Source organism: Oncorhynchus kisutch, linkage group LG30 (assembly GCF_002021735.2).
Source record: "Oncorhynchus kisutch isolate 150728-3 linkage group LG30, Okis_V2, whole genome shotgun sequence".
Classification (NCBI taxonomy): Eukaryota; Metazoa; Chordata; class Actinopteri; order Salmoniformes; family Salmonidae; genus Oncorhynchus; species Oncorhynchus kisutch.
Genome location: NC_034203.2, coordinates 170,191 through 242,279, shown reverse-complemented (window position 1 = coordinate 242,279; position 72,089 = coordinate 170,191). Strand labels below are relative to the sequence as shown.

Genomic DNA, 72,089 nt, shown 5'->3' with positions numbered 1-72,089 from the left:
TTGACACCGGAGGCTCCTTGACTTTGACGTGAAGCGGAAAAATTTGTGCTCTATTTTCATTTTGGACCTTTAATCCCAGAAAAATGGCCATAACTCAAAAACTGTTGAGGCCTAGACGCCATCTTGTTCGGGGCCAACTGCCCATTATGCCAAACCTACGCTCACCAAGTTTCGGCTTCTAAATATTTTCCGTTTTGGAGATAAGGCCACATCGTGATTCGTGATGTTTTGTACATTTGTAATATGATTGCTTATGCCCTCTTGTGGGATTTACCGGGACAGCGGAAAAATGACCAAAATTAGATTATTTTATAAAACGGAAACCGAATGTCCGAGAGTTCGTTTGATGACTTCCCGGTAGATCCGGCCCTGCCGCACGGCCCGACGCCGTCCGCGAATTTTACAAACGTTTTCGGACGTTGGAACAGCTTGACGAGGGGCCTATTGTGCGCCACCCTATGGGACTCCCAAAAACAGGTAGTTGTGATACAGCTCGGGATCAAACCAGGGTCTGTAGTGATGCCTCTAGCACTAAGATGCAGTGAGGAGGCTATAGGGAGGAGGTCAAAGACCTGGCTGTGTAGTGCCAGGACAACAACGTCTCCCTCAACGTGATCAAGACAAAGGAGATGATTGTGGACTACAGGAAAAGGAGGATGCCCCCATTCTCATCGACAGGGCTATAGTGGAACAGGTTGAGAGTTTCAAGTTCCTTGGTGTTCACATCACCTGCCACACCCTGACCATAGAGAGCCCTTGTTTCTCTATGGTGTAGTAGGTCAGGCCGTGACTAGGGGGTATTCTAGTTTATACTTTCTATGTTGTGTTCTAGTTCATATTTTCTATGTTGGTGTTTTGTATGATTTCCCAATTAGAGGCAGCTGGTATCGTTGTCTCTAATTGGAGATAACATTTAAGTAGCTATTTTCCCACCTGTGTTTGTGGGATATTGTTTTGTGTTTGTGTATGTGCACCACATAGTCACGTTTAGTTGTTCGTCTATTGGTATATTTTTGTTTGCTGATATTTCACTTGGAAATAAATATGTGGAACTCAACATCCGCTGCGCCTTGGTCCCGTTCTTACAACAACCGTGACAGAATATCCCACCAAACAAGGACCAAGCAGCGTGCAACGATGGAAAAAATAAGTTTGACCTGGGAAGAAATCATGGAAGGACAGGAGACCCTTTCTTGGCAGGAGTCGCAGAGGATGCAAGAAGGACGGCGGCGACAGCTGGGACCGCGGCCACAGAAACCAAGATTTTTTTGGAGGGGGGCACATGGAGCTGGCGGCTGAGCAGAGGGAAGAGCCAGACACCATCTGGGAGGTGATAGAGAGGTGGTCGGTTGACCCAAGGAGCGTACCAGAGCCCGCCTGGGAGTCGATGGAACAGCTTGACGAGGGATACGAGGGAGAATGGAGTTGGCTAGGAGTATTTGGCAACGCAGGCGTTTGGAGGAAGCTGTCATCAGTCCGGTGAAACCTGGGCCGGCTCCATGAATCTGGCCTCCAGTGCGCCTCACCAGTCCGGTACGTCCTGCATCTCCTCCTCGCACTCTCCTTGAAGTGCGTGTCCCCAGCCCGGTACGTCCTGTGCCTGCTTCTTGCACTCGCCCTGATGTGCGAGAGACTGTCAGGGAGGCATTGGAGAAGTTAGGAGAGCGAGAGATGAGATGATGTGCAAGTGTGTTCTGCTCAACATTCGACCAGAGGATCCGGTTAGCAGTCTGGTGCAACCTGGGCTGGCTCCACGCTTCTGGCCTCCAGTGTGCCTCCCCAGTCTGGTACGTCCTGTGACTCCTCCTCGCACTCGCCCTGAAGTGCGTGTCCCCAGTCAGGTACGTCCTTTGCCTACTCCACGCACTCACCCTGAAGTGCGTGTCAGCAGTCCGGTGCCACCTGTACCGGATCCACGCACTAGGCCTCCAGTGTGCATTCACAGTCCAGAGCTTCCGGCGACGTTTCACAATCCAGAGCTTCCAGCGACGGTTCACAGTCCAGAGCTTCCTGAGAAGCTTCACAGTCCAGAGCTTCCGGCGACGGTACCCAGCCCGGAACCTCCTGCGACGGTCCACAGTCTGGAACCTCCTGCGACGGTCCACAGTGTGGAACCTCCAGCGACGGTCCACGGTCCAGAACCTCCAGCGAGGCTTAACGGTCCAGAGAGTCCAGGCACGGCGTCCAGTCCCACTCCAGGGCAGGAGCCTTCCTCTGAGCCGGTTTCAAGTCCAGGCACGGCGTCCAGTCCCGCTCCATGGCAGGATCCTCCCTCTGCGCCGGTGCCCAGTCCAGGTACGGCATTCAACCCAGCTCCATGGCCGGAGCCCTCCTTTGTGCCGATGTCCAGGCACGGCATCCAACCAGCTCCATGGCCGGAGCCCATCTTTGTGACAATGCCCAGTCCAGGCACGGCGTTCAGCCCGGTGCGATCAAATCAAATCAAATTTATTTATATAGCCCTTCGTACATTAGCTGATATCTCAAAGTGCTGTACAGAAACCCTGCCTAAAACCCCAAACAGCAAGCAATGCAGGTGTAGAAGCACGGTGGCTAGGAAAAACTCCCTAGAAAGGCCAAAACCTAGGAAGAAACCTAGAGAGGAACCAGGCTGTGGGGTGGCCAGTCCTCATCTGGCTGTGCCGGGTGGAGATTATAACAGAACATGGCCAAGATGTTCAAATGTTCATAAATGACCAGCATGGTCCAACAATGATAAGGCAGAACAGTTGAAACTGGAGCAGCAGCACGGCCAGGTGGACTGGGGACAGCAACGAGTCATCATGTCAGGTAGTCCTGAGGCATGGTCCTAGGGCTCAGGTCCTCCGAGAGAGAGAAAGAAAGAGAGAATTAGAGAGAGCACACTTAAATTCACACAGGACACCGAATAGGACAGTAGAAGTACTCCAGATATAACAAACTGACCCTAGCCCCCCGACACATAAACTACTGCAGCATAAATACTGGAGGCTGAGACAGGAGGGGTCAGGAGACACTGTGGCCCCATCCGAGGACACCCCCGGACAGGGCCAAACAGGAAGGATATAACCACATGTCATTTCGTTGCTCCAGAGCCTTTCCGTTCACCTTCCCACTCCTGGGCCAGACTACACTCAATCATATGACCCACTGAAGAGATGAGTCTTCAGTAAAGACTTAAAGGTTGAGACCGAGTTTGCGTCTCTGACATGGGTAGGCAGACCGTTCCATAAAAACGGAGCTCCATAGGAGAAAGCCCTGCCTCCAGCTGTTTGTTTAGAAATTCTAGGGACAATTAGGAGGCCTGCGTCTTGTGACCGTAGCGTACGTGTAGGACCAAATCAGAGAGATAGGTAGGAGCAAGCCCATGTAATGCTTTGTAGGTTAGCAGTAAAACCTTGAAATCAGCCCTTGCTTTGACAGGAAGCCAGTGTAGGGAGGCTAGCACTGGAGTAATATGTTCAATTTTTTTGGTTCTAGTCAGGATTCTAGCAGCCGTATTTAGCACTAACTGAAGTTTATTTCGTGCTTTATCCGGGTAGCCGGAAAGTAGAGCCGGAAAGTAGAGCCGATGGCCGGATCCAGGGTCTGGGCGGGGGCTACGGCCTACACCGGAGCCGCCACAGACGCTAATCACCCTCCTTACCCTTCTCATTTGGTTTCAGGTTTTGCGGCCGGAGTCCGCACCTTTGAGGGGGGGGGGGTACTGTCACGCCCTGACCATAGAGAGCCCTCGTTTCTCTATGGTATAGGTTAGGGCGTGACTAGGCGGTATTCTAGTTTATAATTTCTATGTTGTGTTCTAGTTTATATTTTCTATGTAGGTGTTTTGTATGATTCCCAATTAGAGGCAGCTGGTATCGTTGTCTCTAATTGGGGATAATTTTTAAGTAGTTATTTTTCCCACCTGTGTTTGTGGGATATTGTTTTGTGTTTGTGCATGTAGTCACTTGTAGTTGTTTGTTTATTGGTATATTTTTGTTTTGCTGATGTTTCACTTATGTGTTTCTTATGTGTTTCAAATATGTGGAACTCAACATCCGCTGCGCCTTGGTCCCATTCTTACGACAACCGTGACATCACCAACAAACTATCATGGTTCAAACACACCAAGAGTAATGAAGAAGACACGACAAAGCCTATTCCCCCTCAGGAGACTGAAAAGATTTGGCATGGGTCCTCAGATCCTCAAAAGGTTCTACAGCTGCACCATCGAGAGCATCCTGAATGGTTGCATCAATGCCTGGTATGGCAACTGGTCGGTCTCCGACCGCAAGGCACTACAGAGTGTAGTGCATACGGCCCAGTACATCACTGGGGCCAAGCTTCCTGCCATCCAGGACCAGAGGAAAGCCAGAGGAAAGCCCTAAAAAGTGTCATTGATTCCAGCCACCCTAGTCATAGACTGTTCTCTCTGCTACCGCAGCACCAAGTCTAGGTCCAAAAGACTTCTTAACAGCCTCTAACCCCAAGCCATAAGTCTCCTGAACAGCTAATCAAATGGCTACGCAGACTATCTGCATTGCCCCCCACACCCTCTTTTACAGTGCTGCTACTCTCTGTTTATTATCTATGCATAGTCACTTTAACTTTACCTACATGTACATACTACCTCAATTACATCGACTAACCGGTGCCCGCACACATTGACTCTGTATCGGTACCCCTGTATATAGCCTCACTATTGTTATTTTACTGCTGCTCTTTAAATATTTGTTATTTTTATTTTAGATTTTTTTGCCTATCAATTTTTTGCTAAACACTTATTTTTCTTCTAACAGCATTGTTGGGGCTTGTAAGTAAGCATTTGATTTGGACCACTGTGCCACTTGGGCATTTCATTTGCGATTTTCATGAATAGTTAACGTTGCGTTTTGGTAATGAGCTTGAGGCTATGATTACGCTCCCGGATACGGGATTGCTCGACGCAAGAAGTTAAGAGGCTCCTCTGTCCTCCACTCGTTACATGTGTTAATGGCACCTGTTTGAACTTGTTATCCGTATAAAAGACACCTGTCCACAACCTCAAACAGTCACACTGCAAACTCCACTATGGCCAAGACCAAAGAGCACCAGAAACAAGATTGTAGACCTGCACCAGGCTGGGAAGACTGAATCTGCAATAGGTAAGCAGCTTGGTTTGAAGAAATCAACTGTGGTAGCAATTATTAGGAAATGGAAGACATACAAGACCACTGATAATCTCCCTCGATCTGGGGCTCCACGCAAGATCTCACCCCGTGGGGTCAAAATGATCAGAAGAACCACACGGGGGGACCTAGTGAATGACCTGCAGAGAGCTGGGACCAAAGTAACAAAGCCTACCATCAGTAACACACTACGCCGCCAGGGACTCAAATCCTGCAGTGCCAGACGTGTCCCCCTGCTTAAGCCAGTACATGTCCAGGCCCGTCTGAAGTTTGCTAGAGAGCATTTGGATGATCCAGAAGAAGATTGGGAGAATGTCATATGGTCAGATGAAACTGAAATATAACTTTTTGGTAAAAACTCAACTCGTCGTGTTGCGGTGTGTTTGGGATCATTGTCATGCTGAAAGACCCAGCCACGTTTCATCTTCAATGCCCTTGCTGATGGAAGGAGGTTTTCACTCAAAATCTCACGATACATGGCCCCATTCATTCTTTCCTTTACACGGATCAGTTGTCCTGGTCCCTTTACATAAAAACAGCCCCAAAGCATGATGTTTCCACCCCCATGCTTCACAGTAGGTATGGTGTTCTTTGGATGCAACTCAGCATGCTTTGTCCTCCAAACACGACGAGTTGAGTTTTTACCAAAAAGTAACATTTTCACAAAAACAAGAAAAGCATTCAAATAAAATAATTTTCCTTAGAAGAACTTCGGATGTTTTCAATGAGGAGACTCTCAGTTAGATAGCAACTGTTCAGTTTTTCCAAAAAGATGATTTGTGTAGGAGAAATCGCTCCGTTTTGTTCATCACGTTTGGCTAAGAAAAGGAAGCAAATGGAAAAATACACGCAGCTGGAGATTAAGCATAAATTTTGACGGAGGACACCAAGTGAGTACCTGGTAAATGTAGTCTCTTATGGTCAATCTTCCAATGATATGCATACAAATACATCACAATGCTGCAGACACCTTGGGGAAACGACAGAAAGTGTAAGCTCATTCCTGGCGCATTCACAGCCATATAAGGAGACATTGGAACACAGTGCTTTCCAAATCTGGTGCATTTCCTGTTTGAAATTTCATCTTGGTTTCGCCTGTAGCATCAGTTCTGTGGCACTCAAAGATAATATCTTTGCAGTTTTGGAAACGTCAGAGTGTTTTCTTTCCAAAGCTGTCAATTATATGCATAGTCGAGCATCTTTTCGTGACAAAATATCTTGTTTAAAACGGGAACGTTTTTTTATCCAAAAATTATAAGAGCGCCCCCTATATCGAAGAAGTTAAAATCCATTTTTATAGCTTAGATAGAAACATTTTGTAACCCGTTTGTATAAATTTTTTACGGAGCATTCCACGCAATTACACACGGTAAACAATCGTTTATCTAGTCATGGTTGGTTTCAGTGCATTCCTCTGGATGTTTGCAACACAGCCAAACGTCATTGTTTTTGTTGCGGGGAGTATTGACCGAAGTTAACTGATTTGAAGACAACGAGCAATGACTACCTTGCGCACCAATAATTTTAGCGAAGCTTCGTTGATTGACTGAAATCTAGCTGGGTAGATACCCAATGAGCTAAGGTAAACGCCAGTATGTAATGGTTTTGGTTTGGACCACCATTCCTTGTTTGTAAATCCATGCGTAACGAACTCCATTCTCGCCTTGACTATCAGAGGAGTTGCTGTGACGCTTGTCACGCGCAGCAGTATTTTGGAAAGTTGTATTTTCAACAATTTCATTGAAGACATCATGGTGAATAAATCAGGAAAAGCGATGTCAAAGTCTAAAGTGAAAAAGTGAAAGTGAGACAGATTTTTTGTTTGAGGAATCTGCGTGTTATGATTCAAACAGGAGCTGAGGAGCTGTTTCTGCAAGTACAGGACATACTTCTGGACGGGTAGGTGCTAATGCCGTTTTATGAAACAAAAATATTTATATGGAAGCAAGTATATATACAGTATATATATTTTGCAATTTGCAATGAAATGTGTGGTTTGTTTGTGTGTGTGTGTGTGTGTGTGTGTATATATGTATGTGTTGGTTTGTTTGGGTGTGTGTGTGTGTGTGTGTGTGTGTGTGTGTGTGTGTGTGTGTGTGTGTGTGTGTGTGTGTGTGTGTGTGTGTGTGTGTGTGTGTGTGTGTGTGTATATATATGTATGTGTGTGTATATATATATTCCATGTCAGATATATATATTTTCCATGTCAGATTATATTTTCCATGTTTTTATTCAAATGGTATGGAGTAGAACAGCAAACACACACATGGCCACTGCGCCTGCTACTCCTCTCCATTTCCATATGAAATAGCCATTGAGTGCTGTTCAGGAGAGGGCAGGTCCACAACAATGGCCGGAGTTGAATGGAACAGCACTTCACCTTAGTGACTGTTCCCTCTGCTCTGAACAATACATATCTGTTTATTTTATGTGATTATAAAAGGCTCATACAATAAAGATATTTTTTTTCATGTTTTCTTTCACAGTGATAGCGACTCCGACTGGGAGCCCCTGGTGCCAAGCTGCCCACTCTACCTCTGCCCCCTCTACTCCTGCCTCCAGTGGTGTTCACATGCCACAGTTCATTACTGCAGGCATGACTGTGCCTCAGGGCCAAAAGGGCTCAGCATGGAGGCGTCGTTGTGTTCTGTGTCGCATGTCCTGCACCACTTGTTCAGTTTGCCTCTGCTTTACATCAGAAAGAGACTGCTATGGGACATGGCACAGGCAGCAAAATACTGTGTAGAGGACTTCCAAAGGGTGTACTGTTTTAAAAAAAAAAGTTATTTTCTAATTTATTTTAAAACATTTTTTTGTGTGTGTGTGTGTGTGTGTGTGTGTTAGAATTGCTTTTTTATATGTTGTATATACTTATTTGCACTGTTGTATATTGTTATAGTTCATTTCACCAATTCGGCCACTTGGGTACATTTGGGCAACTTGTGTGGGACACCTGGGTGACTTCATGCTAAATGTCATGTAGCTCACCCATTCCTGAAGTTATCAGTCTGAAACCTTGCACACCTACCGTTGCCCTCTTGTGTTACCCATCAAAATGATCTCCAGCATCCTATTCTAGTACATGTGAAAGATGATGCTACAACAATAAAAAACTGAAAACGTATGCTTTCTTTCTCTTTTCTTCCACCAGATTTACTGCGTTATATTCTCCTACATTCAATTGAACATTTCCACAAACTTCAGAATGTTTCCATTCAAATGATACCAAGAATATGCATATCCTTGCCTCTGGGGCTGAGCTACAGGCAGTTAGATTAGGGTATGTCTTCAGGCAGAAATTGAGAACAAGGGATGCAGCCATAAGAGGTAATTACCCTCTTGAAGCTAGGGGGCACAATTTTTATTTTTGGAAAAATAACGTTCCCAAAGTAAACGGCCTATTTCACAGGACCAGATGCTAGAATATGCATATAATTGACAGCTTAGGATAGAAAACACTCGAAAGTTTCCAAAACTGTAAAAATATTGTCTGTGAGTATAACAGAACTGATATTGCAGGCGAAAGCCTAAGAAAAATCCAATCAGGAAGTGACTCATATTTTGAAACCGTTGTGTTCCTATGCATCCCTATTGGCCATTGAAAGGGATATCAACCAGATTCCTTTTTCTACGTATTCTCTATGGTGTCTACAGCCTTTAGACGTAGTTTCACGCCTTTATGTTGAAGAATGAGCGTAAAGGACCACATTGCGTAAGTGGCCAGCTGAGGGCTCTCAGAGTGATTCTTGCGTAAAAGACAGGTAGCCATTTTTCCTCCTACTGAAAAGCCAGTTGTCCCGGTTGATATATTATCGAATAGATATTTAAAAAATACCTTGAGGATTGATTATAAAAAAAAACTTTGCCATGTTTCTGTCAATATTATGGATATAATTCGACTGTTGGATTTTTCAACATAACGTGACAAACAAACGGAGGTATTTTGGGTATAAAAATAATCTTTATGGAACAAAAGGAACAATTGCTGTCTAACTGAGAGTCTCGTCAGTGAAAATGTCCGAAGATCATCAAAGGTAAACGGTTAATTTGATTGCTTTTCTGATTTTCAAGACCAAGCTTCCTGCTGCTAGCTGGACATAATGATATGCTAGGCTATAGTTGAGTAATGATTAAGCTATCAAGAATGGTCTGAGAATGGAATTATAAATGCAAATAGATTTAATATAATTGTAAAATGGACAAAACATTATACATTAAATTACAAAGCGTTAACAGGCATTATTCTAGGCATGATCAAAGAGTGAGAGAAAGTTAGAAGCCATAGCCTGAAAGGCCATGCCTCCAAGAGTCACTGGGGTGGAGAAAGAGAGAGAGTGTATCTCTCCAGTGCATCTCTCCTGTGCAAGTCAGGAACAAAGAGAATGGGACAATGAATCTGAGATCTCTTTATAACAGCTGAGTTGTTTGGATTCAAAATCTTAGTTGTTGACCAATAGTATTACATTAAAGTTAACCTCCAATCAGATATCAGACCTACAGGATGTTATCACAATAGAACCTCTGCTTCACAGAATTCTCACATAATGGGGAATTTGGAGAGGCACACAGAGAAGGCTGAATTCCCGAGAAGACAATAAAAACTTTTGCATAGAGTGTAAAAGTCACATAGAGGGCTGCCCTACAGCTCAACTCAGAGGTTTGAGCCCAGTATGGGGCAGTTGGAAAGTGGAGAAAGCTAAGCTGTTAGCAACACCCTTACCCCTGTTACAGTGGATTACTACTATTTTGCAGGCAACAAAATGATGGTCAAACTATTTAAACTATAATGTAAACTGCTACCCAAAATACTAAGCGCAGTTTATTTTCCCCCAGCATAATTGATATAGATTCATGCAGAGAATGACTGTCTACAAAAAGGTTGGTTAACTAAATATCAATATACTGTACATTATGTATTGTAAAATGTTGTATGCATTTCGTATGTACTGTATGCATTTCTAAGGCCCCTAGGCTTTTTGGTGTGTGCATCGATCAGTTTACTGAAGAATGGAATGGGAGAGTTCTGATAGAGGCTGGTTTGTGTAATCGGAGTGTTCAGTTTGTAGCAGATTGCCTGTCCAGTAATCTTCTATCTGGTTGGGTGGAGCCAGTCTGCAAACTGGGAGTTCTGCAGGGATGTAGCAAATGTCAGGCAGATCTGCTCCCGTCTGCTCTCCAATGACATGATGGTTTCGAGGGCTTCCCTGTAGCTGGTGTATGACCCGTCCAGAATTATTCTGCAGGCTCTCTTCTGGACATACTCCAGAAGAGCAGTCAGGTTTTGAGTGAGGCCAGGTTGCCAGGTAAGGACAGCATTCTCCAGAACTGGTCTTACGTAGCCAATGTAGTATAGATGTACTATAGGTCTGCTGTGGTTACTGAGAAGTGCTTATTATCCTGTGTTGAGTTATTCACAATTTTCGGTGAACAAATACTGTTTTATATGTAAGATGGCTAAATTAGGAGTAAAATGATAGATTTTTATCTATAAAAGCTCTTTGTCACTTCCCACGAGCCAGGTTGTGACAAAAACACTCATTCTTATGTTTAATGAATCTATCGTATGGTGTGTCCAATCAGGTAGGCTTACAATGATGGCAAAAAACAAGATTTGAGAGTGCGCTGACCCTGGTGCTAGAGGGGGTACGCAGCTGGAGGTTGAATGTTTGAAAGGGTACGGGACTACACAAAGTTTGGGAACCACTGCACTTGAGTAAGGAGAGGAGCATATGATGGAAATGTGTGGACAATGTGTGGACAACTGAGTATATATACACACAGTGACACAGACAAAGTACATGAAGTAACACCAAGCCCACAAACATCGGACCGAACCTACAATAAACAAACATGCACAAAAACCATTGGGAAATCAGAGGGTTAAATAATGAACATGTAATTGGGGAATTGAAACCAGGTGTGTAAAACAAAGACAAAACCAATGGAAAATGAAAAGTGGATCGGCGATGGCTAGAAGGCCGGTGACGTTGACCACCGAACGCCACCCGAACAATATACCTCATCCACGTCCTATCTGATGTGATTTGTCAAAGTGTAACAGTCAACGGTAAAATATTTTCCATTGACATCTCCACAAAATACTGTGAGGCGAGGCCCTTATTTCTTGTATGTAAATAATAAAACTGTATATAGGAGCAGTGTATATAGCAGTTTTCAATTGTGGATTGAAAATGTAGATAATTATTTTAAGATCAAATCTTTCTCTGTCACAATTTTCTTTCAGAAGATCCTTAGGCATAGTATGAGAATCTGTCCTCTGCTTCACCCCATGACCATTTGATATTTGAGAGACAATAACCCTCTTCCATTAAAAACACCCAAAACCCTTAATTTTCAAATCCTATTTTCTTTTAATAAAGTCTTGGTGATTATAAGACACCTACTCTACTATAAATACATATTGACGCCTCGCAAAGAGGTTGTCGCTGACACAAAATCCCAAGTGAGCTGACAGGGTGAGAGTACGCTGCTCTCTTCTTGTCAAGCAGACATGCCAGTACTCAGGTAGACAACCCGGCTGTCATTGCTTCTATTCTCAGCAGGTTGGATTTATGTAGTGACAAAAGTCTGAGTCTTGACAGGAATCGTACTGCTTTAAAATCCTACTAGAGGGTCAATGTGGTACGCTGGATAGCAGAGTTTTCTTCACATGAAGTCTTGTGACCTAGATGTGTGACCTGGGATGTGTCGCAACTAGGGAATGGATGAGGGATAATTCTAATGTTTTTATATATTTACTGTTGTATATTGAATGAACAGGATTGGTTACATTGTAAAGTATAAAACTTCAACCCCTTCAGACACTGCTATCACACAACAAACAGCAGCCTGGCTGCATACATGCCTCAACAAAAATATAAACACAACATGTAAAGTGTTTTATGTTTTATGAGCTGAAATAAAAGGTCCCAGAGGTTTATCATTCACACAAAAATTGTATTTCTCTCAAACTTGCACAGATTTGTTTCCATCCCTGTTAGTGAGCCTTCTCCATTGCCAAGATAATCCATTCACCTGAAAGGTGTGGCTGAGTAGTATTTATGTCTGTAATAAAGCCCTTTTGTGGGGAAAAACTCATTAAAACACTCCCCAGTGGGCGAGCCTGGCCCCCAAGTGGCTGGGTTTCAATATTTTAATTTACAACCATGCTCTGGTCAATGAATCTTACATTCAGTGATCTTGGAAAAAGGTAGATTCTGGCCTATTCGGTCCAACATTTTCACATAGATACCCCGAAAAATAAGTTGAAGTGTATAATGGCGACTGGCACAGGTTGAGAGCAGTTCATGACCCGTCCACAGAAATCCGCTTTTCAAAAGTATAACTATGATTGGGTTATGTTCCAATGTATTGCACATGTAAACAATTTAAACGACATACAGATACTTTATAGAATGAATAGCGGACAAAATGAAGAGGGGTGGATTCCGAAAGGAAGTTCCGGTGGGACAGTAAGGACTATATTTTCTCCTCTGTTCTACGTACAAACAAATACATGTGACAAGTGACCCATAACCCCAAGTGAGTGTCAATAGTGAAAAAAACACTTAAAACATCCCTAGACAGACAACATAAACATCATATGAAATGACGCAAAGCAGGTAAAAATGGTTCCTACACATTTTTTAAACTTTCCCCTTCGCAGGTGCCACCTCATGTGGTTGTGGAGGCCGATGCTGGATGTGGGAGACGTATTTTAGGAGTCGGGTGACGTGATTCCAGCTGTGCGTTGATGTCTATAGGTGTGTTTCACGCATCTCTGTAGGATTGCATCTTACAAGGTGTTGAATCTCTTTGGCACAGGTAGACGGCCAGGTGGACCTGTCGAGTGCAAAGGTTTCCAGGATTGAGGGATTCATGTTGCAGTGCATCAGCAGGTCTTTAAAGCACTTTGTCTGACCCCCAGCACACCTTACTGGGCTGTTGGGCTTGTTGAGGCTGTCTTTTTCTGTGTGTTCAGGATGGTTTGGCACACAATGACTGAACTCAGTTGGTTGTAATTTTGGATAGAGCAGACATTTCCATTTATTTTTGTTGGCTGCATGTGTGACATATTTCCACCAATCCTATTTATGATATAATTAACAACGATTAAACTGTTTTAAAACATTTTTGGGGTTTGTTGTAACTTTCTATTAAAAGGTATTGTAGTGGGATAATTTATTTCTTCCGGGATATGAATACTGAGTATGTCCACTTCACCATCAGACCATTTTATTGGTTAACTACATGGTAATTTAATCCAACACGTAATATGGTACACCATAGTTCAGTAATCCAGTGAGGTCAGAGAAATGAAGATCCAGTCTTCAAAAGTTATTATTATGGTTAAAACCTCTTAAAGCTAGGGGGCAGAATTTTCACTTTTGGATAAATAGCGTGCCCAATTTCAACTTCCTGCTATTCATGCCAAGAATATAAGGTATGCATAGTATTCATAGATTTGGATATAAAACACTCTGAAGTTTCTAAAACTGTTTGAATCATGTCTGTGAGTATAACAGAACTTATGTAGCAGGCAAAACCCCGAGGACTAACTGTTCAGAACAATTTTTTATTCCCCTCTCTGTTCCCTGTATTGTTTTTGCCATGGGATATTTCATAGGAACCTATTTTCAGTTTCTACCGCTTCCACTGGATGTCGCCAGTCTTTGGAATTTGGTTGAGGTTATTCCTTTGTGCAATGAAGAAGTAGGCCAACTCGGAACTGGGGACACTTTTGTGAGTTGTTTTTTTTCCTGTATTGAATACAGATTGCCCCGTCTACAATTTGATCGATTATTAACGTTTAAAAATACCTAACGTTGTACTACAAAAGTAGTTTGAAATATTTTGACAACGTTTATAGGCAACTTTGAAATATTTTGGATATACAGTGCCTTGCGAAAGTATTCGGCCCCCTTGAACTTTGTGAACTTTTGCCACATTTTAGGCTTCAAACATAATGATATAAAACTGTATTTTTTTGTGAAGAATCAACAACAAGTGGGACACAATCATGAAGTGGAACGACATTTATTGGATATTTCAAACTTTTTTAACAAATCAAAAACTGAAAAATTGGGTGTGCAAAATTATTCAGCCCCTTTACTTTCAGTGCAGCAAACTCTCTCCAGAAGTTCAGTGAGGATCTCTGAATGATCCAATGTTGACCTAAATGACTAATGATGATAAATACAATCCACCTGTGTGTAATCAAGTCTCCGTATAAATGCACCTGCACTGTGATAGTCTCAGAGGTCTGTTAAAAGCGCAGAGAGCATCATGAAGAACAAGGAACACACCAGGCAGATCCGAGATACTGTTGTGAAGAAGTTTAAAGCCGGATTTGGATACAAAAAGATTTCCCAAGCTTTAAACATCCCAAGGAGCACTGTGCAAGCGATAATATTGAAATGGAAGGAGTATCAGACCACTGCAAATCTACCAAGACCTGGCCGTCCCTCTAAACTTTCAGCTCATACAAGGAGAAGACTGATCAGAGATGCAGCCAAGAGGCCCATGATCACTCTGGATGAACTGCAGAGATCTACAGCTGAGGTGGGAGACTCTGTCCATAGGACAACAATCAGTCGTATATTGCACAAATCTGGCCTTAATGGAAGAGTGGCAAGAAGAATGCCATTTCTTAAAGATATCCATAAAAAGTGTCGTTTAAAGTTGGCCACAAGCCACCTGGGAGACACACCAAACATGTGGAAGAAGGTGCTCTGGTCAGATGAAACCAAAATTGAACTTTTTGGCAACAATGCAAAACGTTATGTTTGGTGTAAAAGCAACACAGCTCATCACCCTGAACACACCATCCCACTGTCAAACATGGTGGTGGCATCATCATGGTTTGGGCCTGCTTTTCTTCAGCAGGGACAGGGAAGATGGTTAAAATTGATGGGAAGATGGATGGAGCCAAATACAGGACCATTCTGGAAGAAAACATGATGGAGTCTGCAAAAGACCTGAGACTGGGACGGAGATTTGTCTTCCAACAAGACAATGATCCAAAACATAAAGCAAAATCTTCAATGGAATGGTTCAAAAATGTGTTAGAATGGGCAAGTCAAAGTCCAGACCTGAATCCAATCGAGAATCTGTGGAAAGAACAGAAAACTGCTGTTCACAAATGCTCTCCATACAACCTCACTGAGCTCGAGCTGTTTTGCAAGGAGGAATGGGAAAAAATTTCAGTCTCTCGATGTGCAAAACTGATAGAGACATACCCCAAGCGACTTACAGCTGTAATCGCAGCAAAAGGTGGCGCTACAAAGTATTAACTTAAGGGGGCTGAATAATTTTGCACGCCCAATTTTTCAGTTTCTGATTTGTTAAAAAAGTTTGAAATATCCAATAAATGTCGTTCCACTTCATGATTGTGTCCCACTTCTTGATTCTTCACAAAAAAATACAGTTTTATATCTTTATGTTTGAAGCCTGAAATGTGGCAAAAGGTCGCAAAGTTCCAGGGGGCCGAATACTTTCGCAAGGCACTGTATATGGACGGAATTAATCGAACAAAAGGACCAATTGTGATGTTTATGGGACATATTGGAGTGCCAACAAAAGAAGCTCGTCAAAGGTAATGCATGTTTTATATTTTCTTTCAGCGTTTTGTGTAGCGCCTGCATGGTTGTAATATGCTAGCTCCTTTGTTCACTGCTGGTGCAGATGGTGCAGGCTATCAGATAATAGCTTCTTATGCTTTTGCCGAAAAAGCATTTTTAAAATCTGACATGTTGGCTGGATTCACAACGAGTGTAGCTTTAATTGAGTATCTTACATATGTGATTTAATGAACGTTTGAATTTTATAGCATTTTATTTGAATCTGGCGCTCTGCATTTCCCCTGGCAATTGGCCAGTTGAGACATTTGTGTCCCGCCTATCCTTAAAGTCAATTTGATTGAAGCACTTCAAATGGGAAAATTCACCAGGGTTTCCCTTAACTGGTAACTGCCAGCATTTGGCAGATTTATTTTTTTGCCCATAAATACAATTATAGTGGACCAAATTGTCCTATAAAGGTTGTCTATCATAGCCTACACCCCGAATTCGCCCTTCGGCACCCTTCTCTCACACCGTGCGCGCCCGTGTGCCTGCTGCTGAGGAGAGAGAAAGCAACAGAAGAGCATTGGCCTTGGCTACTATTGATTGTGAAGATGGAGGCCTTTTTCATTGAAGTAAAACAAAAGATAGAGAAAGAAAGAGTATGCCTATAGTGGCGGCAGGTAGCCTAGTGGTTAAAACCATTGGGACAGTAACGGAAAGATTGCTGGTTTGAATCCTTGAGCTGGCTAGGTTAAAATCCGTTGTTGTGCCCTTGAGAAATGCAATTAACCCTAATTGCTTTTGCAAAATGTTTTTTTTTTTAAATATAGTGAAAAGTCAACAAGGGGAATTTAATATAAGTTTTAATATTGTAGTGGACTGAGATGAGAAGAATGCAGGCTAATGTGCAACACCCAATTCAGGTAGGATGCAGTTTTGGAACTTACATGTGTTTATAATTTTATCATTATTGTATATAGTTGTTATTATTCTAAGCATATTTATTAATCAAAACCAATTAATTAAATATGCAATAATATATGAGACATTTTCATTGGCTAAAATAATAATTGTGTGCTCAGTATTTAGTTAGGTTATAAGTCAGTCTGTAAAAGGAATAACATTTGCCTATTTCTGTAATTTGTTGGGTATTGTAAGCCCTTGCCTTTGTTTGTAATTGCTGCAATATTGCTTGTTCAAAACTTTTGTGAAGGTTTTATCCAGTGTTTTACTTCATTCTTTTGAGCCATTTTCTTTGGCTAAATTAAATTCCAACTGTAATGCTGTGTTTGCCTCAATATAATATCCTGCTCGTATTTTCCCTATAAACAATGACTTGATTTACTTTTGATATTAAAACCTAATACAGTTTCTAAACTTTTCTGAAGGTTTAGTGTGGTGTGGCTATTATTAAGCTTTAGCTACTGCAAGCCTATGATATGAAAGCAGTGGGCACCGGCGGTCCAACTGACTCCGACAGTTTAACTTGAGGTGAGGAAGAATGTTTCAGGGTTACTCCTTTAAAACCTCTTCGGGATAGTGAGACGCTGGCGTCTCAAGTGGCCAATAGCGCCAAATTCAAATAAAACGCGATAAAAATCGAACTTTCATTAAATCACACATGTAAGATACTCGATTAAAGCTACACTCGTTGTGAATCCAGCCAACATGTCAGATTTTAAAAATGCTTTTCGGCGAAAGCATGAGAAGCTATTATCTGATAGCATGCATCCCCCCTGAACGAGTTGTAAACAAAAGAATTAGCATAGCCGGCGCTACACACAAAACGCTGAAATAAAATAAAATAAAACATGCATTACCTTTGACGAGCTTCTTTGTTGGCACTCCAATATGTCCCATAAACATCACAATTGGTCCTTTTTTCGATTAATTCCGTCCATGTATACCCAAAATGTCCATTTATAAAGCAGGTTTGATCCGGAAAAAAAACTGCTTTCCAAAACACAACATCACTACAAAACATTTCAAAAGTTGCCTATAAACTTTGCCAAAATATTTCAAACTACTTTGTAATACAACTTTAGGTATTTTTAAACGTTAATAATCGATCAAATTGTAGACGGGGAATCTGTATTCGATAGAGAAAGTAAACAAAACATGCACCATTTTCCCTCTTGCGTAACTATCAACAGTGTAACGTTGTTCCAGGATGTGCCTCTTCTTCGTTTCACCAATGATTAACTTCAACCTAATTCCAAAGACTGGTGACATCCTGTGGAAGTCGTAGGAACTGTAAAATGGGCGCTATCTAATTTCCCTTGGCAAAGACATCTGAGGGAACTGTCAGAGGATTTTTTTAAATATTCTGAACAGTTTTTCCTTGGGGTTTTGCCTGCTACATAAGTTCTGTTATAGTCACATACATGATTGAACCAGTTTTAGAAACTTCAGAGTGTTTTCTATCCACACCTACTAATCATATGCATATAATATATTCCTGGCATGAGTAGCAGGAAGTTGAAATTGTGCACGCTATTTATCCAAAAGTGGAAATGCTGCCCCCAATCTCGAAGAAGTTAAATATAACAATATAATTCTTATCTTTATACAAAATATTCTGATATAAATGTAACTAATTAGCCTACTTCTGTACATCTATATCTGTATAGCAGCCATGTGACATAAAGAAATGGCATGTTGGTGTCGTAGCATGCCGCTGGCATATTTATCTCGCTCTGGTTATCCTTCTGAAAAGTTCTCCTGTCTCTACAGAGGAATAGAGTTCTGTCAGAGTGACCATTGGCATATAAAGTACATTTTCCTCAATAAATACACTACATGACCAAAAATATGTGGATATCTGCTCGTCGAACATCTCATTACAAAATCATAGCTATTTATATGGAGTTGGTCACCCTTTCACTGCTACAATAGCCTCCACTCTTCTGGGAAGGCTTTCCACTAGATGATGGAACATTGCTGCAGGGGACTTGCTTCCATTCAGCCACAAGAGCACTGGTAAGATCAGGCACTGATGTTGGTTAGACCTGGCTCACAGTCTGCATTCAAATTAATCCCAAAGGTGTTCGATGGGGTTGAGGTCAGGGCTCTGCGCAGGCTAATGAAGTTCTTCCACACCAATTTCGGCAAACCATTTCTGTATGGACCTCGCTTGCTGAAACAGGAAAGGCCCTTCCCCAAACTGTTGCCACGAAGTTGTAAGCACAGAATCGTCTAGAATGTCATTGTATGCTGTAGTGTTAAGTTTTCCCTTCACTGGAACTAAGGGGCCTAGCCCCATGAAAAACAGCCCAAGACCATTATTCCTCCTCCACCAAACTTTACAGGTGGCACTATGCAATCAAGCAGGTAGCATTCTCCTGGCATCCGTCAAACCCAGATTTGTCCGTCGGACTGCCAGATGGCGAAGTGTGATTTATCACTCCAGAGAGCGCGTTTCCACTGCTCCAGAGTCCAATGGCGGCGAGCTTTACTCAGCATGGTGATCTTAGGTTTGTGTGCGGCTGCTCGGCCATGGAAACTCATTTCATGAAGCTCCAGATGAACGGTTCTTGTGCTGAAGTTGCTTCCAGAGGCAGTTTGGAACTCGGTCCCGTTTGGTGAGCTTGTGTGTCTTACCAAGTGTGTCTTACTGTCGGACATTTCCACTTCACAATAACAGTGCTTACTGTACAGTTGACCGTTGCAGTTCTAGCAGGGTAGAAATTTGAAGAACTGACTTATTGGAAAGGTGGCATCCTATGACGGTGCCACATTGAATGTCATTCTATTGAAGGCCATTCTACTGCAAATGTTTGTCTATGGAGATTGTAAGGCTGTGTGCTCGATTTTATAAACCTTTCAGAAAACGGTGTGGCTGAAATAGCCAAATCCACTAATTTGAAGGGCTGTCCACATACTTTTGTATAAAGTACCAGTCAAAAGTTTGGACACACCTACACACAGGTTTTTCTGTATTTTTACTATTTTCTACATTGTAGAATAATAGTGAAGACGTCAAAACTGTGAATTAACACAAATGGAATCATGTAGTAACCAAAAAAGTGTTAAACATATCAAAATATATTTTATATATAGTCGCCACCCTTTGCCTTGAGAGCTTTGCATTCTCTCAACCAGCTCACCTGGAATGCTTTTCCAACAGTCTTGACGGAGTTCCGACATATGCTGAGCACTTGTTGGCTGCTTTTCCTTCACTCTGTGGTCCAACTCATCCAAAACCATCTCAATTGGGTTGAGGTCGGGTGATTGTGGAGGCCAGGTCATCTGATGCAGCACTCCATCACTCTCTTTCTTGGTCAAATAGCCCTTAACAGCCTGGAGGTGTGTTGGGTCATTGTCCTGTTGAAAACAAATGATTGTCCCACTAAGCCAAACCAGATGGGATGGCGTATCGCTGCAGAATGCTGTGGTAGCCATGCTAGTTATTAAATTACAGGTTGTAATGCAACAAAATAGGAAAAATGCCAAGGAGGATGAATACTTTTGCAAGGCACTGTATACGGAGGGTGCGGGACTAACAGCAGAGGGGCATAGAATCTTAGAGATTGGGAAAGGGACGATAAAATGGAGGGAAAATTTACAAGACTCCACCCAGTGGGGCAGATCCTGAGTGGACAGCCATACCCTCTGCCCGAGACGATAGCGGAGAGCAGGTGTCCGGTGGTAGTATCCCATGGAATTCTCGAAGGGCGAAAGACCAGTGTCCAAGCAGGGAAGGGTGTTGCGGGCGTATTCCACCCACACACGTTGCTGGCTCCAGGTGGTGGGGTTGGCGGAGACAAAGCAACAAAGAGCCGTCTCCAGGTCCTGATTGGCTCACTCCAACTGACCGAAGGACTGGGGGTGAAAATCGGAGGACAGGCTGGCCAACGACCCAATGAGGGTGCAGAGTGACTTCGAACTGGGACGAGAACTAAGGACCATGACCATGTCCACCGGAAGTCCATGGATCCAGAAGACGTGCTGCACCATGAGCTGGGTCGTCTTCTTGTATGAGGGCAACTTGGGAAGGGGAATGAAACGGACAGCTTTCAAAAACCTATCCACCACCGTATGGATAGTGGTGTTGCCATCTGATGGAGGGAGACCAGTGATGAAGTCCAGGGATATATGGGACAAGGGCCAGTGAGGAACAGGGAGTGGTTGAAAGAGGCTAGCTGGAGCTTGCTGCAGAGTTTTATTCTGAGCACACACCGTGTAGGCAGCAACGAACGCGGAGATGTCAGCCCGCTAGCGTGTTCCGTGCGCAGAGAGGTTAAGGTATGAAAGGGTGGCCCATCTACGGCCCCCCTACTGCTACTCTCTGTTCATCATATATGCATAGTCACTAACCATACCCACATGTACATACTACCTCAATAAGCCTGACTAACTGGTGTTTGTATATAGCCTTGCTACTCTTATTTTCAAATGTCTTTTTACTGTTGTTTTATTTATTTACTTACCTACACACACACTTTTTTTCTCCGCACTATTGGTAAGAGCCTGTAAGTAAGCATTTCACTGTAGGGTCTACTACACCTGTTGTATTCGGCACACATGACAAATAAACTTTGATTTGATTTATTCACAGATGCCAAGGGAAGCCAGGCTTTCCAAAGAATTTGACTGATAAAAAAATAAAAATATTAAAACAATTTATTTGGTCTCTGTTTTCCTTTTTTTGTTGTTGCTTCAATTCACAAGTGGCTGAATCTACTGAATCGCACTGGAGAAATCCAAGCCCCTCGGTCTCAGTATATTCCCTATTGGGTCCGAGACAAAGGTGATGTACATTGTACATTGAGGACTCCCTGGCTGCAGGGTGTATCCGTCCATCTGCCTCTCCCACTGGTGCAGGGTTCTTCTTTGTGGAGAAGAAGAACAAAACCTTCTGCCGTTGTATCGACTACCAGGGTCTAAATGACATCACGGTTAAAAAACAATACCTGCTAACACTCATTGCCTTGGCTTTCGAGCCTCTCCAGGGGGCTATGATCTTCTCTAAATTGAATCTTTGGAACGCCTACCATCTGGTGCGGATATGGGAAGGAGACGTGTGGAAGACAGTCTTTAACCTCTCTGTGCACCGAACCCGTTAGCAGGATTAAATTCGACAACATACGGTGATCGCTACATAAATAGTCATATTAAACATTCATGAAAATATAAGTGTCTCACAGGATTCAAAAGCCTAGAATCTTGCTAATCCAACTGCGTTGTCAGATTTAAAAAAGGATTTACTGCAAAATAATACGGTGCGATTATCTGAGGACAGAGCCCAATAAAAAAAAAACTATTTCAACCAACACAGGTGTAACAAAATCACAAATTGCAATAAAATAAATTGTTTACCTTTGACGATCTTCCTCTGTTTGCAATCCCAATGCTCATTGTTACACAATGAATGGTATTTTGTTTGATCAAATCCATTTTTCTAGCCTAACCGCTTGTGTCGTGAATTCCGTCTCATTCAATTTTCGACAACACATTCGATGTAAATACACACACTAAACGTGACTTTTCCAGTCATGTTTGGTTTCATTGCAATCAACTGGTTTGTTTGTAACACAACCAAACCTGATGGGTCATTTCGCGGGACATATTGACTGAAAGAAACCGATTTGAAGACAACAAGTAATGACATCATTGTGCACCAATGATATGATCGCTGTTTCGTTGATTGACTGTATTTTAACCCAATGACCACTGATCGTCTTGAAATCTAGCTGGGTAGATAGCCAATGAGCTGAGGTAAACGGCAATATGTAATGTTTATTTGTTGGAAGACCAACCCATGTAGTAAACTCCTGCGTAAAGACAGTCATTCGCCATTGAAGATTCATACTGGAAGGAGCCAAGCTTGTTACGCACAGCATTGTTTCGGTAACGCACATCTTCAGCTGTTTATATATCGAACATCATGGCAAGCTAAATCTAAGACTAGATACACGAATGTAGACAGAATTATAGAGGAAATTGATCGTGATAGTGAAACAGATCTTCTTTTAGAAGACGATTAAATTAGCGACCATAGCTATGACTCCAAAATGGAAGCATATTTTTTGAACGGAGAGGACATTGTTTTGAAGTTCTTCTCATGCTAATGCAGTTGTTTGAAATGAATAATATAAAATATTATTTGTGATTTTTAAAAACATTTTATTTGCAATGTGTAAAGTACACTTTGGCTATGCGTTGTGGGTAGGGTATGTTTGTATGTATGTGAATGACTCATAGCCTATGTTTGTGTGTGTATATATACATTGGGGCAAAAAAGTATTTAGTCAGACACCAATTGTGCAAGTTCTCCCACTTAAAAAGATGAGAGAGGCCTGTAATTTTCATCATAGGTACACTTCAACTATGACAGACAAAATTAGAAAAAAAATCCAGAAAATCACATTGTAGGATTTTTAATGAATTTATTTGCAAATTATGGTGGAAAATAAGTGCTTCACCGAGTTCAGAGTTCAAATAACAGACATATCTCAACATCAGCTGTTCAGCGGAGACTGCGTGAATCAGGCCTTAATGGTAGAATTGCTGCAAACAAACCACTACTAAAGGACACCAAAAAGAAGAAAAGACTCGATTGGGCCAGGAAACACGACAATGGACATTAGATCGGTGTAACTCTGTCCTTTTGTCTGATGAGTCCAAATGTAAGATTTTTGGTTCCAACCGCAGTGTCTTTGTGAGACGCAGTGTCATGATTCCACCTGTCACCAGTGGGCGGCAGAGACTGTCCTAGAGACATTAACGACACTCATATGTGTCCTATTTACTCAATATGTTTCCCTGTTTAAAGAGGTGTGTTTTCTGTTGTCCTTTGCTGAAGCTTGAATTATGTGCTGTGTGCGTTTGTCTCCTGAGATAGTTTTCGAGACTTGTTTTCCCAGGGTGACTGTGATCCTTCCGTTACCGTTTTTCAGTAAAATATTATGTTTATCCTTAACCACTGATTCCTCCACTGGACTCTTCTCTGCACCTGGGTCCAACCTCACCATGTCACACGCAGAGTAGATGAACGGATGATCTCTGCATGTGTGGTTCCCACCATGAAGCATGGAGGAGGAGGTGTGGGGATGCTTTGCTGGTTACACTGTCAGTGATTTATTTAGAATTCAAGGCACACTTAACCAACATGACTACCACAGCATTCTGCAGTGACACGCCATCCCATCTGGTTTGTGCTTAGTGGGACTATCATTTGTTTTTCAACAGGACAATGAAGCAACACACCTCCAGGCTGTGTGGGGGATATTTGATCAAAAAGGAGAGTGATGGATTGCTGCAACATATGACCTGGCCTCCCCAATCACCCAACCTCAACCCAATTAAGATGGTTTGGGATGAGTTGGACCGCAGAGTGAGGAAAAGCACCCAACAAGTGCTCAGCGTATTTGCGAACTCCTTCAAAACTGCTGGAAAAGCATTCCAGGTGAAGCTGGTTGAGAGAATGCCAAGTGTGCAAAGCTGTCATCAAGGCAACGGGTAGCTACTTTGAAGAATCTAAAATAAATGTGGATTTGTTTAACACTTTTTTGGTTACCACATGATTTCATGTGTTATTTCATAGTTTTGATGTCTTCACTATTATTCTACAATGTTAAAAAAATAGTAAGAATTTAACAAAACCCCTTGAATGAGTAGGTGTGTCCAAACCTTTGACTGGTACTGTATATATTTACAAAACAAAAAATATATATGGGGGATTGAAATGATGCAGACAATTACATTAACTTTTTATGGCTGCAGGGGCAGTATTGAGTAGCTTGGATGAAAAGGTGCCCATTGTATACGGCCAGCTCCTCAGTCTCAGTTGCTAATATATGCATATTATTATTAGAATTGGATAGAAAACACTAAAGTTTCCAAAACTGTCAGAATATTGTCTGTGAGTATAACAGAACTGATATTGCAGGCAAAACCCTGAGGAAAATCAAAACAGTAAGTGGCTTCTATTTTGAAAACTTTAAAGGGATATGAACCAGATTCCTTTTCCTATCGCTTCCTCAAGGTGTCAACAGTCTTCAGACATAGTTTCAGGCTTTTATTTTGAAAAATGAGCCAGAACGATAACATCATGTCAAGTGGTCACATGAGTTTCACTCGCGCAACAGAGTTTGGATAGGTATTGCTTTTCCCTCTCCTACTGTGAAAGACATTTGCGGTTGATATATTATCGATTATATATTTTATAAACAACCTGAGGATTGATTATAAAAAACGTTTGACATGTTTCTGTGGACATTACGGAAACTATTTGAAATTTGTCTGCGTTGTTGTGACCGCTCTTTCCTGTGGATTTCTGAACATAACGCGGCAAACAGAGGTATTTTGGATATAAAAATTATCTTTTTGGAACAAAGGGAACATTTGTTGTGTAACTGGGAGTCTCGTGAGTGAAAACATCCGAAGATCATCAAAGGTAAATGATTCATTTGATTGCTTTTCTGATTTTCGTGACCAAGCTACCTGATGCTAAGTGTACTTAATGTGTTGTCGTGCGATCGATAAATTTACACAAGTGCTTGGATTGCTTTCGCTGTGAAGCTTAATTTCAAAATCTGACACGACAGGTGGATTAACAAAAAGCTAAGATGTGTTTTCCTATATTGCACTTGTGATTTCATGAATATAAATATTTATAGTAATATTTATTGAATGTAGCGCTATGCTATTCAGCGGTTGTTGATGACACTTATCCTGTTAGTGGGATTGCAGCCATAACACGTTTTTAATGGATGCCACAATCTATCTGCATTATTAAAGCTGATCTACCTCATAAAAAACAATTACAAGTAGAACCCTGTGGAAGCTAACAAAATGTCTGATGCGCTGCAAAATAAATGGACAAGCAAGCGGCAATAGCATAATTTCAGGACCATGGACAGTGTTTGAGACAAATCCCTGCAATCAGACATTCAAGACCAGAGACATTGGATAGCAGCTGTTCTCTAATGATTCCGGTAAAGCAATGTGTGTAAGCGAGAGAGTATGTCCTTCAATACACTGATTAATGTATTCGCAGTGGTGTTATGTATTTGTTTAGGTGAGCGCATATGTTCGTGTGCATCCTTGTGAAAGGCCAATCCTTGAAGGTTCACTCCCCCTCTCCTGCGCTCTTTTCACTTGGTTGTGCAGCACATCTACAGCCGATGACCTGAGTTAATGTCTCATTCAGGCAAATAAGATTGCAGGAGAGAGACGAGAAAGAGAGGGATGAGGAGGAGGGGATGGGTAGCATGTTAAAAAGGATGTGTTGCCTCTGAGTCATTTAGGAGTGTCGCAGAAATCTTCTGAAAAGAGTGTGCGTGTGTGTGTGTGCTTTGTGCAGATAATTGATTTTTTCTCCCTAATGGAATTAAGCCCCACTCCAACAGGAGAAGGGTCCTTAGGGAGATGTAGTCAAGGTGTAGCATCAGAATGCATTAGAGGGAACCTGACACACACACACAGAGACATATACACTAACACACACAGTCTGAGGAGCAACCACCTCACTGCCTGATGTTGTCCCAAATAGCACACTATTCCCTACATTATGCTCTACACTTGTCAAAAGTAGTACACTGTGTAGGGAATAGGGTGCCATTTAGGAAGTATCCTCTGTCTGCCTGCGAGGGGATTATCAAACAGACAACAATGGCAGGGGTAAGATTAGTGCACAGGCATGTGCACAATTAGCCGTCAAGCTGTTAACATCTTAAGGGCAAAGTTAAAAGGAGGAGAGGAAGAGAGGGACACTTTGGAGTGCGAGCGGAAGTCTTTGCATGCTTAATTAGTTGTTAATGCTCTTTGTCAATGTATAAAAATAGAAAAAGGTTGTTACATCAATCTAGCTAATTTCAACATATTCATCAAAACGTTGATATTACATATCAAACCTCAAATAGAAATGTAAAAAATATTTTTCATCCTATATTCTTTTATTTAACTAGGCAAGTCAGTTAATAACTCATTCTTATTTTACAATAACGACGTAACCAAGCCCAATCCTCCCCTACGCCGGACAACACTGAGCCAATTGTGTACCACCCTATGGGACTCTTGATCACGGTCAGTTGTGATACATCCTTGGAACGAACCAGGGTCTGTAGTCACACCTCTAACACTGAGATGCAGTGCTTTAGAGGGCTGCGCCACTTGGGTTTTTGAAATGTTTGAATTTTAGATTTGATTACATATTTTATTTGACCTTGTTTCAATGATGATAGTAAAATTGTTTGTTTGAATCAACGTCATCGTTTCAACTTCATGCTATCAACCTTAATAAAGGGGCATATTGAAATAAAATGTGAAGCCACAGTCCAACAATTTCTGCCTAAACAGTTACTCCTACTGGTATAAAGGGGGTAATGCACTTCAGTGAAAACAAGTTTACCATCCAGATGCCTACCTCTATGTACCCTTCTTAGCTTTGGGAAAAAGCTGTGTTTATTTCAGCTGAGCTATCATGTCAGCAAAGTTAGACATTTATCAGCTTTCACACTAATTTGCAAACATAAATAACATTGAATAGTGGAAAGTAACTAACTTTTCTTAAACTAGCTTTATGTGAAAGTAAATTCGGATTGAGGTTGTCTTTATGTAGGCTAAATTGAAACAACGTTTATTCAACGTGTGTGCCCAGTGGGGATGTTGTTCATGTAAGATAACAGAAAACGCTAAGTACTTGTTTCAATCACACACACACACATCATATTATCGATGGATTACTCTTTTACCTGAAACAAAGGCATCGTTATTTTAGTTAATGAGACTGAGGTAGATCAAACTTCTACATTCAATGGAATTTTTTACATATTTCGTTAACCTATTGGCATACATTTGTACAAAACATTAATAAAACCTTCCTAATATTGAGTTGCACCTTATTTTATGCAGTAAACAGTCTACATATACAGTACCAGTCAACCGTTTGGATACACCTACTCATTCAAGGGTTTTTCTTTATTTGAAATATTTTCTACATTGTATAATAATGGTGAAGACATCAAAACTATGAAATAACACATATGGAATCATGTAGTAACCAAAAAAGTGTTAAACAAATCGAAATGTATTTTATATTTGAGATTCAATGTAGCCAGACTTTGCCTTGATGACAACGTTGCACCGTCTTGGCATTCTCTCAACCAGCTTCATGAGGTAGTCACTTGGAATGCATTTCAATTAACTGGTGTGCCGTGTTAAAAGTTCATTTGTGGACTTTCTTTTGAGACAATCAGTTGTGTTGTGACAAGGTAGGGGGGTATACACAATATAGCCTTATTTGGTAAAATACCAAGTCCATATTATGGCAGGAAGAGTTCAAATAAGCAAAGAGAAATTACAGTCCATCATTACTTTAAGACATGTCAATGTGTCAAATTTCAATGCAGAAAAATTCTTCAAGTGCAGTCATAAAAACCATCAAGCACTTTGATGAAAGTGGTTCTCATGAGGACCATCGCAGTTACCAGCCTCAGAAATTGCAGCCCAAATAAATGCTTCATGGAGCTCAAGTAACAGACACATCTCAACATCAGCTGTTCAGAGGAGACTGAGTGAATCAGGCCTTCATGGTCAATTTGCTGCAAAGAAATAACTAATAAAGGACACCAATAAGAAGGAGAGACTTGCCTGGGCCAAGAAACATGAACAATGGACATTAGACCGTTGGGAATCTGTCCTTTGGTCTAATGAGTCCAATTTTGAGGTTTTTGGTTCCAACTGTTGTGTCTTTATGAGACGCAGAGTGGGTGAACGGATGATCTCCGCATGTGTGGTTCCCACCGTGAAACATGGAAGAGGAGGTGTGACGTGTGGGGGTGCTTTGCTGATGACACTGTCTGATTTTTTTATTTATTCAAGGCACACTTAACCAGCTCGGCTACCAAAGCATTCTGCAGCAATATGCCATCCCATCTGGTTTGTGCTTAGTGGGACTATAATTTGTTTTTCAACAGGACAATGACCCAACACACCTTCAGGCTATGTAAGGGACCAATAAGGAGAGTGATGGAGTGCTACTTTGAAGAATCTCAAATATAAAATATATGATTAATTATTAAATAATATAACACTTTTTTGGTTACTACATGACGTGTTATTTCATAGTTTTGATGTCTTCACTATTATTGTCATGTACAAAATCTGAAGAACGTACGCACATCCTGATACTTTCTGTAGGTGCTGGAGTTGTACATTTGGCAAACTCATGAAAAAGACTGCATACTGCTGCACATGCTCCCAGGTGACATTTACTTACAACAAAGTTTCAACCCTTAGGTCTTCATCAGGCATTTATATCCCAGGTGATGGTGGAAGGTCATATACAGTTGAAGTCGGAAGTTTACATACACCTTAGCCAAAAACAATAAAACTCAGTTTTTCACAATTCCTGACATGTAAAATTTCCCTGTCAGTTAGGATCACCACTTTATTTTATGTGCATGTGCAGTTGAAAACCAGTGTCTTTTACAGCAGTTTTGGAGCAGTGGTTTCTTCCTTGCTGAGCAGTCTTATCTCGATATAGGACTCATCTTACTGTGGGTATAGAGACTTTTGTACCTGTTTCCTCCAGCATTATCACAAGGTCCTTTGCTGTTGTTCTGGGAATGATTTTCACTTTCTTTTTTTTACGTTCATCTCTAGGAGACAGAACGCATCTCCTTCCTGAGTGATATGACGGCTGCGTGGTCCCATGGTGTTTATACATGCGTAATATTGTTTGTACAGATGATCGTGGTACCTTCAGGCATGGCAAACGTTGTTTATAATCAATCCTCAAGATGTTTTTCTAATATCTATTCGAAAATATATCCGTCGGGACAATTCGTTTTTCAGTAGGACAGATTGGAGTAATGACTACCTCTGTATTTTACGCGAGAATCTCTCTGGGAGCCATCATGTGACCACTTACACAATGTAGCCGCCTACGGCTATTCTTCAACATATATGCGTAAAACTACGTCACAATGCTGTAGACACCTTTTTAATTTATTTTTATTTCACCTTTATTTAACCAGTTGAGAACAAGTTCTAATTTACAATTGCGACCTGGCCAAGATAAAGCAAAGCAGTTTGACACATACAACGACACAGAGTTACACATGGAATAAAACAAACATACAGTATAAACAAGTCTATATACGATGTGAGCAAATGAGGTGAGATAAGGGAGGTAAAGGCAAAAAAATGCCATGGTGGCAAAGTAAATACAATATAGCAAGTAAAACACTGGAGTGGTAGATTTGCAGTGGAAGAAGGTGCAAAGTAGAAATAAAAATAATGGGGTGCACAGGAGCAAAATAAATAAAATAAATACAGTAGGGAAAGAGGTAGTTGTTTGGGCTAAATCATAGGTGGGCTATGTACAGGCACAGTAATCTGTGAGCTTGCTCTGACAGTTGATGCTTAAAGCTAGTGAGGGAGATAAGTGTTTCCAATTTCAGAGATTTTTGTAGTTCGTTCCAGTCATTGGCAGCAGAGAACTGGAAGGAGAGGCGGCCAAAGAAAGAATTGGTTTTGGAGGTGACTAGAGAGATATACGTACAGGTCGCAATGGTGGGTAGTATATGGGGCTTTGGTGACAAAACGGATTGCACTGTGATAGACTGCATCCAATTTGTTGAGTAGGGTATTGGAGGCTATTTTGTAAAGGACATCGCCAAAGTCGAGGATTGGTAGGATGGTCAGTTTTACAAGGGTATGTTTGGCAGCATGAGTGAAGGATGCTTTGTTGCGAAATAGGAAGCCAATTCTAGATTTAACTTTGGATTGGAGATGTTTGATGTGGGTCTGGAAGGAGAGTTTACAGTCTAACCAGACACCTAGGTATTTGTAGTTGTCCACGTATTCTAAGTCAGAGCCGTCCAGAGTAGTGATGTTGGACAGGCGGGCAGGTGCAGGCAGCGATCGGTTGAAGAGCATGCATTTAGTTTTACTTGTATTTAAGAGCAATTGGAGGCCACGGAAGGAGAGTTGTATGGCATTGAAGCTTGCCTGGAGGGTTGTTAACACAGTGTCCAAAGAAGGGCCAGAAGTATACAGAATGGTGTCGTCTGCATAGATGTGGATCAGAGACTCACCAGCAGCAAGAGCGACATCATTTATGTATACAGAGAAGAGAGTCGGTCCAAGAATTGAACCCTGTGACACCCCCATAGAGACTGCCAGAGGTCCGGACAGCAGACCCTCCGATTTGACACGCTGAACTCTATCAGAGAAGTAGTTGGTGAACCAGGCGAGGCAATCATTTGAGAAACCAAGGCTGTCGAGTCTGCCGATGAGGATGTGGTGATTGAGAGAGTCAAAAGCCTTGGCCAGATCAATGAATACGGCTGCACAGTAATGTTTCTTATCGATGGCGGTTAAGATGTCGTTTAGGACCTTGAGCGTGGCTGAGGTGCACCCATGACCAGCTCTGAAACCAGATTGCATATCAGAGAAGGTATGGTGAGATTCGATATGGTTGGTAATCTGTTTTTTTGACTTGGCTTTCGAAGACCTTAGAAAGGCAGGGTAGGATAGATGTAGGTCTTTAGCAGTTTGGGTCAAGAGTGTCCCCCCCTTTGAAGAGGGGGATGACTGCAGCTACTTTCCAATCTTTGGGAATCTCAGACGACACGAAAGAGGTTGAACAGGCTAGTAATAGGTGTGGCAACAATTTTGGCAGATCATTTTTAGAAAGAAAGGGTCCAGATTGTCTAGCCCGGCTGATTTGTAGGGGTCCAGATTTTGCAGCTCTTTCAGAACATCAGCTGACTGGTTTTGGGAGAAGGAGAAATGGCGAAGGCTTGGGCTGTGGGCGGTGCAGTGCTGTTGCCCAGGGTAGGAGTAGCCAGGTGGAAAGCATGGCCAGCCGTAGAAAAATGCTTATTGAAATTCTCAATTATGGAGGATTTATCAGTGGTGACAGTGTTTCCTATCTTCAGTGCAGTGGGCAGCTGGGAGGAGGTGTTCTTATTCTCCATGGAATTTACAGTGTCCCAGAACTTTTTTGAGTTAGTGTTGCAGGAAGAAAATTTCTGCTTGAAAAAGCTAGCCTTGGCTTTTCTAACTGCCTGTGTATAATGGTTTCTAGATTCCCTGAACACTTGCATATCACGGGGGCTGTTCGATGCTAATGCAGAACGCCATAGGATGTTTTTGTGTTGGTTAAGGGCAGTCAGGTCTGGGGAGAACCAAGGGCTATATCTGTTCCTGGTTCTACATTTCTTGAATGGGGCATGCTTATTTAAGAAGGTTAGGAAAGCATTTAAAAAAAATACCCAGGCATCCTCTACTGACGGGATGAGATCAATATCCTTCAAGGATACCCCGGCCAGGTCGATTAGAAAGGCCTGCTCGCTGAAGTGTTTCAGGGGGTGTTTGACAGTGATGAGTGGAGGTCGTTTGACCGCTGACCCATTACGGATGCAGGCAATGAGGCAGTGATCGCTGAGATCTTGGTTGAAGACAGCAGAGGTGTATTTAGAGGGCAAGTTGGTTAGGATGATATCTATGAGGGTGCCCGTGTTTAAGGCTTTGGGGAGGTACCTGGTAGGTTCATTGATAATTTGTGTGAAATTGAGGGCATCAAGCTTAGATTGTAGGATGGCTGGGGTGTTAAGCATGTTCAAGTTTAGGTCGCCTAGCAGCACGAGCTCTGAAGATAGATGGGGGGCAATCAGTTCACATATGGTGTCCAGAGCACAGCTGGGGGCAGAGGGTGGTCTATAGCAGGCGGCAACGGTGAGAGACTTATTTTTAGAGAGGTGGATTTTTAAAAGTAGAAGTTCAAATTGTTTGGGTACAGACCTGGATAGTAGGACAGAACTCTGCAGGCTATCTTTGCAGTAGATTGCAACACCGCCCCCTTTGGCAGTTCTATCTTGTCTGAAAATGTTGTAGTTTGGGATGAAAATGTAAGAATTTTTGGTGGTCTTCCTAAGCCAGGATTCAGACACAGCTAGAACATCCGGGTTGGCAGAGTGTGCTAAAGCAGTGAATAGAACAAACTTAGGGAGGAGGCTTCTAATGTTAACATGCATGAAACCAAGGCTATTACGGTTACAGAACTCATCAAAAGAGAGCGCCTGGGGAATAGGAGTGGAGCTAGGCACTGCAGGGCCTGGATTCACCTCTACATCGCCAGAGGAACAGAGGAGAAGTAGGATAAGGGTACGGCTAAAAGTAATAAGAATTGGTCGTCTAGAACGTCTGGAGCAGAGAGTAAAATGATGTTTCTGGGGGCGATAAAATAGCTTGAAGGTATAATGTACAGACAAAGGTATGGTAAGATGTGAATACAGTGGAGGTAAACCTAGGTATTGAGTGATGAAGAGAGAGATAGTCTCTAGAAACATAATTGAAACCAGGAGATGTCATCGCATGTGTGGGTGGTGGAACTAATAGGTTGGATAAGGTATAGTGAGCAGGACTAGAGGCTCTACAGTGAAATAAGCCAATAAACACTAACCAGAACAGCAATAGACAAGGCATATTGACATTAAGGAGAGGCATGCTTAGTCGAGTGATCAAAAGGGTCCAGTGAGTAGAGCGGTTGGTTGGGGTCACGGCGATTTAGACAGCTAGCCGGGCCATCGGTAGCAAGCTAGCATAGGATGGAGGTCTGTTAATTAGCCACCTCGTGCTTTTCCATCGGTAGGATTAGTGGGGTTCCGTGTGGGGTTCCGCGGGATGAATCCAAATCCCCCCCCCAAAAAACAAAAAAAACAATAGATATAGATATAGAGGCCCAAGAAAATAAATGTCAGATAGGTCTATTCAGATAGCAGCTGATAAGACAGCTAACGGTTAGCGGACCTCAGATGGGTGTTCAGGTAACGTCGCGACGGAGGAGCCAGCCGGATAACTCCTCCGGGTAGATAACATCGGTAGTCCAGTTGTGAAGGCCCGGTGGGGCTCCGCGTTGGCAGTAAAACGGGTCCGGATAGGTGATTGTAGCCCAGGAGTGATTGATGGAACTCTTCAGCTGGCTAGCTCCGGAATAATTGATGTTTGCTCCGGAATCAACGAAAGCCGATAGTCACACGGATAGCAGCTAGCTAGCTTTGTGATCCAGGTATGAATGTCCAGAGTTAGCGGTTGAAATCCAGGGACATGGAGAGAAAAATAGGTCCGGTATGTTCCATTCCGAGCCGCGCAAAACTGGCGATAGATTTTCGAGCTAAAGGATAGCTGATGACCACAAACCGTAGTTAGCTGAATACTAACGATGAGCCAGTAAAGACGCTAACTAGCTTCTGAATTAGCTTCTGGCTAGCTTCTGGATTAGCTTCTGGCTAGCTTCTGGTTAGCTTCTATGGAGGAATACAGTTTTGAGGTAAATAATACTTTCTTTTTTATATAAATATAAATTGGCAGGAGAGTGTTATGAAGATGAGTTTATAGAAAATAAAAATATATCTATAAAAAGGTATGCGAAAAAAGTTGTAAATATATATATATATATACGGGACACGACAAGACGAGGACAAAAGACGTCTGAACTGCCATGCCATCTTGGACCTTGGGGAATACGTAGAAAGCGTAAGCTGGTTGATAGGGCATTCACAGCTCAATAGGGACTCATTGGAACGCAGCACTTTCAAAATATGGGGCACTTCCGGATTGGATTTTTCTCAGGCTTTCGCCTGCAAAATCAGTTCTGTTATACTCACAGACAATATGTTTACAGTTTTGGAAACGTTAGAATGTTTTCTATCCCAAGCTGTCAATTATATGCATATTCTAGCATCTTTTCCTGACAAAATATCCTGTTTAAAACGGGAACGTTTTTTTTCTCCAAAAATGAAAATACTACCCCTACAGGTTAATCCACCTGGCATGTCAGATTTAAATACAGCTTTTCGGCGAAAGCATAACAAGCGTTTATGTAAGAACATCTCTCTCAGTAGACGGAATATTACAAACACTAGCAGCCAAGTAGATTGGTCACGAAAGTCAGAAAAGCAATAGATTAAATTGCTTACCTTTGATGATCTTCGGATGTTTGCACTTTCGCCTGCAATATGTTATACTCACAGACAATATTTTGACAGTTTTGGAAGCTTTAGAGAGTTTTCTATTCTAATCTAATTATATGCATATTCTAGTTTCTGGTCCTGAGAAATAGGCAGTTTCAAATGGGTACGTTTTTTCAGCCAAATCAGGAAGGCAAATCCTGCCCCCTACACTCAAGAAGTTAAAGGCAGAGTCACCTTAGTGTATGTAAACTTCTGACCCACTGGAATTGTTATACGTTGAATTATAAGTGAAATAATCTGTTCTGTAAACAATTGTTGGAAAAATTACTTGTGTAATGCAGAAAGTAGGTGTCCTAACCAACTTGCCAAAACTATAGTTTGTTAACAAGAAATTTGTGGAGTGGTTGAAAATCAAGTTTTAATGGCTCCAGCATAAGTGTATGTAAACTTCCGACTTAAACTCTATATAGTGGCAGTTCTCAGTGACATCACTTCCTGAAACAGGAGGTAAAAAATGTACAACAGTTTCACAATATTAACCTTCAATGTATCAAAATATATGATCATACACCGAGAATGTGATCAATATTTACAGTAATGTACATACACATACAATATTCAATTAGGTTAAAAAATACACAATTTAGACATTGAAACTATAAAAAACGATTTCAAGTCAATCTCCTTGTTAACCAAACTGCGCACGGAACCCGCTAGCGGGCTGAAATTCCACAACATACGGTGATCGCTACATAAATAGTCATATTAAACATTCATGAAAATACAAGTGTCTCACATGAATCAAAAGCCTAGAATCTTGCTAATCCAACTGCGTTGTCAGATTTAAAAAAAGATTTACTGCAAAAGAATACGATGCGATTATCTGAGCATAGAGCCCCATAATTTTTTTTTTAAACCAGCACAGGCGTAACATAATCACAAACTGCATTAAAATAAATCATTTACCTTTGACGATCTTCGTCTGTTTGCAATTCCAATGCTCATTGTTACACAATGAATGATCTTTTGTTTGATCAAATCCGTTTTTATAGCCTAACAAGAAACATTTTGTGACCTGCTTGTGTCGTGAATTCCATCTCATTCCATTTTCGACGACACATTCCAGGTAAATAACCCACACAGAACGTGACTTTTCCAGTCATGTTTGGTTTCACTGCAATCAACTGGGTTGTTTGTAACACAATCAAACGTGATGGGCCATTTCGCGGGACGTATTGACTGAAAGAAACCGATTTGAAGACAACAAGTCATGACATAATTTTGCACCAATGATTTGCCCGCTGTTTCGTTGATTGACTGTCTTTTAACCCAATGACCACTGATCGTCTTGAAATCTAGCTGGGTAGATAGCCAATGAGCTGAGCTAAATGGCAATAGGTCATGTTTATGTGTTGCAAGACCAACCCATGTAGTAAGCTCCAGCGTAACAAGAGTCATTCGCTATTGAAGTTTCATACCGGAAGGAGAAACACATATTACGCACAGCATTGTCTGGTAAACGCGCAGATTCAGCTGTTTATATATCAATCATTATGGCGATATACAGATGTACACACAATTTTAGAATAAATTGATTGGGAAAGTGAGACAGAGATTGGTGTAGGACGATTTATTTAGCGATTGTGGAGGAATATTTTTTGAACGGGAGAGGACATCGTTTTGGACTGGTAAGTTCTTATCATGGTAATGCCCTTGTTTGAAATTAATAATATAAAATATTATTTGTGATTTTTTTTACATTTTAGAAGCAATATATAAACATGTAATGTCATGAAATTTGAGATGCGTGTGTCTGCCGCCCCACCCCAAACCACATGAAATAGCCAATTTGAGGCTGTTGAGGGGAGGGCAGGCCCACAACAATGGCCAAAGTGAAATGGAGACAGTAGATACAGCTGGTCTGTTGTAATATACTAAAGACAGTAGATCTAGCTGGTCTGTCATAATATAATAGAGACAGTAGATCTAGCTGAAATGTCATAATATAAAAGAGACAGATCTAGCAGGTCATAATAATATATTCAACCTTATGTTTCCTGCACTCTCTATATATAGCTGTTTATTATACCGGTTGATACAGGGCTCATATGTGAAACTATTCTAACTGAATATTTTGACTCTAGCCCCCCGACACAAACTACTGCATCATAAATACTGGAGGCTGAGACATGAGGGGTCAGGAGACACTGTGGTCCCATCCGATGATACCCCCGGACAGGGCCAAACAGGAACGATATAACCCCACTCACTTTGCCAAAGCACAGCCCCCACACCACTAGAGGGATATCTTCAACCACCAACTTACCATCCTGAGACAAGGCCGAGTATAGCCCACAAAGATCTCCGCCACGGCACAACCCAAGGGGGGGAGCCAAACCAGTAGAATGAGTAGGTGTGTCCAAATTTTAGACTGGTACTGTATACATCCATTCATTTTTTCAACTGGTCCCTGGGGACCTTCAGGCGAGGCCTGTGGTCATCCTAGAACAAAACAAGGACATGTACATGTTTGTGAGAGTCTCACCTTTCCATAGAGTGGTCAAATAGTTTCTAGGCCATTTTTGATTTTGTGAGAAGACCAATTTTCAGGATGTCTCATGGTCTGACAAACGCAGCTCTAGCTCTGTCTAGGGCAGTCCATAAGCGCAGATGAAGGATATCAAGGATCTGAAAATATTTTGTGTGGCTGAATGGTCTAAGATCTCTCCCAATGTCTTCTCTAATCTCATAAAACATTTTAGAAAAAGGCTCAGTGCCATTATCGAATGAAATGGAAATTTGATACCATTCCACTCATTCTGCTCCAGCCATTACCACGAGCCTGTCCTCCCCAATTAAGGTGCTACCAAACTCCTGTGTTGCAAGGTGAGGTATTGAAAGTTATTGAAAGCAGGTGTGTCAATAATTTTGACCCCTATTTTTTTAAAGAAAAAAAGTATTACTTGTTAAACAAAATCTTTTCTCTGCGCAATTGTATTAGTATAAAATAATATAAATTCCCAATTTATTTGAGCATACATTATACCGTAGCTCAGTTTTTAATTATTTATTTTATACAGTAATTATTATTATATATAATATATATATATATATATATATAATATATATATAATATATATATAATATATATTATATATATATATATATATATATATATATATAATATATATATAATATATAATATATATATAATATATATATTATATATATATATATATATATATATAATAATAATTACTGTATAAAATAAATAATTAAAAACTGAGCTACGGTTTTTATACAGTAATTATTATTATATATATATTATATATATATATTATATATAATATATATATAATATATATATATATATATATATATATATATATATATATATATATATATATTATATATATATAATATATATATATAATATATATATATAATATATATATAATATATATATATAATATATAATATATAATATATAATATAATATATAATATATATATATAATATATATATATAATATATATATATAATATATATATATAATATATATATATAAAATATATAATATATATAATATATAATATATATATATAATATATAATATATATATAATATATAATATATAATAATTCAGGACTCCACTGTTTACTTTGACATCTTTAAAACAGTTATATCAATTCAACCGGCCGAGTTGTACAAAGCGTGGAATCTCAAAGAAGGACCCCAGGATTGGGAGCAGACTAGGGGTCAAATAATATTTGAAAATCATTTAAAATACTTTATCTTTGCTTGATTGATCTTGCCTGTTCCAATGTAGCCAATAGAAAAGTGCAACCCCCACCCACCTGGCACTCCAGGTAGGCTAAAGCAAATGCTCAACATATTTGAAAGATTTCAAATAGTACCCAGGTCAAACTCACAGTAGCCTAGAAATTCTGAATTAGGAAACTGGACATGTTTCAACTTAGCACTCAACATCAATTAGCCACAAACAAATATGAGCGCTGCTGTTACAGTCAGTTTGCCAATGCTGTTATTGTACTGTAATCAACAATAATTAAATAATTAACAGGCAAAAATGAGATCTCAGTGAGTTGATTAGTGATTACTTCTCAATAGAAGGGTTAGCTGACAACATCACGAAAACAATGCGCACGTTTCCATAGAGCAGAGGGCATTGTGTTTTTGTTATTCTGGATGGTCAAATAGCTAGCAAGAATGACGAGAAGCTGCAATGTGGGGAATTGTAGGTGACTTGTTTGAGATAGTTTTATCTTGTTCTTGATACCATTTTTGGTTTTGAGTTTTTTTGACTATCATGTCTATGTTAATATTGCAACAATTTGCTAGGTAGCTAACCAACAAATGTAACAATTTATTTGAGAGAGAACAAGTGCTAATTGTGCAAATATTTATGTATTTCATAAACATTGGATATGAAATATAGTTTACATGCTGTCAACAATCTAAGCCAACCCCATCTTTTTTTGCCCCATAGTTGAGAACACGTGCAAGCAACCCATCTATCGTTGGCTTTATAATGGGCTAGGACTATAGCGCCATCTTGGTGTTGGGAGACTGAAATAGATGGCCTTTATGGAAAAATCCCATGGGATTCCAATGTGAGAAATCCAATGGGATTCCCAATTGGACTATTTCCAGAAGGAGGTGCGTGAAAGATACACCTTTTTATATTAATTCACTTCTTAGCTTCCATCAATGACGTTTGCTGTACTTTCAAATATGATTAAATGTCATGCTTTCCTCAGTCATGAATCACACTCACAAATGTTGTGGTATTAGTGATTTGTCTAAAAGTATTTTAGACAAAAGGCTGTTTTGGGATGTAAACACACTTTCTATAGCCTATCCACTTTGTTTGGATGTTAAAATCTTAAAGTGAAGCTACACCTTACGTTTCAAGTCTTAAAATATGCATATGATGAAAAGATGCATATGATTAACAGAGCATTAAAGACATAAAAATCAATTTAAAAAATACATTGCGGTGCAGACTTGGACTCAAACCAAATTGCCACACTTTCCATGAACTACAAATGCATTACAGACATGTCTGTATTTATACAGGCTGATATGTATCTATAAAGTCTGCAATTAATAAATGCACTATAAATGTAGTACACACGTGGTTCAAAAGAATGTTACCTACCCATCATTTTTAATGTCATGTAATATGTGCTCTAGAGGGCATATATTATATTATAAGGAATAAGTGTTACACACATTCAACGGTGATAGCCATTCCCTGTTCAAACAGCATTTGAAGTTGTGTTGATCCACTCCGGTGTTCATATCCTCCCTTCCCCTCCTTTACAATCATCCCCTTTTCATTCCCCTTTTCTTTCCTTCCCTGTTTGCATGTGATATTTCATCTGTCTTTAAACACCCGCTGTGACCTGAAAGACTGTCTTCCCTTCTATCAAGAATTTGTTCCCCTCCCTTCATCGCAGGCGTCAAGGAAAAAGGCCACGTCGATGGCGGCTAGGCCCTGAATAAGAACGCATGACAATCTGTGTCTTTAAGGGATCGATCAAGGGTTTTAATCAAATCTCCTTCACTCAGCTCCACCCTTGAGTGGAATACTGTATCCCTTCTTTTCCCGACTATAGTCAATGTCCTATTTGCTTCCTATTTATCACTCCTCTCTTATTTCTCCCTCTTTTCATTCTCTAATTCGGCTGTTCTTCTCAGTGTGGTGCTGCTGCGGTGCCGTAGTGCAGCGGGTTTATTTTCAGATGATAATGTATGCCTTTGATAAATTTCCCCCTCCAATTGAAGCATGCAGTGGATACCCACACAGAGATCCAGGTGAGGCTTTTGAAGTGAGCTCTCTTCTCCTCATCCCACCATCCTTTGTGTTCTGGGGTTTTTATATCCATGAATAATGTAACAGGGATTAGGCATTCATAACGCTCTTGTTTTCACCTTTTGCCAAGCGAGCACCAAGTGACTGCAGAGCCACGCTCCAAAATACATGTGTAGACCTACATGGGGAAATCTCATTATATCAGGGGTCCTGCGTGCTGAGGGAGGGAAAGTGAGCAGGAGAGTGAATGGTGTGAGGTTTTCATTACTTTACTCAGGTCGTTTCAGTCGAGGCCTGTTGACTGATATGTTAATGATATGTTAGTCTCAGAGAAAAAGGGAGGCAAAACAAAGGTACTACTTATAGGTGTGTGGTGATGTGTTTCATGTCGCCAGGGAAACAGTAGTAGTTTGGTTCACCTCTTGCAGCAGGTGATATAGTCGGCCTGTCCACAGGAAACTAATGATATGATAGAATCAAAATAAAGCTATTACAGGTACTATTTACAGGTGTGTAGTGATGTGTGTCAAGTCACCATGGTTACAGTAGGCTAGATTGTGTTTCAAATCCTGTTGACTGGAAGATAGTGATATGGTGTTTTGGTCAAAGAAAAAGGGAGTGAAACAAAACAAAGGGACTACTTCCAGGTCTGTTGTGATGAGTTTCAACTGCAGTCACTAGGCTACACTGCATTTTTGCTGACTTGTAGAGTTGAGGCCTAACAAAGTAAACATGGAATTTGTTCTCAAACTTGTAGGGTTACTCCCTCGCAGTGTACCGACGGTTGGTAACAATCATATATATTCCACAACCCATTGGGATGAGTCTTGTCCTCCAGGCAGAAGAGAGCGAATTTTGCTAGATGTGCCAACTGCAAAGTCAAAGTTAGCTATGTTGTAAAAATGAATGAAAACAAAAATTAAGATCAAAAAGATAATTTAAGGTTAGGATTAGGCATTAGGGGTTTAAAATCAGATGTTATGACTGTGCTAGCTAGTGAACACTCTGCAGACCTGCCTCTAATAGTCATCACGAGAAGCACTAACCTGCCATTTTAACTAGCTTCAACAGGTTCCTCATAAAACATAGATACATTGTAAACAAAAGAGAGATTTCAGTCTGGAGACTTTTAAATAAACACATTCTATGGAAAAGTATTTTCACTTCAGAAATTTGCGTCGGTCTCCCTTTGTCTCTCTCCAATTGAGCTTTGTTTATGTGGATCCCCATTAGCTTTTGCAGAAGCAGTAGCTACTCTTCCTGGGGTCAAAAAAATGTAAAATACAAGACAAGTAACAAAACAATAATACACTGATAGACAAGGACAGTCATACAATAAAAATTAAAACAATATACAAAAAAAATTAAGTTAGTATTAGAGTGTGTGGGTGTGCGTGTTTGTGTGTGTCCCCTCGCAGTCCCCAATCTTCCATGACTTGTTGTTTAATCTGTTTGCTAAAGTAATTGGAGATGGAAGGGAGTTCCATGTGATCATGGCCGTGTTGCCGTGAATTCGTTATGGACTTGGGGACTGGAAAAATGGTGCCGGAGAGGATGGCTGAAGTTTTACATGCATGTTAATGTTCATTTTCTAACATAAGCCACCTCCAACATAATTTTGGAGAATTTGGCAGTATGTCCAACAGGCCTCACTACCACTTGTAACCATGCCAGCCCAGGACCTCCACATCTGGTTTCTTCACCTGGACAGCTGATGAAACTGAGGAGTATTTATGTCGGTAGTAAAGCCCTTTTGCGGTGAAAAACTCATTCTCTGCCGACAGATCTGGTGGACATTCCTGCAGTCAGTATTCCAATTGCACACTCCCTCAAAACTTGGAGACATCTGTTGCATTGTGTTGTGTGACAAAACTGCACATTTTAGAGTGCAAATTTATTTTCCCCAGCACAAGGTGCACCTGTGTAATGATTTTATCAGCTGATTGATATTCCACACCTCTCAGGTGGATACATTATCTTGGTAAAGGAGTAATGCTCACCAACAGAGATGTAAACCAATTAGTGCACAAAATTTAAGCAAAATAAGCTTTTTGTGCGTATGGAACATTTCTAGGATCTTTTATTTTTTCTCATGAAACATGGGACCAACACTCAATCTGTAACACAGCTGCCAAAAGGTGAATCTTACATCTATTGACTCAGGGGTGTGAATAAAAATATAAACGCAACATGTCACATCCCTGAGTCAATACATGTAAGAATGAACTTTGAAAGCTGTGTTACAGCCCGAATTCAAGACGGATTAAATATATATTTTTCTTCTCACCCATCTACACACAATGCCCCATAATGTCAAAGTGAAAACATGTTTTTAGACATTTTTGCAAATGTATTGACAATGAAATACAGAAATATCAAAGTTACATCAGTATTCACATCCCTAAGTCAATGCATGTTAAAAATCACCTTTGGCAGTGAATACAGCTGCGTCTTTCTGGGTAAGTCTCTAAGAGCTTTGCACACATGGATTATACAATATTTGCCCATTTTTCATTCGAAATTCTTCAAGCTCTGTCAAATTGTCTGTTGATCATTTGCTAGACAACCCTTTTCAGGTCTTGCTATAGATTGAAGTCAAAACTATAACTTGGTAAGTCAAGAACATTCACTGTCTTCTTGGTAAGAAACTCCAGTGTTGATTTGGCATTGAGTTTTAGGTTATTGTCCTGCTGAAAGGTCAATTCATCTCCCAGTGTCTGGTGCAAAGCAGACTGAACCAGGTTTTCCTCTAAGATTTTGCCTGTGCTTAGCTCCATTCCTTTTCTTTTTGATCAAGAAAATCTCCCCAGTTTTTAAAGATTACAAGTAAGCCATATGATTATGCAGCCAATACTGTGCTTGAAAATATGGATAGCATTAATGTGTTGTATTGTGAATTGCTTTGCCACATGTTTTGCAGTATTGCTTTAGTGCCTTGTTGCAAACAGGATGCATGTTTTGGAATATTTGTATTCTGTACAGGCTTCCTTCTTTTCACTCTGTCAATAGGTTAGTATTGTGGAGTAACAACTGACGATGGATCAACAACACTGTATTCTCCCATGAAATCTATTAAAGTCTGTAACTGTTTTAATGTCTCCATTGGCCTCATGGTGAAATGGTGAAACCTTCCTCTCCGGCAACTGAGTTATTTATGAAGGACACCTTTCTCTTTGTAGTGACTGGGTGTATTGATACTCAATCCAAAGTGTAATTAACAACTTCACCATGCTCAAAGAGATATTCAACTTAATTTTTTTAATTTGATCCATCTACCAAAATGTGCCCTTATTTGCGAGGCTTTGGAAAACCTCCCTGGTCTTTGTGCTTGAATCTGTGTTTGAAATCCACCGCTCGACTGAGGGATCTTACAATTATCTGTATGTGTGAGGTACATAGATTAGGTAGTCATTCAAAATCATGGTAAACACTAGTATTGCACAGAGAGTGAGTCCATGCTATTTATTATGTGACTTGTCAAGTACATTTTTACTCCTGACGTTATTTAGGCTTGCCATAACAAATGGGTTGAATAGTAATTGAGTCAATACATTTGAACTTGGGGTATTGTGTGTATACCAGTGACAACAAATCTCAATTTAATACATTTTAAATGCAGGCTCTAACAAAACAAATGTGGAAAAAGTCGAGGGATTTGAATACATTCTGAAGGCACTGTATCTGACGTTAGATAAGCTTCCATTGAAAAACACTCCATGGGTTCTATTGGATAACTGACTCTCCAACAATGTGATGCAGGTGATTTAAAGCAATAGCAATTCAGTTTTTTCAATAACAATTTATGGTCAATAACATAAAAGGCTGCATTCAAATCTTCTTATAATCTCTTATTATCCATTTGTTTTAACCAATCATCAGTCATCTGAGTCAGTGCAGTAAAAGTTGAGTGCCCTTCTCTATATGCATGCTGAAAGTAGTAGTTAACCTGTTCTCTGAAAAATAGCATTGTGTTTGGTCAAACATAATCCGCTCCATCAATATACTAAGAACAAGCAGGCCATGTACTCTTATCTCCACCTAGCACAGCCAGAAGAGGCCTGGCCTCCCCTCAGAGCCTGGTTCTTCTCTAGATTTCATCTGAGGTTCCTGCCTTTCTCAGGAGTTTTTCCTAGCCACCGTGCTTCTACTTCTGCATTGCTTGCTCTCTGGGGTTTTAGGCTTGGGTTTCTGTATAAGCACTTTGTGACAATAGCTGTTGTAAAAAGGGCACTATAAATACATTTGATTGATTGATTGGGCAGCTGTTAGAGGCAGCAAAGGGTCATTTACCATTTTTAGTCAGTGGAATTACTTTAGCTTCCTTCCACGCCTGTGGACACACACTACTTTAGGCTTTGGTTAAGGATATAGCTAATAGGGATGGCAATACCGTCTGCTACCATTCTCAATAGTTTCCCGTCAAGGTTGTCTATACCTGGAGGCTTATCATTATTGATGGATACCAATAGTTTTTCCACCTCTCCTACACTAACTTGACCAACTTCAAAACAGATATCTTTGTCTTTCATTCTTAGATCTTGTATACAAAACTATGGTTCACTGTTCAATGTTGTCATTTCAATTGAGGTTTTCCACTTTACCAGTGAAATTATATCACAGCAACACCTCTGCCATTGGCAGTCCTGTATTTTCTGTAGATGTCATCTCTGTATTGCTACAGATGTATCTTTAATGGATCTAAGTGAGTTTCAGAGATGGCCAATGTTATCAGATGTTAGCAAGTTATTGATTTCCCTAACCTTATATCTAAGGTTACATACATTGATATGGGCTACTCTCAGCCCCTTCCTTGGTAGAGACAGAGATAATATGGAGAAAAAATAAATAATGTTCCCATGATCTCCAGCAGACTTTCATAGCTGAGATTAGTTCTTTCCACCTCTGCTTCACAGCTTCAGATAAGTCCTCATTGAGGAAGATGTTGGTTCCTCTTAATTTCTTGGCTCTCTCCAGAACAGCCATCTTGTCCCTAAACCTCTAGGACTTGACCACTATCGGCCTGGGTCTGACAACTGGGCTGGTTACATGTTTTCCAGACCTGTGAGCGCGCTCCACCTCAATCTTCATGTGATCCATCTGCAACTTTTCAGTAATAATTTTACTTACTTTCTCCTCAGACTCAGCCCAGTTTTGATGTGGAGACTCTGGTATGTAATTCCTCAAGGATTGTCCCTCTAGATCTGGGCTCTCCAACCCTGTTCCTGGAGAGCGAATCTCCTGTAGGTTTTCACTCCAACCCTAATCTAGGGCACCGGATGTTACTAATCAGCTGGTTGATCAGCTGAATCAGGTTAGTTACAACAGGGGTTGGAGCAAAAACCTACAGGAAGGTAGCTCTCCAGGAACAGGGATGTCATTGTTAATAATGACTCACAGACCGTGTTGATGTTATCTTGAGAGGACTTGAAGTTGTCATCTGCGGCAAACCTCTTTCAGGACATCCACTTCTCCCTGGAGAATTGCAAACTGTTCCTAAGATCCTGGACCTTTCTGGTCAGATGGGCCATTCTTTTGTTAGTTGAGTCAATCAGTATTTGGACAAAGCTCTTTGTTTGTTTAAAAGACCCTTCACCTGTGATAGAGAAACACTGTCCTCTCCATTACTCCCATATTTGGCTTTGGATGCCATGGTAGCAACGTAGGCTAATGCTGGTACTCCATGCAGATCGCAGGGCAGATTTAAACAGCAACAAACAGCAGCGATTTAGACAGCCACAAGCCAGGGATAATCCGTGGTCCCAGCCACAAGCGCTAACCGCACAAGGAATCCTTGTTAGCTTGCTAACTAGTTAGTAGCTAGGCTAGCTGCTACACCAAGCAGCTCTTCAAACTTTTGGTTGGCAGGATCCCTGGACATATATAATGGTCCTAGCAAGGTAGCTAGTAACCAACATGTTTCAATAGAACAGATACTTTCAAAACAAACCGAGCTCGCCCTCATTCCACATTGAACACGTGACGACACACTTCGCCTGAGATGGGCAGTCAACACTGGTAGTAAAAAGTCTGCCTGGCATCGACACAGAACTGCTGACTGCACGTAGAAACTAGGGATACTCCCCGTGGCCAGCATGCTGTGCCGGGAAAGGAATTGTTATTTTACGTAACAAAGGGGAAAAGGTAGAAGATGTGCACATAAAATATGCCTTGATAAATACTCAAGCAGTGCCATCTCTGAGGAAACTTTGACCTTGAAAGTGATTTCATTTTACATAGGCTGTTGTGGTGACTGAATTAGCATCACACCGGCAATCATGAGTCATCAGTAAAATTCCACGTGAGCATTAGTCATGGTAATCTCCTCTTATTTAAAATATTGTGCCATTATACAATACATAGCCTACCGCATATTACGTACTGCGGAAAAACATTAAAACAATTATTTCAAGATGTTTTTGGTTCATAATTGGTCTAGCCTACACTCCAAAATTAATCAAATTCTAGTGATCCCCTTTGAGTGTGGACTGTATTATTATGCATACTGGGTGGACTGATTTCCTTATGCTACGCTACAAACGTTCTATTTATGAGTCTGGGAGAGAACATTTAGGCAGGGCTAGGTGATGCTGTTGTTTCATTGGTAGTGCATAAGCATACAATTATAGTGCATTTGATTTTGAATAGCCTCATAATAGGGAATTCTCTTATAAATTCTCTTACATAATTAATAGACTGACACATTACCTATAGCTACAGAAAATCTCACCACCGTAAGTTTCCATCTTCTCCTCTCTCCTTCATTCCTTTCATCCAGCGCACAGAGAGAGAGGGGCTGTCAGTTTAATGAAATACACTATATATACACACAAAAGTATGCTTACACACCTTCAAATTAGTGGATTCAGCTATTTTAGCCACACCCGTTGCTGACAGGCGTATACAATTGAGCACACAGCCATGCAATCACCATAGACAAGCATTAGCAGTAGAATGGTCTTACTGAAGAGCTCAGTGACTTTCAACGTGGCACCGTCATAGGATGCCACCTTTACAACAACTCAGCTCATCATGTTCTGCACTGCTAAAGCTGCCCGGGTCAACTGTAAGTGCTGTTATTGTGAAGTGAAAACATCTAGGAGTGACAATGGCTCACCAGGGAAGTGGTAGGCAACACAAACTCACAGATCAGGACAACCATACTCTGAAGCGCGAAGCACGTAAAAATCAGGTTGCAACACTCACTACCAAAGTTCCAAGTTGCCTCAGCACAAGAAGTAACATCAGCACAAGAACTGTTAGCGAAATCGTATCAAAGTTTGTCACATGTGCCGAATACAACAGGTGTAGTAGACCTTACAGTGAAATGCTTACTTACAGGCCTTAAACAACAGTGCAATTTTTAAGTAAAATATAGGTATTAGGTGAACAATAGATAAGAAATAAAACAATACAAAGAATAACAGTAGCGAGGCTACAGTGGGGCAAAAAAAGTATTTAGTCAGCCACCAATTGTGCAAGTTCTCCCACTTAAAAAGATGAAGCCTGTCATTTATCATAGGTACACTTCAACTATGATAGACAGAATTAGGATTTTTTTTCTCCAGAAAATCACATTGTATGATTAATGAATTTATTTGCAAATTATGGTGGAAAATAAGTATTTGGACAATAAAACGTTTCTCAATACTTTGTTATGTACCCTTTGTTGGCAATGACAGAGGTCAAACGTTTTCTGTAAGTCTTCACAAGGTTCACACACACTGTTGCTGGTATTTTAGCCCGTTCCTCTATCTCCTCTAGAGCAGTGATGTTTTGGGGCTGTTGCTGGGCAACACGGACGTTCAACTCCCTCCAAAGATGTTATATGGGGTTGAGATCTGGAGACTGGCTAGGCCACTCCAGGACCTTCTTACGAAGCCACTCCTTCATTGCCCGGGCGGTGTGTTTGGGATCATTGTCATGCTGAAAGACCCAGCCACGTTTCATCTTCAATGCCCTTGCTGATGGAAGGAGGTTTTCACTCAATCTCACGATACATGGCCCCATTCATTCTTTCCTTTACACGGATCAGTCGTCCTGGTCCCTTTGCAGAAAAACAGCCCCAAAGCATGATGTTTCCACCCCCATGCTTCACAGTAGGTATGGTGTTCTTTGGATGCAACTCAGCATGCTTTGTCCTCCAAACACACAATCTTTTTCTGGATCATCCAAATGCTCTCTAGCAAACATCAGACGGGCCTGGACATGTACTGGCTTAAGCAGGGGGACACGTCTGGCACTGCAGGATTTGCGTCCCTGGCGGCCTAGTGTGTTACTGATGGTAGGCTTTGTTACTTGGTCCCAGCTCTCTGCAGGTCATTCACTAGGTCACCCCGTGTGGTTCTGGGATTTTTGCTCACCGTTCTTGTGATCATTTTGACCCCACGGGGTGAGATCTTGCATGGAGCCCCAGATCGAGGGAGATTATCAGTGGTCTTGTATGTCTTCCATTTCCTAATAATTGCTCCCACAGTTGATTTCTTCAAACCAAGCTGCTTACCTATTGCAGATTCAGTCTTCCCAGCCTGGTACAGGTCTACAATTGTGTTTCTGGTGTCCTTTGACAGCTCTTTGGTCTTGGCCATAGTGGAGTTTGGAGTGTGACTGTTTGAGGTTGTGGACAGGTGTCTTTTATACTGATAACAAGTTCAAAACAGGTGCCATTAATACAGTTAACGAGTAGAGGACAGAGGAGCCTCTCAGAAGAAGTTACAGGTCTGAGAGAGCCAGAAATCTTGCTTGTTTGTAGGTGACCAAATACTTATTTTCCACCATAATTTGCAAATAAATTCATTTAAAATCCTACAATGTGATTTTCTGGATTTTTTTTTTCTCATTTTGTCGGTCATAGTTGAAGTGTACCTATGATGAAAATGACAGGCCTCTCTCATATTTTTAAGTGGGAGAACTTGCAATTGGTGGCTGACTAAATACTTTTTTGCCCCACTGTATATATAGGCCTTTATTTAACTTGGCAATTCATTTAAGAACAAATTATTTGTCTCAATGATGGCCTAGGAACAGTGGGTTAACTGCCTTGTTCAGGGGCAGAACGACAGATTTTTACCCTGGGGATTTGATTTTGCAACCTTTCGGTTACAAGTCCAACACTCTAACCACTAGGCTACCTGTCTCCCCTATTGAGGTAGTATGTACATGTAGGTATGGTTAAAGTGACTATGCATATATGATAGAGAGTAGCAGTAGCGTAAAAGAGGGGTTGGTGGGTGGTGGGACACAATGCAGATAGTCTGGGAAGCTAATGTGTGGGGGCACCGGTTAGTCGGACTAATTGAGGTAGTATGTACATGTAGGTATGTTTAAAGTGACTATGCATATGTGATATATGATAAACAGAGAGTAGCAGCAGCATGTCGGAGGAAACACCGTACACCTGGCGATTGTGTCAGCGTCCATTGCGCCCAGCCCGCCAAAGGAGTCGCTAGAGTGCGATGGGACAAGAACATCACTGCCAGCCAAACCCTCCCCAAACCAGGACAATGCTGGGTCAATTGTGCGCCGGCCCATGGGTCTCCCAGTCGCGGCTGGCTGCAACAGAGCATGAACTCGAACCAGGATCTCTAGTGGCACAGCTAGCACTGCGGTGAAGTGCCTTAGACCACTGTACAACTCGGGAGGCCATCCCATTGAACACCTTTGGGATGAATTAGAACGCTGACTGCGAGCAAGGCCTAATCACCCAACATCAGTGTCCGACCACACTAATGCACTTGTGACTGAATGGAAGCAAGTTCCCACAACAATGTTGATGGAAAGCCTTCCCAGAAGAGTGGAGGCTGTTATATCAGCAAAGGGGGGGGACCAACTCCATATTAATTCCCATGATTTTGAAATGAGATATATTCGACGAGCAGCTGTTCACATACACTACATGACCAAAAGTATGTTAAGTTGTGAATACATGTTTATCGATGTTCCAAAACAGATTTCACTAGGTTTCCCAAATTAAGCATACAGAGGGCGACATACAGAGGCTGCATGCTCAAACAGTAATTTATGATTTGAGTGAAATAACCGGAGAAGCCTGAAAAACAAAAACAGCCGGAAAGCAACCTCCATTCCCTATTCCATCTGCCTCTGTTCCTGCCCATTTGATAAATGGGCCATTCTAAATCAAAACAAATTTGACATATTAGTAAAGACAATATTAAATTGAGAATATTGAAAATATGATCACTTGATGAGGGAACGTGTGTGCAGTCCGAGGCAAGGAACAGAGCAAACACTTTTCATGATTTGAGAAAGTAACAATAGGCTCTATTCTGAACTTCACCAAACCAGAAAACAAGTTTGTTTACGTCCGCACGTTAATAATCTCAAAGTTAGCTAGTACCCCTAAGTTAACTTTTAAAAGTGCTTGAATGTCACGCCTGTGTCAGGCCAGAGCCAAGTGTGTTGGATAATGCACATGAAAATATAAAGGAACAGAAGCAAGAGATAGAGGAACTGCAAAACAAGCTACAAGAGACAACTGTACAGAAGTTTGGGTTGGAGCTGTATGCAGGGTTGGATTATGATATCAGTTTTAATACCTGGTATGTGGCTAACACTTGCTTATTCCTTTCCATTTATGAGTGTGTAATGCAATAAATAATGCATACTGTGTTCAGTTTGTCATGTTTAACTTACGCAAATATTCAAGGTGGGTTGCATGCTAATCGATTAGCATGCTAACTGGAGCTCATGCAAAGTCAATGGGACAAACAGGTTCATTCGCTAGCTATACTGAACTATTAATACAACAATTTCAGATTCAAAGAAGGAAATCAGTCAATTGAAATAAATTAATTTAGGGTATAATCTAAGGATTTTACATGATTGGGAATACAGATATGCTGTCACACCCTGATCTATTTCACCTGTGTGGTGCTCATCTCCACCCCCCTCCAGGTGTCACCCATTTTTCACATGATCCCCTGTGCATTTATACCTTTGTTTCTGTTTGTCTGTTGCCAGTTCATCTTGTCTCGTCAAGCTTACCAACATGTTTTTCCTGTTCTCGCTAGTCCTGGTTTTTCTAGTTCTGGTTTTGACCAGTCTGCCTGCCATTCTTTACCTTTTTGACACTGTCTTGTATTACTGACCTCAGCCTGCCTTCCATTCTGTACCTTACTGACTCTGACCTGGATTACCAACCTCTGCTTGCCCTTGACCTGCAGTTTGCCTGACCACTGTTTTGTAAATAAACATTTGTGATTCGAACCGTCTGCATCTGAGTCTTACCCTGAGCCCTGATATATGCATCTGCTGGACACATACCTTAAAGTAAGGACATTGAGACAGAAAACCAGTCAGTATCTGGTGTGACCATCATTTGCTTCAAGCAGCGCAAACCTACATCTCCTCAGGCTGAATTATTTGTTCATGGAGTAGTATTATTTGTTCACAGGCTGTAGTATTTGTTCATGGAGAGGTACTTTGGCAGGTAGAGGATCTATAAAAAAAAAAATAAAAAAAAAACTCTGCTTTGAAGACAGTTGTATCTTTGTAAATGTTCTGCAGAAACATCATGGGCTTAAACAACTCTCTCAGCTAAGTTTTCTGCTGTACTTTTCGATCTCACATTGATGACTTCCCTAAAAGTAAAAAGCATTCACTCTTTCCTTCCCCAAGGAATGCCCACTCAGGTGTTTCACATAGACAGCTTCAATGACAAGGGAGAGGGGTCTGGAAGCACACCAATGAATCCTTTGTACAGCACAGATCTGAAAAGACAAATTCTATGCGCAAAACTGATTATGCATATTGTTACATTAGTGTAGTGTAATAGAGTTTAGGGTTGAGCAGAGGACTACAAAAAGCATGCCCATGTCCTACGTATGATGCATTCATAGCCGTATAGTTATGTAAATGTAAACTTGTATCACCATGAATATCTGTACACACGACATGTTATTTAAACTTGATCTGCCCGTCAACAACTTTGTATACCTGTCACGACTCCGACCGAAGGACACTCCCCTTCCCGTTCGGGTGGCGCTCGTTGTCGCAGGCCTACTAGCTGCTACTGATTATTTCCTCCCCCTCCTTATGTGTTGATTGTGTGCACCTGTTTTGTGTTAGGTAGTAGGCTTTATTATTCAGCCGGCCCGCAGGGTTCCTTGTGCGGGATTAATTATTGTGATCGTCTGTTTGGTGTACTATTGTGCACATCGATGGGTTTTGTGTTTTCCCATTTTGTGGTTTTTCCCTGGACCGTTTAAGTCCCCCTGTTTGGGGCATTTGTTTGTTCAGTACGCCCTGTGTGTTTGTGAGGGTTGGCTTATGTTCAGCGTTTTCTCAGTGCATTAAAGTAGCACTCCCCTGAACTCTCTGCTTCCTGCGCCTGACTCCTCACCCACTACACTCAGACTGTTACAATACCTCATGCATTTGAGGTCCCATCTATTTTGGGTTTCAAAAACATTTCATCCACAGGTCCTGGCTTCACCCCCTATATATTACAAAATATATTTATCACCAAGGCAGGCTTAACTACAGACAGCCATGTTGTGTAGATCAGTAGCTAATGCGACTGGCTACATGGATACAGTTTGAAGGAAGTTGCTAACTAGCGTTAGCACAATTGCTAACTAGCATTAGTGCAAATACTGGAGATCTATGGTAGCGGTTAGCATTGACTTCCAGTCAATTTGATTGGCTCGCAAAGCTACTTCTCACTTTCTCATACTGGACGCAGAGACAAAAATGGTATCCACAAGTTCATCTGACTCTGGAGAAGTAGATAAAGGGCATAATTGAGAAAATCCAGAAGTATCCCTTTAACCAGAATGTTAGCTATAAACAACTGCAAAAACATACAGTAGCTAGCTAGGTCCAGCTACGGTACATAACTACCTTCATAGTCATACAGGTAGGAAGACAAAACTTGAATCCCTTCTCCAGTTTACATTTAGCTGCACTTGTAGATGACCTGGTGATACTGTGTACATCGTTAATAGTAATCCTAGGAAGTTGTAGCAAACGTGTGAAAATTGTTTGAGATGCCATCGTTCCTGTATGCAATGCAGCACTTCCGCTTAAACAGGAAATGAGTATAGTTCAGTCATACCCCAGAAATTGTTTTTTATAGAACCTTTAGTCGCATCATGCAGCCCATATATGTTTTGATTTCTAAGACATTCTAAGGTTTATATCATTCACCACTACAGTTGCCAAATAACTCAAAATCTAGCATATAGGACCTGTTTCAAATGATCATTTTTACACTCAACATCTGGGAATATTCGTGCCGGGAATAGGAAAAATATCAATTTTATTTTATTCAGCTAAGTTAAATAACATTCTTCTTACTATAAAATAATGCCACTGGACTTACAAATCATATTGTAACGTCTGCTTCCAACTCACACCCTCAAACACGTAGACCCCCTGAAAGAAGCTCACTTTCCAGTTCACACTCTCAAACACCTAAATCCTCTGAACGCAGCTCTCTCCCAATCACCTGAATTCTAATCACCTGTTCACACACCTGTATGTCATTATCAGAAACTATTTAGTTCAGTTCTTTGCACCCCATCACTGTGCGGTATTGTTTGTTTTGTGAAACACATCTGGGCACTGGGTTTCCCGTGAGTTACTCCTCCCGTGTACGATAGTTTTTTTTGCCTATTCCCTGCCTGTACTTTAGCCTATCGGAATTCCTGTTATCTATTGCCTGATCTCCCAGACTACGTTACTAGCCTTTTCCCTGCCTGTACTGTTGCCCTTTTGGACCCCCTGTGTATGACCTTCTGCCTGCCCCTGGACCCAGCTACCTGCATCCTCCTATGGTCCTTTGCAATAAACAGCTGCTGCGCCCTGCGTTTGAAACCAGCTCTCTGTCTCCCCTCATGTTCATTACACATATCTTGTCTGGAAAATGAACAAGCTTACAGCCTATGGCATAGTGCATAGCCAGATAACATATACTGTAGTAAGCCAACACATTCTGTTCTTCTGAAATAAAATGTCTTCATATTGTAATGTTTCTTTAGACCTGCCTAAAATAAATGAATTGATTGTGATGGTGTATTAAACTGATTTGACTTTTTAAAATGTAGATGTTCTAAAAGGCATCAGCTACTTGTATGCATGGAGATGCTAAACGTGTTTGTTAATTAACGGTCATTTACCGTGAGACTGGCAGTCTTTTGAATGACAATAACCGCCTGACAGAATTTCATGACTGCCACAGCACTAGGCTAGGGAAAACTAATTGTTCCTGTCTTGTGTGTATTTATTAACATTGATGCCTATGTGCGTGTGTACACACACTGTATACACCCACAGACACGTGCACAAACTGCACCACCTGTTTCTCCCCCTCCCTCACACACTGCCCCTCCCACCGCATTCCCTCTCTCCCCTGTGTTTAAAAACCTAGAACGTCCGACTAACAGCCCTTCGTAAGCACTTAAGCCAGTGCTTAGCAGCATAGAGGAAGAGTGGAGCTCAGTGAAACAGTGGAGAAGTCTAGCCGCTACCTCTCAGTGAGAGAGAGAGAGAGAAGAGGTAAGGTGGAGGGGGGGCTGGAATTCACTCCAGACAGCTTATTGAAACAACGTTGGCACAGGTTCAGAGTCCGAGTCAGAGCGGCCTTAAATCTCCTAAAGGCTAGTTAACCCAGGGTGAAATAACTCCACCACAGAGAGGGAGAGATTGAGCTGGAGAGAAATAGAAAGGGAGAGAGAAAGCAAGGCAAGGAGAGCGCAAAAGAGAGAGGGAGGGACAGAAAGAGCGGGGAAAGAGACAGAAGAGGGAGAGAAAAAAATAATGAGATCCCCCACTGAGTCAGAAGAGAGCAGGAGAAGAGGATGAATGGGAGGAAGACAGATTTATTGAATGAATACACACTCAGCAGATTATACACAGAGGGAGGCGGATATACAGTGGGTCCTCATTTAAAAGTTGTCACACCATAGCGTAGCTTGCGTGATGCTGCGGAATGTTATGGCACTTGAGTGCATGATGTCATAGTATTTTACTCTCAGCCATTGTTGCCGTTTAATGATCGTTCGACCACTTGAGGGCATCTTTATGAAGCTTGTGGTGATTGCTTACTTTTCCAAATAATCCTACAGAGGGCCATGCTGGTCAGACGTTTTGATTGCTATAGCCTATCCGAAAGAGCATATTCCAAGGTTAATGAATCTCGTTTTTCCAAACACAGATGGTTTCTCTTTCAAGAATAACCACAGCTACATGCATACTGCTGACAATCAGCAAATACCGATTCGGGGAAAATATCCTTTCCATTGTATTCTATCGTATTCATATTGTAAAGGGCTGGGGAATATAAGCATGTGATGTCTGCTAAATTAGTCAAGAAAATGTCATTGACATGGCACAGCCATGGCCTCAGCTACTATAGCACAGATAAATCAATCTTAAAACATGCTATTCTACTCTTTTGAAATAAATTGTCTTCGTACATTATTTTTAATGACCTCCCTAAACAAAATATTAGACTTCTTTGTGAATGTGTATATTAAAATGATTTATTAGACTGGGGGCTATTGGTAGGCTACTCATCCAGTCCAAGCTATTCTTCTGTTAATATGCATATGGTGCAATAGACCTTCATGGTACTTTGAGGATGAAAGGCTCAGAAAGTTTGTCTTTTATATTTCTCAATGTAGGCCCACTGCTAGAGTGCAAAATACACATATTTAGGAAAAGTCAGGGACAGGTGGGTTCAAGGTTTTTATTGAAGTTAAGTTATGGAAATGACATGGAGCTTGTCATGGCTGTTCTGGAAGGGTCAGAATGGGTCAGATCAGACTGGTGGGATTGTGACAGTAACCGGGGGTGGGTGGGGGGGGGCTGCTGGATGGTTGACTGTTCACACCCGGTCGTAAATTACAAGACTCTTTTAACCTTTAGTATCAACTAAAGGAATGTCCCTTTATCTCCACTTTTGGGCACTTTTGCCCACCCAAAACTCTAATGTCCAAAAAGTGAACACGAACAATATTTCTAACATCTGAATGTGGAAAACTAATGTCTATTTTGTGATGCCATTAAAATGGTGTAATGAAAATACTGTAACTTGAAAAGTATACACTGTATATGTCAGGTTCTCATCATATATGTTGTGCATGAGTCATGCCCTGAGAGAGCTCAGAGATTGTGTCAGGAGGATGATAATGCCCCTTTTACGCAAGTCTATAAAGGCTTGGAAGAGAAATTATCAGACCTGAAAGACGTGAGACCGTGGTCCACACGTTTGAAATGGCTAGAACGTTAAACATTGCCAGGCTGCAGCTGAGCATGTAAAGTGGTTCAAACCATTCACATGAGCTAAGAACAAGTTCTGAAAAAGATACCACTGATAACCGGACAACTAAGAAGAAAGACATTGACCTCTGGTGGACAATCAGAGACATACAAGTGAGCTGAGTGAAGACAGCCAAAACCCCCTTTCAAGAAGGCTTAGTATCAACAGAGATAGACGACATGATTTCTTACTCCAAATGGGCGGTGGTTCGTGTGCAAGGTATAGGATTAATGTGAGGACAGTCTTAGAATCTCTCCCTCTATCATATCTTGTCAGTCCACCAGGGACCTTTATCTCATGTAAGTGTGTCTGAGTATTCTGTGTTATTATTTAGTTAGCTAGTAAATAATGAATTCAATTTGTTTACAGTTGTACTAAATAATGACCAAGGCTGGGGGTTTTGCAGAGCCAAGAAGGTTGCAATCATTCAGACTGAGTGTTTGATAAGAGGTAATGATTAATACGATGACTATCGATGAAATAGGTAAAGACCTTAGAGTTTAATAGTTACTCTAAACAACTTATTCTGTGGTGCCCCAAATCCTGATGAATTATTACATTTAATTGGGTAACAATTAAACATAGTTAGTGGATTAAATAAATAATCAGATTAATGAAAGGAAAGTCACGACAAGCTGTAGGCCTAAGAGTCCTGTTTACTGTAGCGGTTTTAAAATAACTTACTTATTGGCATAAAGGCCTACTACAATATTCAGTATATCATTCAAACATTCATTAAATTTGTTTATGTCATCACACAGCATACAAATCATTAATGTCTTTAAATACAGTCCATCATTTTAGTTATAAATCAAAATAACAAAGGGAGCCTTGACTAATTAAATGGATAAACCGCAACATGTCGGCTAAAGCGATTGAATTCTAATATTGGTTGTACCAAAGACTTTAAAAGCTTTATTTCTTAGAACAGACTGTGGGATTGATTTTAATTTGTTTATAAATGATTATTGTATGTGTTGAGTTGTTTATATTGTTTAAAATGTAGCTTACTGAAATTGATTCATATTATTGTGTTTCTATTTCAAGAAAAACCAAAATGCATTTTATAGTAGCCTATAAAGTCATAGTAGGGTTTCCGTTAGGAAAATATGGTGCTGTACAATGTGACCAGTTGGGAGTAGGCCTAGGCTACTAAGCGACTGAAGAGCAAAATAATCCTAACATTTCCACAACCTAATCCAAACAGAATCTAACTTGATAAATCTAATTGATTTATCAAGACCAGTCCCCATGCCTGTCTCAAAGCAGCGCGAAAAGGTGCTGAAATAGTTGACCACATGTGGGTAGAAAATAGCTTCAAATCCTATTCTAACAATTGGATGACTGGGTGTTTCAGTAGGAAATAAGTGTTTCCTTCATTTGCATTAGCCTACTTTATTTAATAGTTCCGTCATTCAGTGATATTTATTCTCATAGTAATTCCTTATGGATCCACCCAGATGGGGTTAGAAAACATGCATGTGGTGAGCTATGCAAAGAGATGGATGAAGTGACATGCCTCAGAAACATCCATGAATACATTTAAAGTCCCTAAACTCGGCAAGAGTCTATTGTCCTACTGATAGCCCATCAAGGGAGGGTGGCTTCTCTTGTATTCCAATTTATTGGAAAGGCTGCTAAATCATTTACAACTGGTCCACAGCGCTGTTGTGTACTTACAGTACAATGCACTTTCACTGCATTGTCTGCCTGACTCTCTACCAATGGCACCAGATGCTTCTTTCTGTTGTTATCTATTTGGTAACATTCCATAAGTAAATGTAATAAATAAAACATACATTAAATAGCTCAGGTCTTGAAAATATGTGAAACCTTTGAGTATTATTTTTCTGTGCTTGGTAGACGAGGCTTCATGGCTTCGCCATCAACTTGTTAATTCTAGCAGACATCACTTGCGTATATTCAGTAAAAACATACATTTTAAGAATATAATGGAATATAACATTTGTTTCTCTTAGAATAAAAACCTTACAGTAGAACAAGAGTTTTAGTAAGTAATAGGTTACAGTCCAGTTTCAGCTTCTTCTGACAATTTAAAAATAAATGTAAAAAATTTAAAAAAATTGTACGCACGGGACAGAGGAAGAGCCATTCGTACACGACTGTTCTAAATTCAATCACCCTCTTCTTCTATATCCTCATTCAGTTCATTCAAATTCAATTGTAACACATTGTCACTCACAACTTTAAATCGCTTGAAGTAACATGATATAGGTCAATTAAAGAGTCAAAATATTAGCCTAGTGCAGTGGTTCCCAAACTTTTTATAGTCCCGTAACCCTTCAAACATTCAACCTCCAGCTGTATTCCCCCTCTAGTGCCAGGGTCAGCGCACTGTCAAATGTTGTTAGTCATCATTGTAAGCCTGCCACAAACACACTATACGATACATTAATTAAACATAAGAGTGTGAGTTTGTTACAACCCGGATAGTGGGAAATGAAGAGCTCCTCTAGGTACAGGGCACAAAAAAATATAATAAATGATTTTGCTCTTTAGTTAACCATCTTACATATAAAACCTTATTTGTTAATCGAACACTGAATAACTCACCACAGGTCAATGAGAAGGGTGTTCTTGAAAGTATGCACATAACTCTGCCATGTTGGGTTGTGTTGAGAGAGTCTCAACCTTAAATCATTTCCCACACACAGTGTCTATTTAGTTTTCATGCTAGTGATGGCAGAGAATCCACAATCACATAGGTACGTGGTTGCAAAGGGCATCAGTGTCTTAACAGTGCGATTTGTCAAGAAAAGGGCGAAGCCCAATCTAGAAATCTGGCAGTAGCTTCTGATAAAATTCCATTTTCACAGAACCGCTTGGGTAAATTGATGAGGCTCTCTTACTCAGATATTGGTAAGTGGACTGGAGGCAGGGCATGAAAGGGATAACAAATCCAGTTGTGTGTGTCATCCATTTCAGGATTGTACCTGCATTATTGCGCACCAAACTCACTCAGGTGCGTCGCTATATCACATTTGACATTGTCCGTAAGCTTGAGTTCATTTGCACACACAAAAAAAATATCATACAATGATGGAAAGACCTGGTTGTTGTCCTTGTTAATGCAGACAGAGAAGAGCTCCAACTTCTTATGGTATAGGGGACGCTTGCGTCCCACTTGGGCAAAAGCCAGGGAAAGTGCAGCACGGCGATTTTTTTAAAAATGATATAAAAATCAAACTTTCATTAAATCAAACATGTAAGATACTTAATGAAAGCTACACTCGTTGTGAATCCAGCCAACATGTCAGATTTTAAAAAGGCTTTTCGGCGAAAGCATAAGAAGCTATTATCTGATAGCACAAAAGTAAACAAAGGAGGGTAGCATATTTCAACCCTGCAGGCGCTACACAATGCAGAAATAAAATATAAAACATGCCTTACCTTTGACAAGCTTATTTTCTTGGCACTCAAATATGTCCCTTAAACATCAATTGGTAATTTTGTTTGATTAATTCCATCCATATATCCAAAATGTCAATTTGGAGCGTTTGATCCAGAAAAAAAACAGCTTCCGAAATGCGCAACGTCACTACAAAATATTTCAAAAGTTGCCTATAAACTTTGCCAAAATATTTCAAACTACTTTTGTAATACAACTGTATTTTTAAACATAATTATCGATCAAATTGAAGACGGGTCTATCTGTGTTCAGTACAGGAACACAACAAACCAAGCTACTTTTCAAGTCTTGCGCAACTCTGTTAAGCAGTTCCTAGATGGCCGTACTTCTCTGCACAAATGAATAACCTCAACCAAATTCTAAAGACTGGTGACATCCAGTGGAAGCGGTAGGAACTGAAAACAAGTTCCTAAGAAATATTGTTTGCCAATGAGATTTCACTGAACAGACAGACCAAAAAAAAAAATCTGAATGGTTAGTCCTTGGAGTTTTGCATGCTACATAGGTTGTTATACACAGAAATGATTCAAAGTTTTAGAAACTTCAGTGTTTTCTATCCATTAATAATAATATGCATATCTTATATTCTTGGCATGAGTAGCAGGAAGTTGAAATTGGGCACGCTTTTTATCCAAAAGTGAAAATGCTGCCAGCTATACCTTAAGTTAAATCATAGCCTCAATGTTGTCCTGCACGTTGAATATAGTTGCGGAGAGTCCCTTTAATCCTAGATTCAGATCATTCAGGTGAGAAAAAACATCCCCCAGATAGGCAATTACACAATGTAGCCACTTACGGGTATTCTTCAACATAAAGGCGTAAAACTACGTCACAATGCTGTAGACACCTTCGGGAATACGTAGAAAAAGTAATCTGGTTGATAGCCCATTCACTGCTCAATAGGGATGCATTGGAACACAGAGCTTTCAAAACATGAGGCACTTCCAGATTGGATTTCTCTCAGGGTTTCACCTGCAATACCAGTTATACTCAGACAATATTTTTACAGTTTTGGAAACTTTACTGTTTTCTATCCTAAGCTGTCAGCTGTTATGCATATTCTAGCATCTTGCCCTGACAAAATATCCCGTTTACTTTGGGAACGTTATTTTTCCAAAAATGAAAATACTGCCCCCTAGGCACAAGAGGTTAACGTTCTTTACTGACCATTTTCACTTGTCTGACCACTTGCATGATGACGAGTTTCTCACATGACTACCCTATCTGGAGGATGTTCTCTCTCTCACCTGAATGATCTGAATCTAGGAATACAGGGACTCTCATCAACTATATTCAATGTACAGGACAAAATTGAGACTGATTATGAAATTAGAGCTATTCTGTGTCTGCATTAACAAGGACAACAGGTCTTTCCATCATTGTATGTTTTTTTTTGGTGTGCAAATGGACTCAAGCTTACGGACAATGTCAAATGTGATATAGCGAAGTACCTGAGTTGGGTGCGCAATTATGCAGGTACTTTCCCGAAACAGACAAACTGGATTCGTTATCCCTTTCATGCCCTGCCTCCAGTCCACTTACCATTATCTGAATAAGAGAGCCTCAAGCAGTTATGTGAAAATTGAATTTAATCAGAAGCCACTGCTAAATTTCTGGGTTGGGCTGCGCTCAAAGTATCCTGCCTTGGCAAATCGTGCTGTTAACTTCACTAGGGTAGGGGGCAGCATTCTGAATTTTGGATGAAGAGGGTGCCCAAATTAAAACTGCCTGCTACTCAGGCCCATAAGCTAGGATATGCATATAATTTGTGGATTTGGATAGAACTCTAAAAGTTTACAAAACTGTTAAAATAATGACTGAGTATAACAGGACTAATATGGCAGGCGAAAACACGAGGTAAATCCAACCAGGAAGTACTTTTATTTTGAAAGGCTTTCAATGGAAAAACAGCCTATCCACCATTCAAAGACTTAAGACCCAGTTCATAATCTCTATGGCTTCCTCAACATGTGACCAGTCCTTAGGCATTGTTTCAGGCTTTTACTCTGAAAAATGAGGGAGATACACTGCTTTCAATGAGAGGACAGTGGAAATTTCCATCCATGAACCAAGCACGTGATCGGGAGCGCGCATTTCTTGTTTACCTTTTCCATTGACAAAGCTTTTATCCGGTTGAAATATTGAATATTTATGACAAAAACAACCTGAGAATTGATTTTAAACATCGTTTGACATGTTTCCACTATCTTTTATTGTACTTTGACTTTTCGTCTTGGGTTTTGAGAGTGCGCATTGTGCCTTTGGATTTCTGAACAAAACAGAGGTATTTGGACATGAAAATGAACTTTATCGAACAAAACAAACATTTGTTGTCTAACATGGAGACCTGGGAGTGCCACCAGATGAAGATCAAAAGGTAAGTGATTAATATTAATGCTATTTCTGACTTGTGACACTCCTTGGAAAATGGCTGTATGGGTTTCTGTGGCTAAGAGCTGACCTAACATAATCGCAAAGTCTGCTTTCGCTGTAAAGCCTTTTTGAAATCGGACACTGTGGCTGGATTTACAATACGTTTCTTTAAAATTGTGTAAAATACATGTGTTTGAGGAATTTTAATTATGGCGTTTGTTTTGAATTTGGCGCCCTGCAATTTCACTGGCTGCAGTCGAGGTGGGACGCTCTCTGTACCAGAGCGGTTAAGACACTGATGCCCTTTGCAGCCACTTACCTACGTGAGAGTGGATTCTCAGCCCTCACTAACATGAAAAATAAATACAGGCACAAACTGTGTGGAAAATTATTTAAGACTGACTCTCTCCAATACAACATTGCAAAGATTTGTTTTTCAAAAATGAAAGGATGGACATAAGGTTTTATATGTAAGATGGTTAAATAAAGAGCCAAATTATTTTATTATTACTACATTATTATTTGTGCCTTGGTCCTATAAGAGCTCTGTCACTTCCCACGAGCCGGGTTGTGACAAACTCCCTCTTTTGTTTAATAAATGTATTGTATAGTGTGTTCGGTAGGCTTACAATGGCAAAACAACATTTGAGAGGGTGCTGACCCCGGTGCTAGTGGGGGTACGCAGCTGGAAGTTGAAAATTTGACAGGGTACGGGATTATAAAAAGTTTGGGAACCACTGGTCCAAACCAATCAATTACGAGACAGGTGAAATCCAGCCATTTACTAGACACTGAGTACTAAAACATTAGGTGTTCTTAATGTTTTGTTTGGTATATTCATTGGCTTTGTCATTGGTATATTTGAAAGAAAAATATTGATACATTAAGCTCTAACACTTATCGGCAAAAATGACAAATTAATTAGTGGGTGACAGGGATTTTAGTTAGTGGGGCAGTAGATGCCCAGTTGTCTACCTACACCATATACATAATATACACAGTAATGTCAGGTCAGACAGTTCCAGCTCAGAGAGGCACAGCTCATGATTTAGAATGTAAATTGAATGTGTTTATACAACAAAATGTTAGTGCAGCGAATCACATTGAACAGTTTCAAACTAAAACATAATGTATCATATTGAAGCCCATGTACAGTGGGGCAAAAAAGTATTTAGTCAGCCATCAATTGTGCAAGTTCTCCCACTTAAAAAGATGAGAGAGAGAGGCCTGTAATTTATCGTAGGTACACTTCAACTATGACCGACAAAATGAGAAAAAAAAATTACATTGTAGGATTTAATGAATGGTGGAAAATAAGTATTTGGTCAAAAGTTTCTCAATAGTTTGTTATATACCCTTTGTTGGCAATGACAGAGGTCAAACGTTTTCTGTAAGTCTTCACACTGTTGCTGGTATTTTGGCCCATTCCTCCATGCAGCTCTCTAGAACAGTGATGTTTTGCGACGGTTGCTGGGCAACACGGACTTTCAACTACCTCCAAAGATGTTCTATGGGGTTGAGATCTGGAGACTGGCTAGGCCACTTCAGGACCTTGAAATGCTTCTTACGAAGCCACTCCTTCGTTGCCCGGGCGGTGTGTTTGGGATCATTGTCATGCTGAAAGACCCAGCTATGTTTCATCTTCAATGCTCTTGCTGATGGGAGGTTTTCATTCAAAATGTCACGATACATGGCCCCATTCATTCTTTCCTTTACACAGATCAGTCATCCTGGTCCCTTTGCAGAAAAACAGCCCCAACGCATGATGTTTCCACCCCCATGCTTCACAGTAGGTATGGTGTTTTTTGGATGCAACTCAGCATTCTTTGTCCTCCAAACACGAGTTGAGTTACCAAAAAGTTATATTTTGGTTTCATCTGACATTCTCCCAATCTTCTTCTGGATCATCCAAATGCTCTCTAGCAAACTTCAGACGGGCCTGGACATGTACTGGCTTAAGCAGGGGGACACGTCTGGCACTGCAGGATTTGAGTCCCTGGCGGCATCGTGTGTTACTGATGGTTATAAGCTTTGTTACTTGGTCCCAGCTCTCTGCAGGTCATTCACTAGGTCCCCCCGTGTGGTTCTGGGATTTTTGCTCACAGCTCATCATTTTGACCCCATAGGTTGCATGGAGCCCCAGATCGAGGGAGATTATCAGTGGTCTTGTATGTCTTCCATTTCCTAATAATTGCTCCCACAGTTGATTTCTTCAAACCAAGCTGCTTACCTATTGCATATTCAGTCTTCCCAGCCTGGTACAGGTCTACAATTGTGTTTCTGGTGTCCTTTGACAGCTCTTTGGTCTTGGCCATAGTGGAGTTTGGAGTGTGACTGTTGAGGTTGTGGACAGGTGTCTTTTATACTGATAACAAGTTCAAATAGGTGCCATTAATACAGGTAACGAGTGGAGGATAGAGGAGCCTCTTAAAGAAGAAGTTACAGGTCTGTGAGAGCCAGAAATCTTGCTTGTAGGTGACCAAATACTTATTTTCCACCATAATTTGCAAATAAATTCATAACAAATCCTACAATGTGATTTTCTAGATATTTTCTCATTTTGTCTGTCATAGTTGAAGTGTACCTACGATGAAAATTACAGGCCTCTCATCTTTAAGTGGGAGAACTTGCAATTGGTGGCTCACTAAATACTTTTTTGCCCAACTGTATCTAGATATGTATCGAATTGTCTTGAAAGGGAAAGATACACATCCCTAATGTTTCACTTTCCTATTACACTGGATAATACCAAGGCCTCAAACTGTGGTTTTCAAGTCTCTTTCAGACAGCTTAGGTTTTGGTGCCGTCAAAGTGACAACTCAGCATACCACATTGAGAAAGGGTACAATAGAAGATTTTAAGCTGGAATATTACAACGAAGAAGTTACTTCAAACAAACCATTTCTTTCCCCTCAGACATCATTTTATGCGCAACAGAACATGTACAGATTTTTTTTTTACCACGATGCTGGACCTGGACCTGGACCTTCCTCCACATCCTCAACAAAATAAAAGCAATACCAAAAGGCGCTGGGGCAAACAGTGGCACTGTTTCACCTTATGCAGATTCCAGAATTAAAAGGTATGGTTCATTTCAAAAAGTGAACTATCCCTTTAAGTCAGGTGTGATGTAACATTCTCCCAGCTGTCAGTGCATACAGTATAGTGCGCAACTGACCTCTTACATGTGTTCATGAGGATGAGTGTTCATTTCGACAAGTGGTCTTTACACAGTTGAACACAAAGTGATACGTCAGAGGGTAAACTCAAGTCAACACAATTAACACAGCTGTTATGCAACAAGATACAATTATATTTTTATTATTGGAAAACTTTAGTATGACTCAGCGTTAGCATCAATGTTCAAAAGAAGACGAGAGCTCATTTCAATGCAGGGCTAGTCTGCTATGTATCCCTGTACACTTGAAGGCATAGTGTGTGTACTCCAGAATGATTGCGTGTTGATTCAGGTAAAGACTTAGTTGAGACTGACTGCTCTTTTTTGTCTGCAGGGACTCTATGGTTCCACCGGCTTCCTTTTGGCCTGAGACACACGTCGGCCATGGTAAGGACGGATGCCCACCGGGCACTCATTAAACGAAAAAGCCAAATCATTATGGATCACTTGTTCCCCATCCACCAGTGGAGGCTGAGGCTTCATCCCATATGGCATTCTATTCCCTACATTGTGCATTACTTTTGACCAGTGCCCTAAGTCATTGGTCAAAAGCAGTGCACGAATAGACTAAATAGGGTATGATTTCGAACGCAGCCTGGGTGATGTGTCAAAGGGAGACCCCCACCCTTCCCGATCCTACCGAGCCAGTGTGCAGCAGCTGTGGGCTATCATTAGCAGATGACAAAGGCCATTAGGAGTCTTACTCTACAGGCCCGGAGTGGATCTGACAAGCTCACTTTAGCCTTGGCCCACATCGCCAGCACACCACTCATATAAGCACATATAGCCACAAACAGACTAAACCAGTCAGTACTAGACCAGTCTGGTAGTAGCCTAGCTTAACATCTGAAAACACACTGTCCAATATACACACACGGCCACACAGACTACACCAGCCATTAAGTATAGTTGCCGTATTGCCTTGATATCTTAGTATTTTCTTATGCTAATTTCAACATGTTTTAAGTCCTATGGAGAACCACTAAAATGCATGAGAAACAAGAGCTTCAAACAATCAGATGACAACCAATTTACAACTCAACCCACACACGTCTGCAGTCAACCATGAGCCAACCATATAGCTGTTTTTAATATTGAATAAATCAGTACTATTTTAGTCCCCTACGATGAAATAGTAATCAACTGAAATTCCAAACGTTAAACAAGCATATCTCCTGTCCCGTTTGAGCTTAAATTGTTGTCACCAATTGGCCCAAATGGGGGCGCTGCATCATTCCTGGGGGACAGAGTATGTGAGCGAAGCAGAGCTGTAGTGGAGCAAGATTCCCCAAAGGCTGGAGCTTCGGCCTTCTCGCCCACTCCAATTTTACTCCAGTAGCACTCACTTTAGGAGCTTAGGGCCTGCCTGCCCCAGTCTGCATTTGAAGTCTACTTGTGTGCTGCTAATAGTCCCTTGCTTTAGCTACTGTCAGAGTTCACTAAATAGTTTCATAAAAAACTGAAAACACAGGGGCTAAGTCAAGGTGACTAACAAAAATGCAGACCAAGAGCAAGAGAGGGAGTGCAGTAAGGTAGTGTCCACTGTTGTGTAAGGCTTGAATGCCACCTGCTGGTATGGTGCTAAACTGTTAGGTTATAGACCGGATGCCATTGTTCTATGCGTGGGATATAGCAGTTGTTACATGCTAGCTATATGAAACATCCACAACTAAAGAATTTTGTGGAATCTGAAAAGACACTTATCCCAAAAGTATGGTTTATTTACTACATGCACATGCTAAAAGAAAGAAATTAGGTGGGTAAAATCTATGCAATAGGCCATAATTGATTTAGGCTCAATAGGCCTGGCATATTCCCACGTTCAAAGAGCTTTCCGTTTTGATTGGGTTATTTTACCTAAAAACCTTAAGGCCTACCTATAGAAAAATGAAAAATACACAACTTTGCATCTCTGCCCAGTCTGGCATAAAGGGTGTTTAGAATCCCCAGTGGCTCTGTAAGCGTGGAGAGGATATTCTCCGCTGCTAGCGAGTCTCCAGGCACCATAGTATGAGCCTGAAGCCACAAACTGGCCATACTTGTGTTTCTAAAAATGAATTCAAAGGCACTAAGTAATTTGTATTTAATTCTAAGTAAGCCACAGCCTATATGCGCAATTTATAGACTAGAATGATTTAATACAACGAAATGTTTTAAATCAAATTTATTTCACATACACATGGTTAGCAGATGTTAATGCGAGTGTAGCGAAATGCTTGTGCTTCTTGTTCCGACAATGCAGTAATAACCAACGAGTAATCTAACCTAACAATTCCAAAACTACTACCTTATATACACACACACACACGTGTAAAGGGATAAAGAATATGTACATAAAGATATATGAATGAGTGATGGTACAGAACGGCATAGGCAAGATGCAGTAGATCGTATCGAGTACAGGATATACATGAGATGAATAATGTAGCGTATGTAAACAAAGTGGCATAGTTTAAAGTGGCTAGTGATACATGTATTACATAAAGATGCAGTAGATGATATGGAGTACAGTATATACATATGAGATTAATAATGTAGGGTATGTAAACATATTAAGTAGCATAAATGCTGCTTGCTTTATGTCCCTACCAGCATATTGTCACCCTCACAAATGCTTTACAATGTATTTGTTTGTAGGCTATAGCCTTGGAATAATTGAAATAATACAACTTAAGTAATTACTTTGTTCTTTAAGTCTCCTGACCTATTTAGGGTGTTTTATGCCGTTTAATATGACATGTAGCCTATTTGAAATGATGTTCTCTTACATTTACCTTTTCATGTCTATTCAAATACTTTATTCAAATCCATATGGTTTGGTTTCAATACTACAGAAATAGATTGGTGTGGGTTAAATTGTGATGTTAATGAATGGAGCAAATTTGGAGCAGGAGTTTTTTTTCTCCTGTGAGCCTGGAGCGGTGTTTAGCTGAGCGGTAGGAAAAGACATGGAGTACCACTCCATGAGCAATGAGCGGGATTCCCAACTGCTCAACTCCGCTCACATACTCTGGTGGGGGAGGACATATTTACCGTTGCCTTGTTCTCACTGCCTTTTAGCAGTCTCTTTCTAGCTAATTTGATTAATTATACCAGTGCAATTTTTTATTTATTATTGCAATATTTTAATATGCCGCCTTTAGATCTTCTTTAATGACAGTCGTTGAATTCAATCATACAGAACAGGTCTGTTTTATATGATTCAATTCCATTTGAATGGGGACAGCTTTTGCAATGACTCTAGCGGTCATTCAGATATAAATTGTACGCTTGTCAATCTTTGTCAAACATGTTTCGACCACAGTAATTACATTACTGATCTGTATATCTACAGTAGGATTTCTAGCGCCAACGAATAGGGAGAAACTTTAAAGGGTGCGTAGCTCTGGCCCCATCATTGTTGGAATATACGGACTGGAGTAACAGGGAAGCGCACAGTTTGTAACTATTTTACACTGGACTCGTGATTTTAATGAACAAATGTTGGAGTTTAAGTAATAGACTTTGGTTTATTGTAAGCATATATATTCAAAGAATTGTGTGGCATTGTATTGCTCAACATTTCATTGTGCCTCAGGCCTAACTCAGCAGGAGGTGGATCTGGAGTGGATTGCGCAGAAGGGAAACCATGGACAACCCCACCCCTTAAACTGGAGAAAGACCTCTTTTTGAGAATAAAATTCCACATTAGTGGGTGGTTTTCCTATTTATATTCCCCCCAAAAATGTCCATACTTTATACTGTGATGCTGCCTGAGACATCAACAGCTGTCATCATAGGCAGCTCTATGGTGAGAAACATCTTGGTCCCCAAGGCAAAAACCCTTTGTTACCCAAGAGCACAGGACATAAGGCTGCTTCCGACTGTTCTACCACAGCCGGGAGCTGAAACTGTCGTAGTCCATGTGGGGTCCAACGACATCAGGAGGGCTAGCTTGGAACATTTGAAAATGGATTTTAAAATAACTGATTTTAGCATTAAAAAGACTCAACTAAATAAAACAGCCAATTATTTCAGGTCCAGGACAATTGTCGGGTCGCAGGTGTGAAAGATTCAGTAGACTGCTGGCCTTACACATCTGGCTAAAATACTACAATTGTCACGACTTCTACCGAAGTCGTTGCCTCTCCTTGTTCGGGCGGTGCTCGGCGTCACCGGTCTTCTAGCCATCATTGATCCATTTTCCATTGGTTTTGTCTTGTCTTCCCACAGCTGTTTTCAATCCCATTCATTACCTGTTGTGTATTTAACCCTCTGTTTCCCCTCATGTCTTTGTCAGAGATTGTTTATTGTCAGTGTAGTGTTTTTTGTTGTATAGGTGCGCGACGGGTCTTCGTACCCATATTTGTTTATGTTCTTTTTCCTGTTTAGTGTTATGGAGCATGTTACTAGGACATTATTAAAAGACTCCATTTTACACTCAGTTTGACTCCTGCGCCTGACTTCCCTGCCACCTATACACATATGCCTGACAGAATCTCTGACCTACAATATGAAGTCAGCAGGAGAGGACACTATGCTCATGGAGCTGGAGGAACGCATTCAGGAACAAGCGAGGCAGCTTGACTGTATAAGCTCAGTCATGGATCGCATTGTCCAGAATATGGATCGCTGGGAGAGCCAGGGAGTTTCTCCAGCGCCACCACCACAACCGGAATCTCCCTTGAATGTTTCTTCCTCTCCGGAATTGAAGATCCATTCATCCCTACCCACGGGATACAACGGAGACACTGCCGGCTGCCAGGGTTTTTTCCTTAAGCTGAACTTATATCTAGCCACGGCCTCCCCAGTACCATCTGACCTTGAGAAGAGTTACGCCCTCGTCTCATGCCTCACCGGGAAAGCCCTGGAATGGGCCAGTGCTGTGTGTAGAAGGGAGGATGCGGCATTGGACCATTTTGAAGAGTTCACCCGCCAATTCCGGATAGTATTCGATCATCCACCTGAAGGCAAAGCAACGGGGGAGCTCCTCTATCATCTGAGGCAGGAGACGAGGAGTGCACAGGAGTTTGCTTTGGAGTTTAGGACCTTGGCTGCCGGCGCTGGATGGAGCAACAGGGCCCTGATCGACCATTACCGTTGTGGTCTACGCGAGGACGTCCGTCGGGAGCTGGCCTGTAGAGACACCACCCTCACCTTCGACCAGCTGGTGGACATGTCCATCAAGCTGGACAACATGCTGGCTACTCGTGGACGTCTAGATCGGGTCTGGTTGTTCCATCCTCTCGCACCCTCTCTCCCGCACCTATGGAATTGGGAGGGATGGTGCGCAGGGAGACCAGAGGGGGTTCCCGATAGAGCACCATTCATGGTCGCAGAGGGCACACTGCTGGTCGGTGCCGGGTTGGTTCCTCTGGGAATAGAGAAGGCAGGCAGGGCATTCTGGCTTCACCCCAGGTGAGTAGGCACCATTCTCATCCAGAGCCCTCTGCTGCACTAATGTTTGTCTCGGTTTCTTTTCCTGATTTTTCACTGCATTCCCAGTATAAGGCGCTAGTAGATTCAGGTGCGGCTGGGAATTTCATTAATAAAAGTTTAGCTCATAGTTTAGGGATCCCTATTGTTCCTGTGGATATGCCTTTCCCTATTCATGCCTTAGATAGTCGACCATTAGGGTCAGGGTTTATCAGGGAGGTAACCGCACCTTTGTGTATGATAACGCAGGAGGGTCACAAGGAGAAGATTAGTCTTTTCCTTATTGATTCTCCTGCGTATTCTGTGGTGCTAGGCCTACCCTGGTTAGCTTGCCATAACCCCACTGTTTCTTGGCCACAGAGGGCTCTCACGGGGTGGTCACGAGAATGCTCAGGTAGGTGTTTAGGGGTTTCCGTTGGTGCTACTACGGTGGAAAGTCCAGACCAGGTCTCCACCGTGCGCATTCCCCCCGAATATGCCGATTTGGCTCTCGCCTTCTGTAAAAAGAAGGAGACTGAATTACCACCCCATCGACGGGGGGGATTGTGCGATAGATCGCCTGGTAGACGCTGCATATCCCAAGAGTCAAGTGTATCCCCTGTCGCAAGCGGAGACGGAGGCTATGTAGACATATGTCTCTGAATCCCTGCATCAGGGGTTCATTCAGCCATCCATTTCACCAGTCTCTTCGAGTTTCTTTTTTGTGGAAAAAAAAGGATGGCGGTTTACGCCCGTGTATTGATTAGAGGTCTTAATAAAATCACAGTGAAATATAGTTACCCGCTACCTCTGATCAATACGGTTATTGAGTTAATGCACGGGGCACGTACAATGTGCGTACAATCTGGTGCGTATTCGGAAGGGTGATGAGTGGAAGACGGCATTTAGCACCACCTCAGGTCATTATGAGTACCTTGTCATGCCATATGGGTTAATGAATGCTCCATCAGTTTTCCAA

General features: G+C 41.1%; 1 long non-coding RNA gene across 1 annotated transcript; it reads left to right on the top strand.

Moving 5' to 3' along the window:
- The first annotated feature begins 54,841 nt into the window (after nt 1-54,841).
- LOC116358646 (uncharacterized) lies at nt 54,842-70,137 on the top strand. The gene is made up of 4 exons (XR_004206418.1): nt 54,842-54,970; nt 65,455-65,620; nt 66,051-66,103; nt 69,294-70,137. It is a non-coding gene; the product is annotated as an uncharacterized LOC116358646 (long non-coding RNA).
- Nucleotides 70,138-72,089: the final 1,952 nt, after the last annotated feature.